We start from the raw sequence: 71,717 nt of genomic DNA, 5'->3' as shown, positions 1-71,717 counted from the left end.
CAACTTAATGTTAACATGTTAAGGTTAATGTTAGCATTCCATAGGTCGCCTCCCTAAGGTCGTGATAAGGTCCAATTTGTGACGATACACTACCTTCCCTTTACTAAGCAATCGATTCCAGAAGGGAAAAGGTCACCAGTTGTGTTGATCCGAGCCGGGATTTGAACCCCGATCTACCGCTTACGTGGCGGAAGCGTTACCACTGGGCTACGTGGCTCGGTCATTTCTTTGTAACATCTAGGTCATTTTCTTTGTAACATCTAGAAAATGTCCCTATTTACAACACATTTCCCTGATTTTGATTGGTAAATGAACTCTTGTGAACTAAGTTTTTAAAATTTTGAACATTTTCGAAAAAAATGTAACAAAAAAATAATGATTTTTATACAAGAGCAATTCCAGCTCATATCGGGATTTTTCTGATACTTTTGTATCCGATCCTCTCCGATTTCAATGAATAATATGGAGCCAATTGTACTCGAAAATTATTGCATCGTATCAAAAAGTGGTCAAAAACAAACTTGTAGGAAATTATACGGATCATCTGAAAAAAAATATACTAAAATAAAAATACACGCTACTTCTATGAGATTTTTTGATTTTTAAGTATAAAAGTTTAATTTTAAGGTGAAATCACGATTTTTTTTTGTTCACAATGTTTGAGAAAGAAGCCTAAGATGTTACAAAAAGACTCACGATAAATACAGGATGACATTCACTAAAACTGTTTTTTTAATTGATCTAAGCGTAATCTTTTTTTTTAAATACCAGTAGTGGGGATTCTCCAGACAGTTTTACATAAAAGTCTCAATATTGACCATTGTTTTATGTCCAATCCTTGTGAAGATACAGCGGTTTTAGAAATATATATTTTATGATAAATAGGTTTTTTTGTGGTTTTTGGCAATTTCTATAAGACAAACTTGATTTTTCAGTCTCGTAAATATTTTTACCGGAAAGCTCGTCCAATTTCTCATTAGTCGCAAAGATTGTGCCTCAGGTACATTGTTTTAATAGAATGAAAAAAACCCAAAAAATGTTTAGAACTCGCGGTTTGCAAATTACTGAAAAATGTAAATTTTCGTAGAAATTATCATATTTTGTTCTAAAATAATGAACAATGAGTCTAAATTACCTTTTTATTCACTTCAAATCAAGATTATTCTCCAGCAACTCACACGAAATCTGAAACAATGCCCCATCCCCTTTCAGAATTTCGTGAAACTTTGATCTCAGGGGTTATTTTGGTCCCTGATCACGAATTTAAGGTCCAATGTTCAATATCTAGTGACGGTGGGGTGGTACGACTTTTTTTTTTATTTTAGCTAAGACAATTTTTTTCAGTGATTTATAGCTTAAAACCGTAAAATGAAAACCATGTTCTCGAAAAGCCGACAAAAATAATTCAAAAAAAAAAGAAAAAACAATTGTTTTAAAATCGCTGCTATTTCCCGTAAGCCAGCTGGCAAAATCTAAGAAATGTAATTTTAAGGGAAATTAAAAAAAAATCTCAGGTTATTTTTTTATGAGGAACCTAAGTTTTCATATAAAAAATACGTGTTTTTTGGTAATTTTCAGTATTACTTTTTAGAGTGTACCAATGTTCTACAAATTCGTACAAACTTAGATTTTTTTATCGAATGCGGTAGTTGAAAAATCGGTAAAGTTTAGATCGGTAGATCATCTGTCAAAATGAATGATATTTTACTGAATTTCGGTTGTACGATGAACAATAATTACCAATTTTTGGTACATTTTTACAGAATTCGGTAATTTTCAGTTTACCCAACTGTTCAGCAGTTGAAAATTCGATAACCTCTACTGAATTTGGTAGGAAAATCTAAATGTAAATCAGAAAAAAACCATAATTTTGATGAATTTTAAACGAGTTATCAGAAATTTATGTATTTTTTTCTTTCGGAAATTTTAGCAAATTTTGCATAACAATGACCCTTTGGATGTTTGTTGTGGCTAAGTTGTAACATATATTTGTATTACTTTCAATCATCATTGAATATGAATCCACTTCTTACAGATTCGCAGAGACTTTGCCAGATGTATTGTGGTTTTCCCATCCACTCCCCATCTCGTGAGTGCGCTTTAGTTTTTCCGGAAATTCTTCTGTTGCTACTGCTTCTGCTTGTCTTCTTCCAGGTCCGTAACATGCTTCTCCCCTTTCCTTCAATGGTGCGATTTAGACAAAGTATTATGTTCATTATACTTTTATGTGATGTTCCACCACGTGTGTGCGAGAATCCTCCTCGCATCTTTCGGAGTGGGCATCCCATTAAGGGAATGTGTTTGCGACACTGATCCGCTCTGAATGTGGCCCAAAATAGCACGAAAGAGGACAAACTCAGGCTCAGACGGCAGCGTTGCCTTTTGGTGGCACCCACCCCGCCGGAAAAGGGGCATTATTTAATTTAATTGTTCCGATAAAAGCCAAAAAAACAGCAGCTATAATGAGATATTATTCTATTGTAATCCTGGCTTCCTGTTTTCTCTCTAAGGCCGGCGCAAAAAGATGGTTCCATCCGTGTTTACAGGATAATTCCGAGCCGGGTGACACCGGAAGTAGTTCCGACCGACTCTTCAGGCCCGGGAAACAGACTCTTATTTCAGAGGCAGATTTTGCTTGAATTCGTAATTCAGTCTTTTATCATTCCTAAGGGGGTGCGAGATGGAACGGAATATTTTGTGTGTGGGAGCTCTGCGTAGGAGGGTTATACGTCCTCATTAAATGTTTTGGTGGTTGGTGAAATGTTTTGGCATTTCCTGGGAAGTCTGTGCTGCTCGGATGTCATGAGCAGGCAGCAAAACTAGTATGAGTTTTTGGTACAATTGGGTAACGTTTTCGAGGAAAGTACCTTGCGGGAAGCCAATTTAAACATGTAAAACATGGTTGTTTAATCCGTCAATTTAAGTAATAACTAAAATATTTGTACTTTTTACCATTCTTACAAAAGAAAGGTTTAAGGTTTGCTTTTGGAAAAAAACGCTTTTCTCAGAAATCTTAGAAATTTTTTTGCATGGCTGGGAATCGTCCCAGAATAAAATCCTACTACTAATTTGAGAGTTTTGATGCGCTCTTTCGATTGAATTTTTGACCTGAAACCCGGAACTTTAAAGCCTGATTTTTGAGAACTCTTTATCTGAAATATGTGAACCTGTGTGGTCAATGTGGTCAAAACAATTTTTTGGGGTATTTTTTGGACTATTTTACAGATAAAACTTTCAAATTCCAAAAATTCAATTTAAAACAAAAAGCCATTCGAAACTTTAGGGCTTGTGCCCAAAATTTTGAAGTTTTTTTTTTGTGCGTGAAACTGTTCTTTCCGGCTTATTATAATAGATCGACAAAGTGCAGTATCGATACATATTTTCTTAAGTTAAACATTAGGGTGGGTACGGATTTCGAAAAGTTCTCATATCAAGTTCTGGTGTGGTTCCCCTTGTATGGCATACCCATAGGGACTCTCACGCCAAATTTCAGCTCGTTTGGTTGAAAACTGGCTTGTCTCAAGCGAGTTCAAGTTTACATGGGATTTACTATGGGAAATTTTGAATTTTCATTCATTCGCTCCTACAGGCCTGGGGAAAACATGTAGAAACTTCTAGGATTGCCAGAAATGAGCGGAATCGTCTGGAGAACAACTTTTCCTAAGAGACCAGGTCGATTCGTTCAACCCCCATCGAGCTCAACGGCAATACATCCGAGGTTTTCGGAACCAACGGTTTTCACCAGAAAAGCATCACATTTTTCTTAGCATGCTATGAATGCTTGATAAACACCGCGATGCCACATGTCAAACAGCTACCACGTGATTGTAAAATTTGCACCATAACATTTTTATTCTTGTTTGGAGGTTTAGAATACAGCTAAATAGTATCAGGATCACCATAAATGATGATTCTATAGTTCAAAAAGTACTAAAAGTAATTTTTTATAGGTGATGCTAGTCCACGTGGTAGCTGTTTGACATGTGGCGTCGCGGTGTTCATCTAGCATTCATAGCATGCTAAGGAAAATTTGATGCTTTTCTGGTGAAAACCGTTGGTTCCGAAAACCTCGGATGTATTGCCGTTGAGCTCGATGGGGGTTGAACGAATCGACCTGGTCTCTTAGGGAAAGTTGTTCTCCAGACGATTCCGCTCATTTCTGGCCATCCTAGAAGTTTCTACATGTTTTCCCTAGGCCTGTAGGAGCGAATGAATGAAAATTCAAAATTTCCCATAGTAAATCCCATGTAAACTTGAACTCGCTTGAGACAAGCCTGTTTTCAACCAAACGAGCTGAAATTTGACGTGTGAGTCCCTATGGGTATGCCCTACAAGGGGAACCACACCAGAACTTGATCTGAGAACTTTTCGAAATCCGTACCCACCCTATTAAACATAGACTGACATTCAAGACTGAGCACCCTTTATATTTTTTTTTATAATGTGAAACAAATTTGTTTTTTTTTTTTTAAATAATTTTAATCATCTTGCAACTTTTTTTAAGGATATTTGTTTTGTTTATTTCATTTAACAAAAAATTTGAGTGCTGCATTCCCATTTCAGTCCAATTGGAATAGTTTATTGCCTATTAAAGTACAAAATGCATTTTTTTTTAATATTCCATATCATTAGGCCATTGCGAATATTTTTCAAAGTTTTTGTCAATTCGTGTTGCCCTTTCAAAAGCGTTCCAAAAATCAAGGGGCAAAAACATATTTATTTTTCTAAAAACTTCCAAATTTCAATGGAAATAGAAGTCATTTCAACTGAAAACAAATAGAAATGCATTAAAAAATAATATTAAGCATGATCGTTCAAAAATACTTTTAATTTTGAGAAATTTCATTGCACAGTAATGCAAAAATCTTGTTTTGCAATTCCGTCGTGAAACTACTTACTTTTCCTGTCATTCTTGAACGACGAAATAGCCTACTTTTCTGTACCAAAAATAACAGAATCGAATAGCAACACTTTTCAAAGTAAATGCTGAAAAATTCTACTTTTCAGCACTCAAATGGGTGCTGAAAAATTGAACTTTTCAGCACTTGTTTCGAAAAGTAACACTTTTCAACATTTTTTTGATTTAAACGATTTATTGACAAATTAAATGAAAATTTGACATAAAATTTCACTCAGTGTGTGTTTTTTGGAATTGCAAATAATCTTGTATGGAACTCGTTGCAAAACTTGATTTTTTCAGCACTCTTCGTATTTATCCAACTCGGTGAACCTCGTTGGATAAATGTACGACTCGTGCTGAAAAAAACCTCTTTTTGCAACTTGTTGCATTTTCGAAAAAACTTTTTAACACTTTATTTCTGGTTTAAAAGTATCTTTAGTACATGTTCGCTATCCTTGTTGCCAAAGTATATTAACAAAACAGATCTATAAACATTTATAAACTTAAGATCCCCGTTCTCCTAGCAGCAGCATCAAACTTACCATTCAGCTCAAAAATGCCATCAATTTTGACAATAGTTCATTCTTAAAAGGCCACATTCTCTAAGCAAAACTGTCATACACTATCTAAAAAATGTTACTTCTTCTTCCTCCATCTCGCACACTGTTGGCTATTTGAACTCTTCCGTGGAAGATTCCTCTTTACAGAAAAAAAAAACTTATGCTTGTAAAACAATAGAGCAACTTTCTACGAAATCGGCCGATTTCGATTTTTTTTTTATTTTTTGTATTTTTTTTATTTGGCTTAAACTTTGTAGGGGTCTTCCCTATGACTAAATAAGCTATTTTGTGTTATTGGATCACCCATACAAGTCTCCATACAATTTTGACTGCTGTCCATACAAAAATGGTACGTACATATTCAAACAGCTGTAACTTTTGAGTGATTTTTTCTGATCAATTTGGTGTCTTGGGTTGTAGGAATTGTTGAGGACTATTCAGAAAAAATAGGTACACGGAATTTTTTTTGCAGATTTTTTTATCAACTTTTTTTTTCACAAAAACTCAATTTCCTAAAATAAGTTATTTTTTTGATTTTCGAGATTTTTTCATATGTTTTAGGGGACAAAACCCCTCAACTTTTAAGCCATAGAGAAACAAGGTCAAAAAATCTGCCGCCGAGTTATGATTTTTTGAAAAATTAGTGATTTTTGGAAAAATCCGAAATATCATGCACAAGCAAATTTGACGTTATTTTTTAATGCAAAATTGAATTTGCAATCGAAAAGTACTTCACAAATACAAGCGTAAAATTTTCCTATCCTTTAGAAAAAAAATATAGAAATGGTCACTCATGGTCACTATTTTTAAAAATCGAAAAACTGCAAATATTTCGCAAAAATCATACTTTCGGTGGCTATATCTTGAAAGCAGAGCCCGTTATCAAACAATCTGTAAAGTGCTTTTCGATTGCAAATTCCATTTTACATTAATAAATTACGTTAAATTTGTTTTTGCATGAAATTAAGATTTTTTACGGCGGCGGCAGATTTTTGACCATGTTTCTCTATGACTCAAAAGTTGCGGGTTTTTTCCCCTTAAACATATCAAAAAATCTCAAAAATCATAAAATACGTATTTTGCGAAATTGAGTTTTTGTTAAAAAAAAGTTTATTAAAAATATGCTATTTTTTTCTGTGTACCATTTTTTTTTCATAATAGTCCTCAACAATACCTACAACTTTGCCGAAGACACAAAACTATCAGATCATAAAATTCACTCAAAAGTTACAGCTGTTGGAATATGTATTTACCATTTTTGTATGGACGGCAGCCAAAATTGTATGAAGACTTGTATGGGTTAACCAATCACACAAAAAAGCTTATTTGGTTATAGGGAAGGCCCCCACAAAGTTTGAGCCAAATAAAAATATACAAACAAGGAATCCATTTCCGGTTTTGGTAGAGAATTGCTCAATAGCCACAACAGACTATTGTTCACCACTAGACCTCACTCACTAGCGAAAAATAAAAACGTATGTTCCGCACGACCTCACGTCCGTGAATGCACTTAGATATTTCGAAAACTAATGATTGCAATGCAACTAAGCAGGTGTAAAATGCTCCTTTTTCATTAAAATGTGAATTCCATGACCTGTAACAAAAACCTTTTTTTTTATTTCGACTTTGCCCTGAGTCGAGGGACATAAACTTCAAAAAATATTTGCAACGACGATATTTGACAAACATCCTGGAAGAAAACAAATCGTAATCACTTTAGAGTAATTTTGGGAACATATTTAGAGTTTTCTTTTTGAAAAAGTCCTATAATCTATTTTCTTTCATATGTTTATTTTCTAGATATTTGGTTAATTTAAAGGAAAAAACTTTTAAAAATATTTTCAACGGCCACATTTTAAAAGTTTTGATAAATAATAAAAAAAAAATATAAACAAAGAAAAAAAAATCCGGGGTGGATGGAAGCTTTGGTGTAAAAGAGGTTTGCAAATGCCTCAACAACCAAGCCTTCGGTCACTTAGTTTCGAGTAGGAATCTCGAAATCGAGAACGCCAAGGTAATGCTGTAGAGCGAATAATTTGATTTGATTTTTTGAAACATAGAGAAATTTTGTTGTAAAGGTCACATTATCTATCAGATTTATAAGATGTTTATAAGACCATTTAAAAAAAAAGCTAGATTAAGGCCTTTAATTTTCTTATTAAAAGCATTTTTCAACTCCATGTTTGATCGCTTATTTTAAATGTGTTTTTTGACAAAATGTGATGATAACACATTTTTTAGCAAAAAAACATAATGCGGTAGCTAGCAAAGTTTATTATTTTGACACTTTTCATTCTGTAACTAAAAATCAACAAAAACACAAACTTTTACTCTAAATTTCCCACTCATTCGAGTTTAAAAATAGAAAAGCCCTAAACCACATAAAATTCACATTCCACTGGCTTCCCACAATTGGGCTTTCCACTCCAATTTCACTAAATCTCCTCCAGACTTGAAACCAATTCCCGGGAAAGAGCTTTTCCATACCGCACGATTGGTGACCCATTCGAGAGCAGTTAGCATTTTCCCTTGGTCGGTAAGGGGAAGTCCTGGATTGTGTGTGTGTGCTCATTGTGCTTAGTTTCGAATAAACTTTTCCTTGAATTTTGCATTTGCTCCCAACGACACGATAATCACTCGTGAAAGTTGTGCCCCAGCTCAAAAGCTCCCAAAAGCGTGCCGGAAAACCAACCTTGATGGATTCAATATTTGCGGTTTGTGTGTGTTTTCCATGTTTTGGTTGGACAACGTGGAAATCTGGTGCTCTTACGTGTGTTGGGGATCAGTTTCCAAATAAATTGTTTCAATAACCAACTTTTATTCGTGGCACAATTTTGAGCAAAACAGGAGCGCAGGAAGAGTTTTTCTGACATTTTTGAAACTAATATCATACTTTTCGACCAACTTTGCTATGTTCTATATCGAAACATTGTTTTCTGAAAATTTCACCAAAAACATGACATTACACAACGAGAGAAACTCAATCTTAATTTCACAACCCGGCCACGTCCCACCGCAAGCAAATCCGACGAGACGAGGACGTCGATGGAGGAAAACTGCAACTTCTCGAATGAAAAACGTAAATAAAGCAAGCCGAGCATGTTTGTGAGTGAATTTGGAAACGTACCCACCTACCTGCTGGCGGGTGCGGTTGGAAAAACTATTTTATGTTTGTTTTGGAAATTGAATTTCGTGTTTGTTAACCATTTTTCGCCGCCCGCGTCGAGTTTCGTGCGGCTCACGGGAGACACGTGCGCGCGGTCGTCGGCCAGATGTGCAGCGTGCAGCAGCCGTGCCATGTCGCAAGTGCATCCTTCAACATTGAAATGCAGCAGCAATAGCAGCATTCGACACATGGGACTAGGATATGAAAGCATTGGTTAAAGGAATGTGGTGAATTTTTGAAACAATGTTGTATTGTTATTTAGATTGTCAACGCTATTGCTGATGTTTTTGAAGTTTATAACCCATAACTTCGGTCAAGATTTTCAGCGATAAAAAATCATTAAACAGCCATTTTGATGCATAATTTTTATCTAAAAAGCTCATATTCGGGGTCCAAATTTTATTTGGCATTGGCACAGGTTGAACGGGGGAGTGGAAAAATCACTGTTCCTAGAATTCCAAATTTGTAAAATCATATTATTAAATATACATAAATAACAATAACATTATTGTCTCACGATAACGAAACTGATAACGATAACCATTATCGTTATCCTCGGGACGATAACGATAATATGACCGTATTATTTCGAATGTACTAAAATTTTCACAATCTGCCCATATTATCCAATATTATCAAACGAAGTGAAATTTGTTATGCATTTTCGATTTCGCTCCTTTATCAAAGATTTTTTTTTACTAAAATTTTCTCAAAATACTTTACGTTTTCGAAAATACTCAAATTTTTAAAATTTGTCATATGGGTTATAAACGAAGCAAAATTTTGCATGTTTTTTTCATTATAGTAGAGTTATTTTTTTTTCAAATTACAAATTTTCAGAAAATACTCAATTTTTTTAAATCTGTCATATGGGAATCAAACAAAGCGAAATTTTGCATGCTTCATACATACATTCAAAATTTGTATGCCTCATAAAAATTTCTGCTTCGTTTCATACCCACATTGCGTATTTTGAAAATTGGAGTATTTTTGAAAAATATGGTATTTTCTGAATATTTCAATTAAAAAATACTATTAAAACGAAAAAGCATACAAAACAATGCTTTGTTCAAAACCCATATGGGTAATTCTCTACCAACTCCCACGAAATCGGGAAAATTTTCCCCGACTCCTCTTCGATTTGCGAGAAACTTTTTCCTAAGGGGTAAATTTTGTCCCTGACCACGAATCCGAGGTCCGTTTTTTGATATCTCGTGACGGAGGGGCGGTACGACCCCTTCCATTTTTGAACATGCGAAAAAAGAGGTGTTTTTCAATAATTTGCAGCCTGAAACGGTGATGAGATAGAAATTTGGTGCCAGAGGGACTTTTATGTAAAATTAGACGCCCGATTTGATGGCGTACTCCCCGAGCAGGGGTAAATAACACGGGAATACCAAATTTTTGTATTACTTGGGCAAATAACAGGGACCAAAATGTGCCTTTGGTTGCCCAGTAATAGATGGTAAAATACCATAAAATCATACCAAAGTCTTGTATGTGGAAGGGCACAACAAAACCAAACTATGTTATTCCAAGGGTAAAATAATACCTCAAAATAAAACCATTTCAATACCAAGTTGAGGTCTTCTGGATTTTTGAACATTGCTTGAATGCCAAAACTTGGTATTGCCATGGTTTTATTTTTAGGTATTCTCGCGCCCTGGTAAATTTGATTTTGGTATTCCTGTGGTCTTCCACATATATGATTTTGGTATGATTTCATGGTATTTTACCATCTTTCTATTAGGGTTTGTTCAAAAATTACGTCCATGAATAGGGAGAGGGGGGGGGGTCTGGGGTTTGTGACCGCCCATGTTAAAGGTATAGGATTGACTCGTTTTTCAAAGTATAATCCCGACTTAGAGAAATTTCAACGATTTAAAAAAAATATTAGTGGGTATATAAAAAAAATGTTTAAAATCAAGTTTGAAGTTTCCGGTTTTCAATGAAGGTATTCGCTTTGAGGTATCATTTTAGCGCAAAATTAATTATTTTGTCAAAATTGGTCAAAATTTTCCCATAGTTTCAGAGGAATTTGAATAAATACTGTAATACCAAAAGAATAAATAAATGTGGTGTTCGAAATTCTGCAATTTTGCAATATCAAAACAATACCTTAAATTGGTATGATACCACATTTTGCTCTTCCATAATCCTTAAGACAAATTTTAAAGGGTCCAGGAATACCAAAATTTGGTATCAATACCAGAGAATAGTATTATTACGCATTTCCCTCGTTATTTACCCATGCTCGGGTCAGAATTCCGAAAAAACGTATTTTCGTCGAAAAAAACACTAAAAAAGTTTTAAAAATCCTCCTATTTTCCGTTACTCGACTGTAAACATTTTTGGAACATGTAATTTTATGGGAAATTTAATGTACTTTTCGAATCTACATTGACCCAGAAGGGTCATTTTTTCATTTAGAACAGAATTTTTCATTTTAAAATTTCGTGTTTTTTCTAACTTTGCAGGGTTAATGAATGAATAGAAGTTGTTTATGGAGTCGATGCGGTTGTATCCACCCATAAGCTGTCTTTATTACTTGATTCCGTTTGAAAACCTGGTTTAGTTAAAATTCTCTCTGCTTGTTGGACCAGCTTCGCTAGAAGTAGCGATGTTTTTTCGCTGGACCAGGAAGAGCTGCAGGATTCCAAGATCAGTCAGGAAATTTATCTGCGACATCGCAGAATGACACTCTCGCTACAGTTTTTCGTCAACCGTAAAAAATCTCTTGTAACCGATCGAAACGCGACAATTTCTAGCAAAAAAAAAATTAAAAGGGCCGAATATTGAATATTACGCCCATTTAAAAAGCTAGTCTTGATTTAAAAAATTTCAAAATATTTTTTTCGAAAAGATCGGAAAATTTCACAAATGCTTCATGTATTGACATTAAAAATCGGACCATTAATTGCTGAGATATCGTCATTAGAAAATGGTTGGCTGATTGGGTGAGACTTAGAAAATTTCAATTTTCGTGTTTCTTTTTCTTTAAGCCGCTGTATTTCAGCAACCAGAGGTCCAATCTTCAATGTCTCTTAGACAATTTTATAGCAAATTTTCTGAACTTTTCAAAAAAAATATTTTTAGAAATGGTCACTCATGGTCACTATTTAAAAAAAAATGAAAAACTGCAAATATTTCGCTAAAATCAAACTTTCGGTGGCTATATCTTGAAAACGGAGCCCTTTATCAAAAAATCTGAAAGGTATTTTTCGATTGCAAATTCAATTTTGCATTAAAAAGTAATATCAAACTTGTTTTTGCATTAAACTTCGATTTTTTCCAAAAATCACAATTTTTTTCAAAAATTCATAACTCGGCGGCAGATTTTTTGACCATGTTTCTCTATGGCTCAAAAGTTGCGGATTTTTGGGTGAACCAATGACACAAAATAGCATATTTGGTCATAGGGAAGGCCCCCACAAAGTTTGAGCCAAATCAAAAAATACAAATAAAATCCATTTCCGGTTTTGGTAGAGAATTGCTCACATACTGATTATTAAACAGCTAATTTACCAGCAAGAAAAAAATCATGCTTGTGCTTAAACAGCCTCCTTATTTGTAGATGTAAACAAAGTGGGATCATTCTAAAATCACGTTACGCATTCTCTCTATTCATCACCCAGGGTGTGCCCACCAGAAAAAATATTGTTTTTCGTGAATTTCCAGAAAAAATCGTCAAAACAACATTAAGATTGCCCCGCCCGTGTGGATCAATCGGACCGTGCACTGAACTCACAATCCAGAGGTCCCCGGTTCGAATCCCGCGGCGGGCGCTCTAAAATTCCTTGTGTTAATATGGGTAGGGGAAGGTGGGGCAAGACGACCATATGGGGCAAGAGGAACAATCGCTCGTAAGGACGTAATTTTTACAATTTTGATTATTTCCAGTATGAGGACTTGTTGATAGCAATGCAATTGGCTGATTCTACTACCATATAACCGCCAAAACGACGTAAACGCCACTGGGCATAAGATTGAATGAAGTTTTTTTCAAATCCTTTGTTTCCTTATAATATTTGGAAAGTACAAAATAAGGTTTAGGGTTCGTTTTAAGGCTCATTTTATCAAAATGCTATTGTTTCTAAATCAGTAGTGTCCCTACTAATGACTTGCACCTATTATAAAGTATGATTTAGCTTTTGGTTATTTTTGTTGAGAGCTTTTAAAAAATCTTGTTCAGGTGGGGCAAGTGTACCATATGGATTTTAAGTGTGGAAAAAATACGAACTGCTGCAAAAACATATTTTATTGAGAAATAAATACATAAAAGTACTTAAAAACTGATAAACAATTGTTTAAAAAAAATGTCCAAACTAAATATAGTAATATTATGAAAATTTACTATTTATCACCGAAGTAATATTTTTTTCGTAAAAACGATAAAATTTTCAGTAAAATATATTTATTTAATCTATAAATGAAAGAAACGTTTGAAATACAATCTAATCTGATGGACCTAAGTGATAACAGTTCAGTTGTTAGCAAATTAACATGTTGTTTCAGGCATTGTTCCTCTTGCCCCAACGGGTTGTTCGTCTTGCCTCACTAATTGAGTAGAACATACGGAAGATCAAAAATTTTAAAATCAATTTTTGACATTAAAAAACAGGATTTTTTTAAAACTTGTTCTAACAATGTCTTAGTCAAGACCTGGAATAAGATGATTATGAAAAATCCGACAGTTTTTTTACGTTTTTAATGGATTATAACGAGCATTTCCTTAGCATGTTACACTTGCCCCACTTTCCCCTATTCGGCGCTGTCGCTCCGTGCCATACTTTCATACACTTAGGAGCCCAGGGCGGCGAAGTCCTTGTAGATAAAAAGGAAGACACTAGTGGTTGGTACTAGCAATGGTGGCCGACAGCTATAAAGTCAACTTCGTTTACCAATATTTAATCAATCAATGATCCAATTTTCAACATTGATAAATTAAATATCTGTGTAATTTTGTGATCTGTTCCAAAAAAAATATTTTAAAAATTTTGAAATCAGGATTAACCTTATAACAAAAAAAAAAAACTACAGATCAGTCGGAGGCACCAAATCGTTCAGAAAATCCTTCGAATAATACAGAATATGGAATATTTGCGTATCATTTGTGTATGGACAGCTTCCAAAATTGTATGCAGACTTGCATGACACAAAATGGCTTGTTTGGTCATAAGAAAGGTCCGCAACAATGCACTAAATTGGTCGCTTTCATAGAGAATTTTTATCTGTTTTCCCTGAAAGAAACTTCTGGGGCAAAGGTGCCCATCAAATTTCCATAAATTTTTGAATTAAGAAAATTCAATTAAATTTGATGCAATGTTTTTTTTTGTATACAAGGTTCATAACAAATTCCCTCACTTGCCACAATGTTCCACAAAGTTAGCTTGTGTAATTGTGCACCACCAGCAGCAAACGCAAAGTAAACATCAATGAAAAATGATCCCGAAAAGCTTGAGCCCGTGATGGATTGCGGGTGTGACATAATATGACACTTTTCAATCTTGGCAGGGAACTGATTTTTTTTCTCGGTCGCACCCAGGGTAATTGTTGTTTGTTTTCCCAAACAAAACAGCGAACCTTCGTTTCCTGGGTGCTTTCTTTCGATGCTGCTCTGAAAAGCGCGCACACTTTTTAGGCCAGACGAGGCTTTTCTTTTTCGGAGGCCCTTTTTATCCGGAGTGGGTGGAAGATTAATCGCATGACACTACACAGTTATCTTGTTCAATCAAGGATGAATGTCAGTGGCGCACAGCTCTGGATGTTGCAGAGAACTACGCTAGTCCGGAGTGCCAAGGGAGGAAAATCTCATCTCCACAAATCTTTTTTCTACTCTAGGAGCAGGCGTGCTTTGAACAGGGTAGTCTTGATAATTTGGAATTTTGTTGGTATTTTGGTAGCTAATAATCATTTGATTTAATTTTAGCGGAGATTTCAACGAATTGTACAAACCAATTATCTTAAACAACTTCAAGCATTGAAAACAGCAAGAACATTTAAAAGTCGGATAAACAAAACTATCCTGTAACTAGATACCTTGTATTTCCAAAAATCTCTATTTTCCCCCGCAACCAAAAGCCACTGGGAAGAAAGGTGCATTCATCAACTTCCAGTGCTTAGTATGCTGCTGGCTCAGGAAACCGACCAGGGAAATAAATCACACAATCGTATTCCGGCTCCCAAGTCCACCGTCGGAGCTCGGTATCTCCGGTGACTGTGGAGTTCCGAAAAGAGCTTCATCTTTATTAAATTTTGATAAATTGAATTCAGTATCACCGGATTGTGCAGCATCCAGCATCCCCCCCAGGACCAAGATACAACTCTCGTCCACTACAGCAGCGCAGCCAAATCTGATTTATACAACTTCTTCTCGCATTGCGAGTCGTTTCGGTTGAACTGCTGCTGGTGGAGATTCTCTGACGACTCTATTTGACTATAAGATGATTAACCTGGTTTCGTTTTGGGTCGGATAGTCGGTTGAGCTTTCGATGCTGCTGCATTATTGTGGAACTGGAATGGATTTTTTGAGCGCCGAGATTTGATTGAGATGATGTCAGGATGTAATTTTGAATTAAAAATTGATCTTTTGCCTTTCTTACTAAAGAAAGGTATAGGTTTTACTTTAAGCCAGGACGTCATTTCCATCTTCGTAAATAAGACGATACAGCAGGAGTTTAAATCGGAAAAATCGCTAAAAAATCACACTGCATCGATTTTCGACGCTCTATCGATTCACCTTGATAGAACTCGTCTATCTCGAACCCTCGAATTTTGAGAAAATAAATTCCGTGGAGGTCGAGTAATGTTCGTATGTGGTAAAATTTTGCAAAATTTTGTGTCGCGCCGTTCTCAGCTCCCATAAATCCGATTTCGATTCTCCTAAATGCAGATGAAAGCTAGTGTGCTGAACCTGGGCGAGTTGCCGCGCAAATTTCGAATTATCCATCTGTTTTCGGATGCGGCCAGACTTTTCCAGAAAATACACAGTTTTCAAATGAAAATATGGTCAAAATTTTTCATTTTCATACCTTTTATTTATCTCAAAATTGCATTTTCGAGCCCTACAACCTCCCAAATTTTCATCCAGATTCATAATATGGTTCTGGAGTTAGAGCCGTTTGATTGACCTACCATAAGAAACAAAATCCCTAAAAAAAGGTAAAAGCCCACCTGGTGACCTTCGCCAACATTTTTCATTTCTGATTTTATTCGAAATTTCTTGCTACATTCATAGTACAGACCATGAGTGAGCATCTGAAACAAATTCGACATCGATCGGCAATCCCGATCAATTTTTAGATCGATTTACTTTTTGCCTTTCTTACTAAAGAAAGGTATAGGTTTTACTTTAAGCCAGGACGTCATTTCCATCTTCGTAAATAAGACGATACAGCAGGAGTTTAAATCGGAAAAATCGCTAAAAAATCACACTGCATCGATTTTCGACGCATCGTCGCCAAGTCGACAAGTCAAGTTGAGCTTCGAATACTGGCGCGAGAATGCTGGCGCATATGTTTCGGCTCGACTTATACTCGTTCGTAGTAGCTTGTCTACCGATGTTTCCTTCAACATGTAAGATATCGTAGCTTTTCGGTTTCTTTTGCTCTGTCCGTTTTTGCATAGCTGTCCAATGTTTATGCAAAAACTTTTTTGACATAGGACATTCATCCGGGTACAATCAATTTGTTTCCCGTGTGCTCCTAAAATCGCCTTTAAGTAGGCTTCATTTGTCGTATCGTTTTATTTAACAGAGTTCATTGGATTCCAATAGGAGCTTTCGAAGCTTCTAAGCTTTATATCGTTTTCAAAGTTTTCAATGCTCGCGACGCCAATGGCTATCTACCAAAGGTATTGCGATTGAGTGTGTAGTGGTGCGGTTGTAAAAATATCTATCTCTGACTCTCTCACTTTCGTAGACGCTGAATTGCAAGCTTCCCACTGTGCGGTTAACTCGGTTTTGCTTTGCGCCTGCTTTGTTCGGTTTTTGGGCTCGTACCAAAACTAGAAAACCAAAACCGCGGTATGTGTCGTCACTTGCGCATTGGAAGCTAAGAATTTGTACGATTAAAAATATTAGATACAGTATGTAAAAAAAGTATTTACACCCCTTGAGCACTATGCACATTTTGTGATGAAACATGTAAAGAATTTAAAGTTTGACAGGAACCTAGTACTACGTTTTGTTCAGAAACTCATGCCAAACATTTTGCTACAAACAGCTCATGAAAAGATGTTTTCTATAAAAAGTTATATAACAAATACTATTACGAAAATAAAAAAGGTGCAAAAAAAGTTTGTACACCTTTCGAAAAATTAACATAAATAATGTTATTTGTTGACAAATCACCATAAATCCAGTCTCCCAACTCCAAATAGGCATCCTTGACTGATTAAAAATGATTTGGATTGAATATAAAGTTTACTAACTACTTAGTATAAAAGTTTATATAACTCTGGAAATTCTATATAAAACTTATCTAAACTTAATTTTGCAAACTTTTAATTCAACTAAATGTCAATATATTACCATAGAATTGCTAAATAAACATTTTGGAGTGGGTATAACACCGTTTTGGGGGTATTTGTATCGATAGAATAGATTTTTCGTTGGAATTTCGTACCAACCCGGAATTACGTCGTCGGAAAATCCGCCGGCATTCGAACCGGTCCATAATTCTTAAGTCAACCTATGTGGCATCGAAAAGGGCATAAAATTTCCGATCTTTTGATACCCATACATCTAGGTTTTCTATAAAACCCACGTTTTTAAATACCTGGGCAAAAAGTAAGTTTGATCCACGAGAACAAAAATTACGAAATTCCATACATTTTTGGCAGATTGCTCAAACAAAACCATAACAACGTTTTTACCTAGGTATTTAAAATCGTGGGTTTTATAGAAAATCTGGATGTATGGGTATCAAAAGATCGGAAATTTTATGCCCTTTCCGATGCCACATAGGTTGACTTAAGAATTGTGGACCGGTTCGGATGCCGGCGGATTTTCCGACGACGTAATTCCGGGTTGGTACGAAATTCCAACGAAAAATCTATTCTATCGATACAAATACCCCCAAAACGGTGTTATACCCACTCCAAAATGTTTATTTAGCAATTATATGGTAATATATTGACATTTAGTTGAATTAAAAGTTTGCAAAATTAAGTTTGGATAAGTTTTATATAGAATTTCCAGAGTTATATAAACTTTTATACTAAGTTGTTAGTAAACTTTATATTCAATCCAAATTATTTTATAAATCAGTCAAGGATGCCTATTTGAAGTTGGGAGACTGGATTTATGGTGATTTGTCAACAAATAACATTATTTATGTTAATTTTTCGAAAGGTGTACAAACTTTTTTGCACCTTTTTAGTTTCGTAATAGTATTTGTTATATAACTTTTATAGAAATCATCTTTTCATGAGCTTTTTGTAGCAAAATGTCTGGCATGAGTTTCTGAACAAAACGTAGTACTAGGTTTCTGTCAACATTAAATTGTTTAGATGTTTCATCACAATATGTGCATAGTGCCCAAGGGGTGTAAATACTTTTTTTACATACTGTAGGTGAAAATTGCATTTTCAATTTCTTTTAGAAAACACATAATTAATAATACCTTGCTTTCATCATAAGATTTTTTGTATCAAGTCGATGTTGTGAATTGAGATATGTTATATTCTTTAGTAAGAAAGGCTCTATCTCACCCCTGGTGGGATTAAATCGGGTTTTTTGCTGTACATTTGCGATTGATTTGTTATGTTTGGAAGTTTAATGGGTAATTCTCTACCAACTAACACGAAATCGGGAAAAGTTGCCCCGACCCCTCTTCGATTTGCGTGAAACTTTATTCCAAGGGGTAACTTTTGTCCCTGATCACGAATCCGAGGTCCGTTTTTTTATATCTCGTGACGGAGGGTCGGTACGACTCCTTCCATTTTTGAACATGCGAAAAAAGAGATTTTTTCAATAATTTGCAGCCTGAAACGGTGATGAGATAGAAATTTGGTGTCAAAAGGACTTTTATGTAAAATTAGACCTCCGATTTGATGGCGTACTCAGAATTCCGAAAAAACATATTTTTCATCGAAAAAAACACTAAAAAAGTTTTAAAAATTCTCCCATTTTCTGTTACTCGACTGTAAAAAAAATTGGAACATGTCATTTTATGGGAAATTTAATGTATTTTTCCAATCTACATTGACCCGGAAGGGTCATTTTTTTCATTTCGAACACAATTTTTCATTTTAAAATTTCGTGTTCTTTCTGACTTTGCAGGGTTATTTTTTAGAGTGTAAAAATGTTCTACAAAGTTGTAGAGCAGAAAATAACAAAATTTTTGATGTACATACATTAGGGTGGGTACGTTTTTCAAAAAGTTCTCGGATCAAGTATTAGTATGGTTCCCCTTGTAGGACATGCCCATATAGACTTTCATGCCAAATATCAGCTCATTTGGTTGTAAACTGGCTGCGCGCATCAGGGTTAAAGTTTACATGGGAATTACTATGGGAAATTGGAACTTTTTGTTCAAACGCTCCTACAGGTCTGGGAAAATCACGCGCCAACTTCTGGTATGGTCAGGCCTATGGAGAATGGTCCTGAGAACACTTTTCCCGAAGAGAGCATATGGATTCGTTGTCCCTAGACCTGGCGCATCGGCAAACAATCCGATGTCTCCGGAATCAACGGTTTTCCCTGAAAAAAACATCACATTTTCCTTAGCATGCTATGAAAGCTTGATAAACACCGCGACGCCATACGTCAGGCAGCTACCACATGTTTGAAATATTTGCAAAAAAAAACAAATTTGCTATGCAAAGATTTTGAATTCGACTAAATAATAACAGGATTACTCGAAATGATCATTTTCTAGTAAAAAGAAGGATTGCAATTAAATGTTCCAGCCGTTTCTCACCCACGTGGTAGCTGCCTGACGTATGGCGTCGCGGTGTTTATCAAGCTTTCATAGCATGCTAAGGAAAATTTGATGCTTTTTGAGGGAAAATCGTTGATTCCGGAGACATCGGATTGTTTGCCGATGCGCCAGGTCTAGGGACAACGAATCCATATGCTCTCTTCGGAAAAAGTGTTCTCAGGACCATTCTCCATAGGCCTGACCATACCAGAAGTTGGCGCGTGATTTCCCCAGACCTGTAGGAGCGTTTGAACAAAAAGTTCCAATTTCCCATAGTAATTCCCATGTAAACTTTAACACTGATGCGCGCAGCCAGTTTACAACCAAATGAGCTGATATTTGGCATGAAAGTCTCTATGGGCATGTCCTACAAGGGGAACCATACTAAAACTTGATCCGAGAACTTTTTGAAAAACGTACCCACCCTAATATTTACATACCATTTTTGTATGGACAGCAGCCAAAATTGTATGTAGACTTGTATGGGTGAACCAATGACGCAAAATAGCTTATTTGGTCATAGGGAAGGCCCCCACAAAGTTTAAGTCAAATCAAAAAATACAAAAAATAAAAATGGTCGAAATCGGCCGATTTCGTAGAGAGTTGTTCATCTGGGACTACCATCTGAGACTGAGATCGCTTTGGGTAAGGCATTTTAACATTTTAAATAGACACTAAAATGTGACTTTGCCATTGTTTTTGAAAAAAAATCGAAAAAGTGACTGTAAAAATATGAAAAAATAGATAGGCAAAATGTAATGATAGGAGGTGGTAGAAAAGGCCAAATACTACCGAAAACAAACATACACTAAACAAAATAAATGCAAATTAAAATATTAAAAATTACACAGGAAAAACATAAAACAAGAGAAGTAAAGTTTTTCGTAGAACAAAAATTGCTCAAAATGACCTCCTGAACACGGGAAAAATAAAAATTTTCGAAAAAATTTGGGCTGTAGAGGTTTAAAAGTACCAATCAAATTCGAGTGTTTTCCAATCAGAATGTTTTAAATACCATCACAATATTTTTTTTTTACATTGAAACAAAAATAAAATATTACTTTTAACAAAAAAAAACAAAAAGAAGCTTCCGTTTCAAACTGTTTGAACAAATTTCAAGTTATTTGCATCATTTGAACACATTTTCGATTATAAAATAAAAATTTAGATTGATATGAGGAAGGCACCAACCAGAATTAAGTAACGATTTTGAGGAAGGGATGAACAATTTCTAAGATTTAAACTCCTGTAATTCAATTGTGTGTTTTTGAAAGTATTTTTTACAGAAAATTCAACAAATTTTGCGAAAGAATAACCTTTTGGCCATTTATTGTGGGTCATGCACTGCTTGGATCTGATTTTTTTCTAAAATAATGAAACAAATCAAGCAAAACAATGTAAATAGGCCAAAGCCGAAGTGTAAACAAAGAGTCTGTCCTGCTCGTTCCTAATGTAAACATTAGAGTGGGTACGTTTTTCAAAAAGTTCTCGGATCAAGTTTTAGTATGGTTCCCCTTGTAGGGCATGCCCATAGGGACTTTCATGCCAAATATCAGCTCATTTGGTTGTAAACTGGCTGCGCGCATCAGGGTTAAAGTTTACATGGGAATTACTATGGGAAATTGGAACTTTTTGTTCAAACGCTCCTACAGGTCTGGGAAAATCACGCGCCAACTTCTGGTATGGTCAGGCCTAAGGGGAATGGTCTGGAGAACACTTTTCCCGAAGAGAGCATATGGATTCGTTGTCCCTAGACCTGGCGCATCGGCAAACAATCCGATGTCTCCGGAATCAACGGTTTTTCCTGAAAAAGCATCAAATTTTCCTTAGCATGCTATGAAAGCTTGATGCACACCGCGACGCCATACGTCAGGTAGCTACCACGTGGGTGAAAAACGGCTAGAATATTCAATTGCAAACATTCTTTTAACTAGAAAATGATCATTGCGAGCAATCCTGATATTATTCAGTCGAATTCTGAATCTTTGCATAGCAAATTTGAATTTTTTTGCAAATTTGTCATCCACGTGGTAGCTGCCTGACGTATGGCGTCGCGGTGTTCATTAAGCTTTCATAGCATGCTAAGGAAAATTTGATGCTTTTTCAGGGAAAACCGTTGATTCCGGAGACATCTGATTGTTTGCCGATGCGCCAGGTCTAGGGACAACGAATCCATTTGTTCTCTTCGGTAAATTGTTCTCCAGACCATTCCCCATAGGCCTGACCATACCAGAAGTTGGCGCGTGATTTTCCCAGACCTGTAGGAGCGTTTGAACAAAAATTTCCAATTTCCCATAGTAATTCCCATGTAAACTTTAACCCTGATGCGCGCAGCCAGTTTACAACCAAATGAGCTGATATTTGGCATGAAAGTCCCTATGGGCATGCCCTACAAGGGGAACCATACTAAAACTTGATCCGAGAACTTTTTGAAAAACGTACCCACCCTAACATACATAAGAGGTTTGCTCATAAACATCACGCATTATCGCGATTTTACAAAAAAAAAAGTTTTGAAACAAAAAAAACTTTTGTGTTTCTCTTTGTTTCGCCGTCCGTGTCTGTCGCGGGTGACATGATCGACGACGACCAACTTTTTCAAAACTTGTTTTCGTAAAATCGCGATAACTTGTGATGTTTTTAAGCAAATCCCTTATGTTTACATATAATTTTTTTGTAATTGTCTGCTCTACAATTTTGTAGAACATTGTTACATCACAGAGTCGTAACACTCTAAAAAATAGCCCTGCAAAGTTAGAAAAACACGAAATTATAACATGATTTTTTTTTTGTTTTGAATGAAAAAATGGCTAAATTTCTATCTCATCACCGTTTCAGGCTGCAAATTATTGAAAAACACCTCTTTTTCGCATGTTCAAAAATGGAAGGAGTCGTACCACCCCTCCGTCGCGAGATATCAAAAAACGGACCTTGGATTCGTGATCAGGGACAAAAGTTACCCCTTAGGACAAAGTTTCACGTAAATCGATGAGGGGTCAGGGCAACTGCTGTGTCGATTGGGCGGTCTCTATATTCAAGTATCGGACTAACAATCCTATCCACTTCCCCATGACCCTACCACTGGTCGTGGCCGGCGCCGGTATTGATCAGCACTAATATTTCACTGACATCAAAGTTAATTCAAAAGTTACAGATTTTTTTAATACTTACGTACTATTTGTGTATGGACAACTAATTACATTGGTTATGACTATTTCAAAAATAAACATTTCCTCGTGTCAAAATTAATTGCAATATATGAGATTTCTCTTTCGCAAAGCAGTATTTCTTCACCACAAAGACACAAAAGCATTATAGAAAAGGAAACAACAAACATTCTTGCAAACACGTCATCTAACAGTCCAAATCTCAAAAAAAGAAAAGAAAAAACTGGACTTTTCCTGCCAAGGGGAGATCCTGATTTTCAGCCTCTAAGCCGCCCAGCCTGTGACCACACGCAGACAAAAAAAAAGTTTCCACTCAAAGTTCTAGGACCATTTTTCTTTCTTCTATTGTGTCAGCGTGTGCGCGTCTCACTTCCTGCCTCCCCGAGAAAGCCGCAAAAGTGTTTTGTAGGAAAGCTGTCATTTATCCCAAATTGGGCACAAAATTAGTTGCTCTTTCATCTTTGGGTTTTTTTTTACCAGCCGCTACAAAGAGAGCATCGAAAAAATAAAATAAACGATGGAGAGGTCAGCGGGAAACAAGCCGAGGGAGGACGAGCATGAGAAATCGTTTTCGAGCACATTCGACCACACTATTGGCACCATTGACACTCTTGAACCGGAGAGGGGAAGAGCTCGAAGAGAGCCCAGGAAGTGTTTGCGGTCAGTCAGTTTCAATTACTTATCGAATCAGTTCTGGAAAATTTTGCGGGGTTTTTTTGGTGTCTGCCAAGATTTTTTCTTCTTCTGTTAAAACCTAGACAAAACAGTTTTTAATCGTCTGAGAGCCTCTTAACACTCGATATCAGATGCAATTGTGAAACAATGGGTTCATGGGTTAAGCAATTAAAATAAAATAATTGGATTGATTATTGTTTTTGACGTGAGATAAAATTACGAAGAAAAGCATTTTACCAGAAAAAAAATCAAGGACAAAATTAAATTACATAAAATGACCTCCTGAACACCACTAAAATAAAAATCCAAGGTACAAATTTTACAGTGAGCAATTCTCTACGAAATCGGTCTTATTTCATAAATTTTAATGTTTGTATTTTTTTAATTCGTCTGAATCTTTGTTGGTGCATTCGGTATGCCCAAAGAAGCCATTTTGCATCATTAGTTTGTTCATATAATTTTCCATACAAATTTGGCAACTGTTCACACAAAAATGATATACGAAAATTCAAAAATCTTCTGGATTTTTTTCAAAAAATCGGAATATTTATCGCAAAAATTTTCAATTTCATTTTTAGTTGTAAATTTAATTTGCAATCAAAAAATACTTCAGTGAATTTAGATAGAGTGCACCGTTTTCAAGTTATAGCCATTTTTATGTAACTTTATTTGAAAAACTGAGAAAATGTTGAGAAAATTCTCTATATTTTGCTCTTTGAACTTTGTTGATACTACCCTTCACGGTGTATTTTTCCGAGAACATTAAGATAAAAAATTTGGCAAGTCTGATATTTGGCACCATGAAAAAAGGCTCTTTCCAGACATTTTGCGGGGTCCAGCGAAATATTTCGTCGGGGGGTCGAAAGCAATTTTTTTTAGATTTTTTTTTCGATTTTATAGGATTTTTCTTCAGAAAAGTCAATAGAAATCGATGGGTTCATGTTAATATCCATCAAATTTGTTATGAATGTTTCTCAAGAGACTCTAAATTACATGTTTGACCTCAAATAAAATTTACAACCCAAATTTACTAGATTACCCAAAAAGTTCCAAACATTAATTTTTCAATCCTCCGCCATGCAATACAATAATATTTTAAAACATTTTTGAATCAATCACATTATAGAGAACAGTTTCCTGAACAATTTCCATAAAAAGTGTCAATTTTAGTTCTATATAGGCAGAGATATACACAATTTCTTGAAATAATAAGTGACTTTCTCCGAAATTTAATTACCATTCAAACGATGAACACTGCCTACTAAGTTTTGTTTTGTTTTGTTTATTTGTAAAAAAAAATATCAAGACAAATTGTACAAAGAATAGTTTTTTTCCGAACGTTTTGAGGTTTCCATTCTGGATGTTGGGGTTATTTCAAAGAAAATAATAATATAACAAAAAAACAACCTACGATAATTGCCAGTTTGCCTTCATTCAATACTTTCTTCTATAACGAACTGTGAGATGACATCAACACAGTGCTTTGATTCATTTTAATGAAGACATAATATGAATTCCATTCCCCCATCCCCCCTTTTCCACGGTCCTCTTGAAGTGTGATGAAACACTTATTCCGCTCCTTTGGCTGGTTGTTTGTTGCGATAAAGTATCAGTTTCATAAATCAAACCCAATTGCCAATGTCAGTGCGGAAAAACGCAGGGCCGGGAAATATTGGGGAAAATCTTCTGTTTGCTCCAAGATGCTCTCTTTCATTCTTTCTTTCTAGTTTCTTGTGTGGTCTAGGCAGCGAGTCAAAGTGGGGCAAAAAGGGGGAAAACATATTTTCGACTGTTCAAGAGGGGAGGAAAACAGATCCTCGAGGCAAAGATACTCCATCACTGGAGCGGTGGAGGGCTAAGTGGGGGGAATTGCGAAAAAATAAAAATAAATTGGATGAATTTGATGACTGCCAGTTGGCAGCCTCCTCACTAACTAGACTGACTGGTGTGGGGGGAAAAGTTATGACGTGTCGCTTTGTTGGGAAGCTGATCAAACAGACTTTACGTCGTAAACAAAATTATTCCAATGGATACTTCAATTGGAAAATAACAAGACAATTATTTGTGGGGTGAACAGGAAAGAATTGGGTTATCAAATTTCAGCTGAAAAATAGACCCGCAAATCGATCGAAACATTTTTGAACACTTTAAAATATCACTCGTAGAAAAAGCGTTATTACAAATCTAAAAAAACTATCACTTTATCAGAAAGTACATTAATCATAAACGGGCGACAATCCGCCAAAGTGGCGTCGCAGCCATAAATATCTCAAACGTAGCCTAGAGCTGCGCAAAAGAAGATAATTAAAATCACTTAATTAAGGGCAAACTCCTTAGGGCGGTAGTGTGGCTGAAAGGACTTTGTCCAGAGTGAAGAAACTGGCTCATAATTAGTCGCGCTGGGTGTCGTCCTCAGGAGCACGTGCGACAATGGGACGAATATCCGCAGGAATTTTGGACAAGCTGGAGTGAGGTAGCGCTTCTGAAAGTGTCTAGGATATTCTGACACTCTTATCTAATTATGTGCAAGAGTGTGTCATTAGAATGTTTCCCACCGTAAATCAAACACCTGTCATGATTTATAGTTAAATTCTACAGGGGAAACCAGTTGAATTTTTCATTCAAATTTTTTTCAATTCAAAATTTCACTGAAAAAAACATAGACAAAAAAAGATGAATATTGTACAACGTTTATTTATGCATTTTAAGTCGAATGAAGGCATTTTGATCATTTTAATAACCATAATCACGTCCTGCAATAATGTATGAAAGCGTGTCCCAAAAATAGGAAGTCGAGGAAATCAATGGGATCAGTTCAGTTGATAGATTGTCATGCTAGAAACAACACTGCCATTCATGAAAACTTTCGAAAAATCGTTAAGCATGTTCCCTGGGTGTGTTTTTAGTCTATTTTTTCGACAATTTCACTAAATCTGCTCAGAAAAAAAAGGGAAAATCTTACAATTTCAAATGCCCTGTAGCAGTGATTTTTCGCAATTTCACGGAACAATTAAAAAGACAATTAAAATTTTGGCCATAATTTATGTTTTTATTTCAATTCAACATAGTTTAAAATGCAATACATGTTGTAAAATATTCTATAAGCACGACTTTGGATTGTTAGTCCAACTGCCTACCAGCGACTCCACCGAGACAGGACCCAGGGAGACGACTGCTGCACCTGTACTGAACAATAACGATCTATCCTCCTGGTAAGACCGGGGCCAACATTTACTTCCCCATCCAACGGAAGGCGTGATTAGACAAATATCGTCTATTATTTATTTGACACATTCTCCGGCAATGTACACCTTGGGATGAATTTTTGAAAAGCGTGTATGAGCTATTTGGATATTTTTCCTCGATTCTAGACTACTTGAAGCTTCAAAAATCATGGTTTTCATTAATTGATCATTTGAATATCATTTTGTACAAGTTGGTAAAGTTTTGCATCAATTCGTGATAAAATCATCGATTTAAAACATTTTTCTAAAAACTCCTGGTTTTCAGCGAAATAAAATCCAAAAATTATTCTTTTGATTGCATTTTGTAGGTTTTTAGATGTACTTAACGGAAATGTCATGGATTTGCAGTTTATCTTAAGTTTAGTATTTTTTCGAACTAGTGTAAGTTTACCATTTTATTGCGTTGCAACGTCACGAAAAAGGGACAGTTGTTTATGCCAACAGAAAACTAAACATTCAATCATTTTAATATTTTGGATGCTCTTTGTACTTGGAAAGAGCTTTCAAATGCAACCTAGAGCGACTAAATTGGTTGTCTAGATCCAAAGTTACAACAGGTTTAAGTTTGCGTTGCAACGTCACGAAATTTTAAATCATATTAGTCACATGGCAAAAAAGGTGTATGCGTAGTTGGTTTTTGAAAATAAAAGGATACTAAATATTATATATTTTTTATATAATGTTTCCGAGCATATATACAGAAAAATTGTACATAGGTCATTCACAAATTCCGTCACTTAAGTTTGTATGCAACTCGAATAAAAGTAGGTATTTTATGAAACTTGTTGAACAAATCAAAATAGACCGATAGACCAGGGGTAAAAATTCTAATACTTTCTTAAAAGTAATCACGTGGTAACTGAATGGCCCCTTTATGATTAACTGATTTACGTGAGGGTTCATTCTAATACAACGCAACGATTTTTTTATCCCACACCCTTACGTAGGCCAAATTACATTAAAATTCACTAAACAATAAAAATCACGTGATTCGATTGTTTTTTTTACAAACTTTTGTCACTTTATTGTTGGATGAACCCTTACCTAAATAAGTTGTATGCATCGTTTAGTTGTTCGCAATTAAAAATGTTATGTTGGGCAGGCAAACAGTTTTATTATTTCCTCAAATTTTATTTAAAAAGCACAAAAGTCAACAAAATAAGTTACGTTGTTTGCAGATCACCCCTTAGGGGCCATCAACACACGATATGGGCACTTTATTCATAAATTTCAGCCCTCCTGAAAACTTGAAGCTCCCTCTTCCATTCTAAAACTTCCACGTGTTTTGTAAATTGCTCAAAACCATAAAAATATTAAGGGAGCGTTCTTGCATTACGTAACAAAACATTTATATTTTTAGACCCCCTCCACCCCCTAGGAATACATTTCCGATACATTTTTTTTGTATAAATCTTGGACCCCCCCCTTGATATTACCCCGTTACGTAATGCATGGACGTCCCATTACATGGATAGAGGAGAGGAGAGGGGGGGGGGGTCCTTCGTGATAATGGAATAATACAAATATTTATTTTTACTTTGAAACGCATTGTAAAACTGTGTAAATCGTACTGCTCTGTGAAAGCGATATAGGGGAGGGGGAGGGGTCTTACATGGGCGGGCCAGTCAATTCACATGTCCTTGTACTGTGTATTAATGTCTTATAATAAAATCTTAACCTAAAGTTGTTCAAACTAACAAAAACTATGATTTATTTTGAAACTAAAATTTCGTGACGTTGCAACGCAACGAAAACCCCTGTTTTCAAAAACAGAGCGTTGCAACGTCACGAAATGTAAGTGGTCTTTAAAAATCGAGGTTTGATTTTTTCGTAAAACTAATGATTGCATTCGATTTGTTGGTCAATATTACATTAAAAATGGAAGGAGAACTCAAAATTTGCCGTTTAACAGAGCAGAGTTAATGGCAAAACATAAATTGGGTCAGGATTGAGAAAAAGTCACGCGTTGCAACGTCACGCTACATATTCCCCTCTCAAAAATAGAATTTTTACCTAAAATAATGTTTCAACACTGCTTCTTATAGGAAATTTAATGCCCTTTCCGAATCTGTAATAACATATATACCTTTTTTTATGTATTTTTTGAGTTACAGCCGAAATACTAAAAAAAGAAAAGTCAAAGCGTTGCAACGTCACGGCGGAATGTGTCATTTATTATTTTCAAACTAGTTAATTTTCTGTTAATTTCCAGCAGATTTTAGAGAATAACGAAATTTCCGGAAAATTCCATTGTTTTGAAATTGGCATGCAACGTAATTTCATTTTTATTGCCGTTAAAAATCACTAGCCCTACTGTTGATAAATGAGATTTTCAAAAAAGTGTCCACGTGGTTTATCCCCTGTAGATGGTGATGAGCGGGAATTCCCGGGAAAAAATCCAGAGAAATCAATCATTTTTGGACCTCTCGATTCCCGGGAAATTTTGTCGAGACTCCTGGGAATACTTTATACTTCTAAATATCAAAGCAATACACCATATTCTTGATTTACACAACGAAATGGGGGTGTTTAAATCGAGAATCGTTTAAAAAAAGAATGTCCATGACTTAAATTGAGAAAATGACTTAAATTAGGAATCTTTGTGATTTCGTAATTTGTTGGAAAATTTCCAAAATGTATCAATTGTATTTTGTTCAGTAATGTTATTTAAACATTTTAGCATGGTTTTGGAACACCTGGGATGTTGTAGTCCATCCAAAACTTCCGGAAGTTTTGTGCAACAGGCTAACCAAAGAAACAAGTCGAAGCTTCAAAATTTTGACAACGGATCCTACCCAGACAGCTTCAGTGAGTGCGGTAGGCTACAGTGCATTGTTGTTACAACTTATTGGGATGTCCTGGGTCATCCAAGGACTCCCTGGAGTCAAGACCGGAGGGTGTACCGCCGTAACAAGCAAGAGGTCGACGGAATTTGACCCCGGAACATACCCGCATAGCTTCAGTGAGTATGGTAGACTACTTTGCTGATGTGTTGGGATGTTCTGGGACATCCAAGGACTCTCTGGAGTTAAGATCTGTTGGTCTACCGCCGTAACAAGCAAGAGGTCGACGGGAAATTGAAAATCTCGAGAATCGTTGAGGGGTCCCCTGTAGTTATATTATTTTCTCTTCTTTTAGCAGATTTTAAAATGGTCGAAAAAACTGATTTAAAAAATGTTAGGAATGAGAACGCTATCAAATTCCGGCATCCAATTTTACATAAAAGTTGCTTTGACACCAAATTTCTTAACCATTACCATATCAGGCTGCAAATGATTGCAAATATTTTGTTAGCATGTCTGTTAAAAATAACTGGAAGGATAATTATATCTTATTCAATCATATTTACGCTACACATTTTTTCAGATATTTGTTTCTTTTTATTTGCTATCAGAAAACTCTATTGACTGCTTTTTAATCCTATGGACCTAAGTGGTTTTGCAGTTCTAAAAAATCAGTGGATGTAGTGTGTAAGTTGATTGTATGCAAAAGTGTAAGATGCAAAACTCTCCCCATCATTGACACGTCTCAAGCCTACCGCTCTAAAACAAAAAAAAACCCTAGAATAAAATGGAAAAACCCTGCTCGGAATGTTTTTTGAAGCTGAAGTTGATTAAAATATGCATCATTCATGATATTTACTTGCGTGCTGCCCCCTCGAGGATATTGCTCCTCCGAATATCAACGAGGATCTAGATTCTAGTGTGCCCTTCCCCCTTCATTTCTCCCCTTGTTCAGCCTACCGAGGCGAGGTGGTGTCGTCTCCTTCGCTTCATTTGTTCGACATTCGTCGAGAGGGTACTCAGCGTCGTCGTCATCCATTCACATTCCTGCTCAGCCACCGCCACCGTGAGTATCGTGTGTCCTTTGCTAATGGGTTGAATGGCAGCTCATGCAAAGAAACGAGTAGAAACATACACACATTCAACCCATTTCCTTGCGCCCCCATTCATTGAGAGTGCAGTCGTTTGTTTATCCACACCACCCTTCTTCCGTTTACTCCCACCTCCTCTTCTTTGTTTGGATCCTTGGGCACTTGAGGCTGGAGCGCCAGCGAGAGTGATATTTTGATGATTATTTGCTAAAAATTATAGGGTTAAACTCGGCAAGTGCTTTTCCCGTTCCACCCTTCCCTCCCCCAGCTGGTTTAGGGGTTCCCTGAGGGATTCGGACTTGATTTGGTACACATGCTGGCTGAATGGATTGAGATGGAGGAGAGAAGGTAGTAGCAGCAGCAGCAGCAGCAGTCGTAGTATGCATTCGTGGTTTGAATGCAAAGTACCTCTCCCCCTCACACACAAACATGTTTGGCTCGTGTGATGCACTGAGCAGGGGTTCTCAAAGGTAAGCATCATCAATGGAGGTGACAATGGAACGGGGAAGTAAGCATAAAAAATTCTTTAATTTTTATGTTAAAGCGTCCAATTTCCCGGGGTTTTTTTCAACCAGTTTCCCCGGAAACCCGGAAATTACTGATTTATGTATATTTTGCAACAAAACTGTACATGACAGCGACTTTAACTGTTAAAATAAGTGTTAAGATCAATAAACAGCACAAACTTCAGTAAATAAATAATAAATAGACCGATTCTTAGCGAAGCTACACCAAAATGACACTTTTTTTCAATTTTCAATGTGATTTTTTATAAGAAAAATTTCATTTTAATTATGATCTAATAATTTCAATGTGCTTTAAACGCGTTTTTGTAGGAGAAGGCTTTCCAATTTAACGTGTAACCCTATTTTGATTTAAGTTGGCACCCCTGTTAACGGAAGAGCAACTGTCACTCTAAAAAATTCTACGAGCAAAACAACACGAAAAATATATTTGCTCTCACACCGTAAAGTATCGCGTTTTATTACGACTACAGGTTATGGGAACCAGCACGAAATGACCTCGGAAAAGTCGGATTATCCGATCTTCGACGGCAAGGACTTCGCGGACTGGAAGTTTCGCCTCGAACTGACCTTGGCGGAGCGGGAGTTGCTGGACCACGTTAGGAAGGAGCCTAAGGTGGAGCAACTGCTCCTGGACAACTGGGTGAAGGTCGACGTGAAGGCGAAAAATGTCATCGTGAAGTCGCTTGGCCGGGAGCACTCGCACATCGTGCGCTCAGAGAAGTCCGCGCACGGGATGCTGAAGGCCCTGTCGGAGGTTTTTGAGAAAAGTGGAGCTGTGCAGGAGCGGCACTTGCGGATGAAGTTGAACAAGATGAAGTGCGAAGAGGGGCAGCCACTGGATGTTCACTTTGCGGCGTTTGATTCGGTTGTGATGGATCTGCGTGCCGCTGGAGCTGCTATGACGGAGACGGAACAAGTAACACATCTGCTGATGTCGCTTCCTCGATCGTACGAGCACATCGTGACGGTGCTTTTGGCAATGGAAGAGCTCACATTGCGGAAGGCTAAGGCCAGGTTGCTGAACGAAGAGGTTCGGCGCTCTGAGATGAACGAGGAAGAACCCACGGGACGAGCAGCTTTTCTCGGAGCCCCCAAAAAGTTCACGGGAAAATGCTGGCGTTGCAACGAGCCAGGACACAGGGCCTTTGAATGCCCGAAGGCTAGCGGAGAGGAAGCAAGAAACACGGAGAAAAGAAGGCCGGGCCCGCAGAAACGGGCGTTCAACCTCAGCAAGAGGGAGGATGATCGCGGCCAGGAGGAGGATACGAGCCGAGCATTTGCTTTCGTCGCGGCGCGAGGGACTGAATCACTTGGCAGTTCCGGACACGCTCCGAGAGAGGTCTTGTGGATCATCGACTCGGGATGTACGGATCATATGACCAACGATGACAAGCTGTTTCTCGTCGAGCGTCGACTGTCCGCGGTGTACCCGGTGTCGCTCGCAGAGAAGGGACAGGCCATTGAAGCGACAAAGATCGGGTTCATCGCTTCCACAAGTGTAGTCAACGGCCGAGAATATGACTGTCACATCTCGGATGTTCTTTTCGCACCTGGTTTGAGGCACAACCTCCTGTCCGTCAGCAGATTGGAGAAGGCTGGATTTGTTGCAGTTTTTCGTGAAGGTGGCGTTGAACTCTGGGCTGGAGATGTACTTTTGCGGAAGGACAACGCAGGAACGATTTGTACGAGCTTAAGTTCACGGTCAAGGAGCGTCAGTCGAACGTAGCGGCCGCGGTGGACACGAACGCGCTCTGGCATCGACGACTTGGGCACATAGGCATGAGAAGTATAAACCATATGGTGAAGAAAGGTATGGTAACCGGCATTAAACCAAACATTACAGACACTCTGGGCGTATGCGAACCGTGTGTTATGGGCAAACACAGTCGAGCCACCTTTCACCGGTGTGAACGCAGAGCTTCCAGACCACTCGAGCTAGTGCATACGGACGTGTGCGGTCCGATAACTCCAACAACGTGGGACGGCAAGAGGTACTTCGTGACGTTTATTGATGATTACACTCACTTTACCATTGCCTATTTGATCAGCACGAAGGATGAGGTCTACGAATGCTTGAAGGAGTACTACTCGATGGTCTGTGCTGGATTTGGCTCGTCCGTGGCTCGAATGAGATGTGACAACGGTGGTGAATACATCTCCCGGCGATGTAAGGAGTTCTGCAAGGAGAAAGGAGTTGTTTTGGAGTATACAGCTGCTTATACACCGGAGCAAAATGGCAGAGCCGAACGAATGAATAGAACGCTAGTAGAGAAGGCAAGGTCGCTGATCTACGAAAGTCAACTGCCGAAGGAGATGTGGGGCGAAGCGATTATGACAGCATTGTACCTGACGAACCGCAGCTGCACAGTTGCGCTGGATGACCTAACCCCGACTGAGCTGTGGTACGGGAAAAAGCCAGATGTGTCGAACCTCAGAGTGTTTGGATGCCGTGCCTACGCCCATTTGCCCAAGTGCAAGCGCCGCAAGATGGACGCCAAGAGCGAAAAGTTGATCATGGTCGGTTACTCTGGCAACGGGTACCGGCTCTGGAACCCAGAGGAAAGGAAGGTAAAGCTGTCCCGAGACGTCATTTTTGATGAAGCGGTTCTCCCGGGAAAAGAACGTGAGCCTGATCAAGATCCAGTGAGTGAGCAAATCGTTGGGGAACCGGTTCCAGAGGAGAATGCTGTTGAGCACGAGATGACAGATGACGAAGAGGCCGCTACGAGTGACGACGAACCTGAAGGTGCGTCTGAAGCAGGTGCACCAGAATCAGTTGAACGCGAAGCAGCCGCGCGCGAAGAGGACACGCGCGAGGCACACACGCGAGGAGCAGACGTACAAGAAGCAGACGCGCGAGAAGCAGAAGCGAGCGAGGCAGGACGTCGCAAGTCCGAACGCAACAAGAAGAGACCTGTTTGGCACAAGGACTACCAAATGGACTCCACGGCACTGTTGACTAACGGTATCGAAGATGTTCCAGAATCGTACAACTCCATCGAAGGAAGACGGGACGCAGCTGACTGGTACGCTGCAGTTCGTGATGAGCTTAACTCGCTGACAGAAAACCAAACGTGGGATGTTGTCGATCTGCCAAGAGGAGCCAAAGTGATCACGTCCAAGTGGGTGTTCAAGAAGAAAGTCGACAAGAACGGAGATTTAGAACGCTTGAAGGCACGGTTGGTGGCAAGAGGCTTCCAGCAAACCGCTGGTGTTGATTACCACGACACTTTTGCACCAGTGGCCAAGCTGTCAACGGTGCGTTTCCTGCTGGCAGTTGGGATACAGAGGAGTTTCGAGTTCTGGCATATGGACGTAACCACCGCATTCTTGTACGGTGAGCTCGACGAGACGATCTTCATGAAACCGCCACCTGGTCTGGACGTCGAAGCTGGTAAGGTTTGCGAACTGAAACGATCGTTGTACGGTTTGAAACAGTCACCGAAGTGCTGGAACAACAGACTCCACTCCTTCTTGAGCAGTTTGAACTTCGAGCGGTCTGATGCTGATTATTGCCTGTATGTCCGTATCGCCCACACTGAACGCTTGTACATTTTACTGTACGTTGACGACCTCCTCATTTGTGGCAACAACAGCAGTGAGATAGCGGTTTTGAAGCAACAACTTTCCGCCGAGTTCCGCATGAAAGATCTTGGCCAGCTGGAATATTTCATGGGAATGCGTATCAGGATCGACGATGCGGCTGGAACGGTAACTATTGATCAGACAGCGTTTGCCGAAAGAATCCTGGAAAGATTCGGCATGGAAGCGTGCAATGCAGTGGCGACCCCACTGGAGCCGGGAGTCAAGTTTGATTCAGCCGAGAGCTCAGATGAAGTTCGAACAAACTTTCGGCAGCTGATTGGAAGTTTGATGTATCTGATGCTCGGAACCAGACCAGACTTGTGCTTCGCGATCAATCTGTTTAGTCGCTACCAGGACAAAGCAACGTGTGAACACTGGAACTGCGTGAAACGAGTGCTACGGTACATCAAAGGGACGACCGGAATGCATCTGATGTACACACGGAAGGACGAAGCAACCCCCTGGTTGGATACGTGGATTCCGACTGGGCGAACGATCCAGATGACCGTAGATCAACAAGTGGCTACTTGTTCGAAGTTTACGGCAACTTGATATCCTGGACAACCAAGAAACAAGGCCTGGTGACCTTGTCGACTGCAGAAGCGGAGTATGTGGCAGCGTCGCAAGCTGTCTGTGAAGCAATCTGGTTTAAGAAGCTGTTCCAGGACGTTGGATATCCAGTTGATCATCCCATCCCGGTCTACGAAGACAATCAAGCTTGTATTTTCATCTCGAAGAACCCGGAATCAAAGCGGACGAAGCATGTGGAGGTTAAATATCACTACGTGCGAGAAAAGGTTTGGCGGAAGGAGGTTGAACTGCGGTACATCTCGACGAAGGAACAGAAGGCGGATATCCTTACGAAGCCCTTGGCCCGTGTGGCTTTCGAGAAGATGCGGTTGGAGCTGGGTTTGGAAAGAGGAGGAGTGTAGGAGAAGGCTTTCCAATTTAACGTGTAACCCTATTTTGATTTAAGTTGGCACCCCTGTTAACGGAAGAGCAACTGTCACTCTAAAAAATTCTACGAGCAAAACAACACGAAAAATATATTTGCTCTCACACCGTAAAGTATCGCGTTTTATTACGACTACAGTTTTCTTCTCTGAAATGCCAAAAATATTGACCAAATAAGGTCTACAAATCATTGAATGGGAGCGGAGTTTTTTCATAAATCTGCTCCTTTCGTTGTCCCGTCACGAAAAGAAATGGCTGGCAAAAACTCAAATCTCAACCAAATCTTTCAGTTCAAGGAGCAAAAGATTCGTTTTTCAATTTGTGATAATGTGTAGAAGAGCAAAAGTTTTAAAAAATCAATCTGGCAAAACTGTGTCGATTTTTTGGTGTGCCTTTTAAAATTCCAGTTTTATGATGTTGTCCCGTCACGCTACATTTTCATTTCAGGAGAAGCACAGGTATAATATTGTTCATTATGCATGTCATTTCTATGTTGGAAAATCAATGATCTTTTCAAATATGTAATAACTATCTTTAATTGAATGTATATTTTTTTCTAATTGTAAAAGATCAAATCGTGCAGTAAATCAAAAAATGATCTTCGGTATTTTTTTTAGAAGTGCCGTCAACTGGGGCGACTTGGGACACATGGGCCGAATTGGGACAGCAGTTTAAACCATGTTAGAACACAATGTTATGATTTTTCCGGTTGGTTTTGGATGAAACAGACTCAGACCTACAAAATATATACATCCATTTCCAAATTTAAAACCTTAAGTGCTCTAAACACTGCTGTCCCTTTTCAGACTGTAGTCCCGATTCACCCCAGATGACGGTAGTTTTTATCAAAGTGTATGTACAGTGAGTAAAATTAATGCATACTTCACAATCAGAAAATCAGCGAAAAAAAACATGCAGAAATTATGTTTTTCATGACAAATTTCTTTTCTAAAACAAGTCATACTGGTTTCAGCTCTAGAAAAATAAACAGTCTTTCCTTTCAAATTTAACTTCAATCAACTCAATGTTTTCAAACATTTGGAGCAAGTTTTTAAAACATGTTGGCAGTTTTTGGACACCTATTAGACAACTTAAAGAAGTTTTCAATGATTTTTTAATGGTTTTATTACGCCACATGCTTTTTAGGTTAATAATTGACTTTGTTTGAAAGTTGTTTCAAAGCAACATGATTTAAATTATACGATAAATTAATATAACTTCACAATCATTCTTCAATAACTATTTTACTTCAACTAGTAATTTCTTGAGTACGAACGAATTGAAGTAATTCTTCTTGCAAAAACCTATTTGAAATATTGAATGATACCAATCATTTGATCCTGGTATACAAAACGTTAAAAAAATCTAAATTTTCTTTTGGTGGAAAGAGGTTATTTTTTTTTATTGAAATAACACCAATTTGTAATAGTTTATGTTCATGAGGCTTGATCTATTTCCAGATGCTTTAGAAATAAATATTTTCAGAAATATTTGATTTTCTGATCATCTGATTAATTCTATATGAACGTAACAATTATTTGAGTCAACAAAATTATGTTTAGTTTCTCCATTTAATTTTTTTAGATCGGTTTCCAAAACATTTATTCCAAAAAGTATGATTTTTTTGGGTTTAAATTTTTGCTAGGGAGACCCATAGATCTTTAGATCTCTTGCATATAATTTTGTCAAATTTGAATACCTGAGCCAATTCAACTAAATAAACAGGCTTTAAAATGTTTGTTTTCATACATTTATAAAGATTTTAAAAACAGAATCTGCTTTATTTTTGAGTGACATCTAGTATCTTTGGAAATGAACTTGATTTTGAATAAATGTTAATCGGAGATTTTTTTTATTTTCTTTTTTAAAGGGCATAAATTGATGAAAGTAAACCTTGGATAAGGAACTAAAAAATGATAAAATTACCTACAGAAAATGGGATCTAAGGGGTCTCCCGAGAAAAAAATTAAGCCTGAAAAATTAATCTATTTTATGTGTTAAACTGCTATACCCAAAGCTTTATCAGTCTCAAATGATAGTCTCAGATGTCCCCTACAAGCTTCAGATTGAATTGAGTTGGTATCTGGATGGAACACTTTTTCATTTGAGTTTGAAAATTGTGCTATTTTTTTTACTAAAATGCCAATAACTCCCTTTGGATTCAACCAATTGGGGTTTCATCCTTCACTATGTTGCTCAACCCTTTCAGCTTCTTCATGAGATTTGATTTTAATTCAATTTTGCCTTAGTAACAGACGTTTCAAGATTTTTAAACCTTCAAACTTTGTGTCCCAGTTTGCCCCTCATTCCATTGAGTGCTCATTTTTGGTCCAGATGCTACACAGAAAAAAATATGTAAGATTACACGACATGTAAACCATGTTTTCAATGTAAAAGTGCTTAATGTATAAAATAAATATGATGTAAATGACCAAAATTAATGTAATTGACAGTCATGTAAATTTTATTTTGATGGAATTGGTAAATCGCATGTAAACATTCCAACTTTTTGAAGAATTTGCCGAACTGGAAACATGTAAACAATGTAATATAGAGACTAATGTAAAAAAATGTTCATATAACAGAAACAAGAACGTGTAAATTTACAATGCTGCAGTTCGTTTTGAAGTGACAGCTGAATGTATTTGTTTTCATTATGTTATTTGGTCGTAAGGCAAATGGATGTGTTCTTCAAGAAAGTTCTAGTTTTTAGTAAAATCAAATCAAATTTATTCGCTTTTCAGTAAGCATCGCATTTTGTAGCTAGCCCCTCGTCGTGGTGTATAAGAAATATGAGAAACGAGATGTCAAATCGTTTGTTTATGTTTGCATCGAAATTTGTATTCTCACTGCTTTTCTTTTTGAAATTTATAATTTTGTGAGTGCAGTGGCAGACAAAAAGTTACTTATGGATGGCGCAGAAATGCGGAATCTTAAATGGTTTGTTTGACTGCAAGGATTCTTGATCCACACATTAACTATTTTTTTTTTTTTCAGACCTGTTTTCGAAAAGTGTACACTTTGAAAAAATCACGTCGGCCGCCGGTTGGGCTGATCCTCCAGTAAGCTGTTGTTGGAGCGGTCCTGCCGGATAATCGGGATTTGCTTCCGCCTTCGTCGTGAAAGGTTACGTGACCAATAGGATATGCGCCACGACACCCTGAAATACCCGGTGGCGGTACCTTGACCGGACTGTTCTTCAGCATCGGAGCACTCGATCGGAAAAATTCAGAAGATCATCACTGTCGTACCAGCAAAACAGTCTTCAACGAGCTTGCGATCAGCGGAACACTCGGGTCGGGTTGCCCACGATCTGGTTAATTTTCTCGAATATTCGATCCGGGATGGCGGGTTCTGTTTCAAGCAGGAGCAAGATTAACGTGAAGGCGCTTATGTGGTGTCGTGGTTCCGGAACTGACATGTTTCCCGGTGGAAAAACATCAAACTAGACACTTGCGATACGCTGCTGCAGACTTGGAAGCATCAAAATCCATGCTGAGATTCGACTCAGACCGCAGGTTAACTTCCTGCAACCAACCTGCACCGGCGTTTGGTGCGCGGAACTTGCGCGGTGAGTGGGAATTTTTGTACAAAAGTGACTACCGCTGAGGACTATTTTATCTGACAAGGCACCATGGATATATTCTTTCCAGGGCTGTCCGGGTAACACCTTTTTATGTTACTTTTCAATACATGTTCAAATTAGCAACTTAAAAGAAACTTTTTATGGATAATTTTACAAAAAAATATCGACAAAACCACACAGAAACACTTTTCTAGGCCAATTTGACAGTTTTTATTCTAAATCAATACCGTCATTGCACTAAGCAGAATAATATACAAAAAAACTACTAAAAAATACACGTTATGGATAAGTTGGTCTTAAACTACATTTAAACTCTTAATTTACTGGGTATCTATAGATAAACGTGTACTTGAATCGTACGGTTGGTGTCTTGGATAACGAAGTTTGGTTAAATTATGCATGATTCTGTTAAACCGTGTAATGTCCGATTTTGTTTTGACTTTCATTTTCTTGTTTGTTTAGTTTCGTTGATTAGGTTGTGTTAAGGTTCGGTTCGAGGTTCGCGGCAAGGTTCGAGGAGTTTTTGAATAGCTTTTCAGGTAAGTGAATACAATCTGGAATGGATTTTGCCGTATTAGTAACAATACTCCCTCTTCATCAGCCCATACAAGTGGACGAACCGCGCCGGAGATCGTGGGAGACAATGTGCCGCAAATCTTCATCACGTCGCACGTCTGCACGTCGAGCTCTTGCTCCTGCTGCACTATCGGTGCCGCTCATGCAACTCCAGCTGATGATGACTGATTCGATGGCGTTTTATGATACCCAGGTTACGCCCGAAGGAGGATATGACATCGGTGATGGTAGGTTCCGAGCAGTTACAGGCTCATTTGCTGCCGAACTGGAGTTGCATCTTTACATTATTTATTTAAATTAATTTTGCAGAACACTCCACGACCCTTTAAAGACGCGTTCGTTTCCGGGACGTCCGAGCTCTGCTTGCTGATTACCAAAACAGCGGCAAGCATTGACGGTGCAGGAATCAATTCGGCCGCGCAACACCATCTTTAGGAGCGGTTAATCTGACTGGTGCAACTGTGGTCAGCCGGTGACATTTCATAATAAACCGTAAGTAGAAGAGTACCGTCAGTGGAGGTGACATTGGGTCAAAGTCAAAACTTGAATCTGTTTAAAGGGCTGTTTGGGTAAAATCTATTAAAAACTTTACTAAAAAAACCTTCCTATAACAAATTCTATCATTTTGAAAGCTGTCTAAAGTTTAGATGCGTTTTTGTCCAAAAATCCACCTTTGTTTTTTTTTTAAATTGCTCGAAAAGTATCTTAACTTAAAAAATCTTTATTTCCTAAGTTGTAGCATGTCAATACGATTACCTCGAACGAGTAGCACAGTTGGATGACTTGTTTGACAATATCTTGTGTTTGAGCATCATTTTAGTTTCATTTTACCCAATGTCACACCCTCGAAAGGGTGAGATTAACGCATCGGCTGAAATTAATGATTGTAAAAGTGCTCCGTTGAATCTAGAATTCAAAAATTGCAACGAATTCTAGATTCAACGGAGCAAAAAAAAATTTGAAGTCCTGTAAGTTTACATTGGATTCATTGGAAATTTACACGATTTCGAAAGATTTTTAGTTTGAACATTTACAATGAATGTCATGTAAATTTCCAATGAATTTAATGTAAATATACATCATTTATCATGATACCTTTTGGTACATGATAAGTAATGTAAATTTACAGGAATATTTTTTTCTGTGTAGTTATATTTTTGGATTTTATTTGTATTTTTTGATTTGGCTCAAACTTTTTGGGGGCCTTTCCTATGACTTAAGAAGCTATTTTGTGTCACTGGTTCACCCATACAAGTCTCCATACAATTTTGGCAGCTGTCCATACAAAATGGTACGTAAATATTCGAATATCTGTAACTTTTGAATGAATTTTCTAATCAATTTGGTGTCGCTTCGCTTCGCTAGGAGACGGTGATTTTAGCGGATTGCAGACTGGATTTCGCCATGTGATGTGATGATTGTCTAAGCACAAGTTGCCTAGGAATTGATAATTGGGAATAGAACCAACTCCACCTGAACCAGACTCTCACCACCATGACAGCCGTCCATTGCCGGCCGCTCCCATCTCCACCGCGCACCAGGGACAAGGAAAGGGATGCGGAAGACGGGAAGTGTTGATGCTCACCATGGCAAGTCACCATGGTGTCTTCGGCAAAGTTGTAGGTATTGGTGAGGACTATTGAGAAAAAAATTGGTACACGAAAAAAATTGCCGATGTTTTAATCAAATTTTTTTACACAAAAACTCAATTTCCCAAAATATTTATTTTTTGATTTTCGAGATTTTTTGATATGTTTTATGGAACAAAAACCCGCAACTTTTGAGCCATAGAGAAACATGGTCTGCCACCGAGTTTTGAATTTTTGAAAAAATAGTGAATTTTGGAAAAAATCGAAATTTCATGCAAAAACAAATCTGACGTTATTTTTTAATGCAAAATTGAATTTCCAATCGAAAAGTACTGAACAGATTTTTTGATAAAAAGCTCTGCTTTCAAGATATAGCCACCGAAAGTTTGATTTTCGCGAAATATTTGCAGTTTTTCGATTTTTAAAAATAGTGACCATGAGTGACCATTTCTAAAAATATCTTTTTTGAAAAGTTCAAAAAATTTGCTATAAAATTGTCTAAGAGACATTGAAGATTGGACCTCTGGTTGCTGAGACACAGCGGCTTAAACAAAAAGAAACACGAAACTTTAAGTTTTCCAAGTCTCACCCAAACAGCCCACCATTTTCTAATGTCGATATCTCAGCAACTAGTGGTCCGATTTTCAATGTTAAAACATTGGTATTGTTGAGGACTATTGAGAAAAAATAGTTACACGAAAAATAAAACATAAAACATTCGAGAAATTTTCCGATCTTTTCGATTTTTTTAAAATTAAATCAAGACTAACATTTGAAAAGGGCGTAATATTCAATGTTTGGCCCTTTTAAAATGTTGGTTTTGACTTAAAAAATTTCAAAATACTTTTTTAAGATCGGAAAATATCACGAATGTTTTATGCTGTATGTTTTATTTTCCGTGTACCTATTTTTTCTCAATAGTCCTCACCAATACCTACAACTTTGCCCAAGACACAAAATTGATAAGAAAATTCATTCAAAGGTTACAGATATTCGAATATTTACGTACCATTTTTTGTATGGACAGCTGCCAAAATTGTATGGGGACTTGTAAGGGTGAACCAATGACACAAAATAAAATGGTCAAAATCGGCCAATTTCATAGAGAGTTGCTCATATGTACGAGAGTTAGCCGCTGTTTATTGCGCACTGCGAATCATCGAGACCATGCTACCTGACCACCACTTCATCTTCACCGATAGCTTTAGCTCTGTTGAGGCTATCCGGTCTCTGAAGCCGGCCAGTGAGTCTGCGTTTTTCCTCACGGAAATACGCAAGACTTTAAACAACCTGGCGGCTCAGTCATTCAGCATCACGGTGGTGTGGGTCCGCGCTCATTGCTCGATTCCGGGTTACGAGAAAGCGGACTTGCTCGCCAAGACATTTTTGAAAGGCCAATCAGCCTACAAGAATGCTACGGTTTTCCGAGGCAGCGTGCGCTTCGAGATTGGCAAAACCAATGGAACGACAACACCAAGGGACGTTGGATGTATTCCATACACCCTAAGGTGCAAAGAAAAGCCTGGTTCAAGGGAATGGACTTGACGCGTGGATTCATCAGAACGATGTCCCGCCTAATGTCGAACCATTACTCGTCCAAGGCTCATCTTTACCGTATCAACATGAGTGATACGAACCCTTGCGACTGTGGGCAGGGTTATCAGGACATCGACCATCTCTTGTGGGCGTGTCCGGATCACCATGTTTACAGAATTAAGTTGAAAGATACCCTCAGGGCCCGAGGAAGACCACCAGAAATCCCGATACGAGACGCGTTATCTCAACTAGACCTTGATGTTCTCTATCCGATCTATCAGTTCCTCTTAGATTCCAAAATATCCATTTTGTTTTTCTTCAGTTAGTTTTCCTTCAGTTAGTATAACTCGCCTTCACACAAAGCCGTCGTTTCTGGTTTGCACCGAAAGCAAAGCAAGATCGCCCCAGCAGCTGGACACCGAGTTGCGGCTGAGGACAAAAATAAAGGCCAGCAGAGCCAACCAAGACCCCTTCACAATCCCCCTTCCCTTCCCACGCCTTGTCTTTTAACATCAATCCCTTCCCTACTAACCCCGAGTAGGCCGCGGGTAATCGGCACCCCTCCCACCAACATTTACACACAAGATCCTCTGTAATTACTCTTAGCATTAAGAACAATGTAATAACAAAAGCCGACTCGGTCCTAACCAGGTCCTAGTACCGAAAAGGACCTAATAAAAATATTTTTATGAAAAAAAATACCATAGGACATACAGTATGTAAACAAAGTATTTACACCCCTTGGGCACTTTGCACATTTTGTGATGAAACATGTAAACAATTTAAAGTTTGACAGGAACCTCGTACTACGTTTTGTTCAGAAACTCATGCCAAACATTTTGCTACAAAAAGCTTATGAAAAGATGATTTCTATAAAAAGTTATATAACAAATACTATTACGAAAATAAAAAAAGGTGCAAAAAAAGTTTGTACACCTTTCCAAAAATTTACATAAATAATGTTATTTGTTGACAAATCACCATAAATCCAGTCCCTCAACTCCAAATAGTCATCCTTGACTAATTAAAAAAATAATTTGGATTGAATATTAAGTTTACTAACTACTTAGTATAAAAGTTTATATAACTCTGGAAATTCTATATAAAACTTCAAACCATCCACATTAACGACCCCCGGGTCTTTTGTGGTCTCTATTGCAAGTTTCCGCTCGAAACTAGGAGTCCGAAGGCTTGAATGGGGAGAGCACCCAAACCTGTTTTTACTCCAAGGAACCTTCCACCCCAGTGTTTGAACTGACGACCTTTGGATTGCGAGTCCAACCGCCGCCAGCGATTCCACCGGAGTAGGCTTGGTTTGGTGTGTTGTTTGTACTTATGGCATGGAGACGACTCCTACACCTGGAATGACTTAACGGCCTAACAACCAAGGCCGGGACCGACATTTTACTTCCTCTTCCGATAGAAGGTTGCAGCAGATGGGAATCGAACCCAGAATCATCCGCTTACAAAGCGGACAGTGTAACCATTCGGCCACGCACTGCCACTATATAAATCTTACCTAATGTTAATTTTGCAAACTTTTAATTCAACTAAATGTCAATATATTACCATAGAATTGCTAAATAAACATTTTGGAGTGGGTATAACAACGTTTTGGGGGTATTTGTATCGACAGAATAGATATTTCGTTGGAATTTCGTACACCCAAAGGAAAAATATATCTCAAAATCTGCAACATTGGATTTGCTGCAGAAAATGTCATATTTTATAACATTTTTTGCAGCAAGTCCGTAGATCATTTTTGCCCGCGTGTAAAAATTTCAGCGATCTGAAGTTCTCACCAACACATATAATGCTGGCCCGTCTCCGAGCAACACTCCAAAGAGAAGCATATGTTGGTGCTCTTTCACTCACTTTTCATCAAGCGTCCATGGCGCGGTGGTAGCGTGTCGGATCAATAACCAAGAAGTTGGTGGATCAATCCTCGTTCTGCTAAGTGTTTTTTTTTGTAAAATACAACCAAAAAGCCGTCGGTAATGTCGATAATTGTCGGTAACGGGCAAAAATGTCATACTCCTATATCGCAAAAAATGCATGAGGACAGATTTCATGCAGATTCTGATATACTTTCATGCCGCCATGCATCACAATCATGCGACTGCCAGTTGGGTGTACCAACCCGGAATTACGTCGTAGGAAAATCCGCCGGCATCCGAACCGGTCCACGATTCACAAGTCAACCTATGTAGAATCGGAAAGGGCCGAAAACCTGGATGTATGGGTATCAAAAGATCGGAAATTGTATTCCCTTTCTGATGCCACATAGGTTGACTTGTGAATTGTGGACCGGTTCAGATGCCGGCGGATTTTCACTGGAAACAAGAATCGTCCCGATTGGTTGAGTAATGCCCGAGAACCAGCGAGTTGAAGTTACCGTTCCACCCTTTTTGGGAGGCTTGGGCGTCCGTGTAAGTTGGACATGCGTTGGGCGTTCCAGTGTTAATGGTTCAATCGGCACCAAACATAGAATTTCTGTTAACTATCGCTAGATGAACGTTTCCTCCTAGTTTGATCAAAATCGTTGAGGGTCTAGTCCTTTGTTCTAATTTAATTTTTTGTAGACCAAAATAATGCTTGGAGTAAATCAAATTTGAACACCCCTGTCCTGCATGGAAACGCCATTCAGAGCTATCACATCGCCCGATCTGATGATCCAGGCAGCGCCAGTGTCTAAGGTGCAATGATGAGATTCGAATTCGCCCTGCCCCTGAACGTACGTATGGGCGGCGCGTTGTTTTCCGTACGTTTGTCAACCAAAGTGAAGGGTTGTACGTACACCGGTTTCAAGTGTGCGAAGGTTCTCATGTCAGCCAACCTTTAAGTAAAGTAGTGCGAAAATGTGAATTAAAAGGCACAATGGCTTGTTTGGGTTGTTTACCCAGAAGGGAACGAGAAAACACATATTGCAAGGAAAAAACCCCGTTTGGAAACATGTGAAAAGATTCTTCCGACTGGGTTGGGAATGACACAATTCTGCAAATCTGCATCTGGACCGAACTGTAACATTCATCAAATATTAAGTACCCACTTCTGTGACGCAGTGAAAGGAAGCAATTTAGATTTGCTTTGGGCGGTCAGGATACCAATTTAGACTTGTCATTGGGTTTGAAGGACATTTCATGTATTTTTTTAACTCTAAACATGGGTCACTTTGCAACCAAATTATACACGGAGAAAAATGGGTTCCCTAAATCGTGAAAAAAGCGTTCGTGAAATTGAAAAACGTACCATGCAATCTGAACACTTTGTTCGTGGTTCCCATTTTCATGAACGCTTGTTCATGATTCTCAAAACAGCTGTTTAGATCTCTTCTTTAATTCGTGCTGGATCGTACTCACTACACCCAACTGGCAGTCGCATGATTGTGATGCATGGTGGCATGAAAGTATATCAATATCTGCATGAAATCTGTCCTCATGCATTTTTTGCGATATAGGAGTATGACATTTTTGCCCGTTACCGACAATTATCGACATTACCGACGGCTTTTTGGTTGTATTTCACAAAAAAACACTTAGCAGAACGAGGATTGAACCACCAACTTCTTGGTTATTGATCCGACACGCTACCACCGCGCCATGGACGCTTGATGAAAAGTGAGTGAAAGAGCACCAACATATGCTTCTCTTTGGAGTGTTGCTCGGGGACGGGCCAGCTTTATATGTGTTGGTGAGAACTGCAGATCGCTGAAATTTTTACACGCGGGCAAAAATGATCTACGGGCTTGCTGCAAAAAATGTTATAAAATATGACATTTTCTGCAGCAAATCCAATGTTGCAGATTTTGAGATATATTTTTCCTTTGGGTGTAGTGTTGTGTCGTTTCGTCATCCCCCGTCCAGGAATGGAATGATTCTACTCCATGTCTCTCGACTTTTTTTTTGAGTTCCCTTTTTGTTGTGATTATTGTCTACTTAATTCTAAACAAGGAAATCTGAAAAAATAATAACACAGCGTCACTTAAATACCACTCACTTGATGAAGCTTGTCCCAGTTGCATCTCGGAAATCAAAATGACCAAGTACATTGGCATGGCGGGAGCCTTTTTACAGCTTACATCAATTGCATTAATTTTCATTGGGGTTCAAAGCCAGGTTTGATATTAGATTGGAATTAGTGGACTCAAATTTGATCTTTATTTTTATCATTTCAGTGCAATGAAACATGCGTACCACTAGGAAAATGTTCAACTACCTTTGTAGGACCAGGTTTATTTGAGCTACGGTAAGAGACAAGTTTTAATTGGTTTCAAAGATTTTATTGCAATTGTTATTCAACAGAATTGAAAAATCGGAGCACCTTTGCAGTCACCACCTTGAAGTTTGCTGCAGCGAAAAGGATATCATCGACGAGAGACCCAATGAAGCGCAGAAGAGGACGTTTCAGGACTGTGGCAGGAGAAACGTCAATGGGGTGGGATTTCGAGTGGTTGACGCAGTGCCGTGGGGTACCCAGTTTGGGGAATTCCCGTGGATCGTTGGGCTGCTAGAGGTTAAAGGTCAGCAGCACGGGAAGCTTGATAAGTGGTACTTTTGCGGAGGATCGCTGATCGAACCCAATGTTGTGGTTACGGCGGCGCATTGCGTGAACAAGAAACAGATTGCTGATTTGATAGTGCGAGCTGGTGAATGGGATGCTAACACTGTCAAAGAAATGTTGCCTTATCAGGTGTTATAACTAAATATCAATTTGTATGTTTGAATCACTCAAACATTTGTGATCTTTTCAGGAACGTCGTATAGACAAAATCTGGATCCACGAAAATTTCAACCAATCTTTCTTATACAACGACATCGCCCTCCTATTTCTGGACGAACCGTTCCAACCCGACGAGCACATCCAGCTAATCTGCCTACCTCCGCAAGAAAAGTCCTTCGAAAATGAAAAGAACTGCATCGCAACCGGTTGGGGACAAACCAGCTTCGACACGCCAGGCTATAGCAAAATTTTGAAGAAGGTCCAGCTGCCAATAGTAACCCACTCGGGGTGTGAAACCGCATTGAGATCAACTCGGTTAGGAAGCACTTTCAACCTGCACGAATCGTTCCTGTGTGCCGGCGGAGAGACGGAAGTCGATACCTGCACCGGTGACGGAGGATCTCCGCTGGTGTGTCCCAGTGGCGACGAAGACGGTCGCTATCAGCTGGCTGGAATCGTTGCTTGGGGTATCGGCTGTGGCCAGACAGGGATTGCGGGAGTGTACGTCAACAGTAGCATGTACTACGATTGGATCTTTAGAACGACGGAATTGTACGGTTTGGAGAAGGAGGAGGCTGAAATGTAAAAGTGGGCATCTTTTTGGAGACTTTTTCGGTGGATGTAACAAACAAATTTTACCTAATGTCAACTAATTGAAGAGTTTTTTTTTTATAATTTTTTTTTATTTAATTTTTTAAATTATTTTTTCATTTATTTTTTTTTTTAATAATTATTGTTTTTACCAGAACAGAAATTTTCAATTCTTGTTTAACCAACTCTCCAAAATAAAAGTACTGATATGCACAATAGGTGCACGATGGAATTGCATGCTGTCCCCTAGTCTTAGTAAACAATGTCTTATGAGTTGTATATTTCAGTAAAAAGTTTTCGTAAATCTTTGTCGAGATAAAATGATGTATTCAGCAACATAATTAATACAGACTTTTTTCCAGAAGAGGCGCAGACACTGCTCAAGCAATGTGCCAACCGGGCGATTTGCATGCTGCGCGACTCTCGCGCGTAAGCAAAAAGACCCGGCCTTTGAGGTTATGCAAAAATCACTCTTTTTTGTAGCTACAAAGAACTTTTTCATGGCATAACTTTAAAAGTACTTCACTAAACAGAATAAAATTTAATAGGGTCTTAGGGGAACCCAAAACGGACAGAATACGGTGGATCCGGCCAAAATCGGTTCAGCCAGTTCTGAGATAATCGTGTGGAAAAAATCATGTCTACACATATCACCCACTGAGGTGAGGAAGTCAAAACGGTGCACGATACCGAAATTAATGTAGTACTTTTCGACTGCATTCTACATTTTAAAGTAAAGTCAACACATTTTTTTCATTTTTTCCGTTTTTGTTTTCAAATATTAAAGATGCCATTCTTCGTCACAACACATATCCAATATTAAAATTGGGTGACAAAAAAATAAGAATTTTGGATAATCGTAAGAGATACCTCCTGGCTCGATTCTTTAGGCTCATATTCCGGGAGTGTCCAATCTGAAAACCCAGGGGCCATCGGTAACCGGTTCCAGATTGGTCAGAATGGGTCAGCAAACAACTGCATGACCGTAGATTGACATATCTTTCAATTTCATGAAGTTTGATGTGTCGGACGATAGGATTCTCTCATATTCCGAAAGTGTCCCCAAGGGACCACCGGTAACCGGTTCCAGATTGGCCAGGATGGCTCAGTGAACGACGGCATTACCAAAGATGGACATATCTTTCAATTTAATGGAGTTTGATGTGCAACATGATGGGTTTTCACCAATAAAGTCAAGTGGGCCGTTCATCGGCTATCCGGGAACGGTTCCAGGTTACTCGGAAGTGGCCAGTAACACTTTTAAGGGGTTCTGGCAATCATGTATTGTATTTTTAGTAAGTTTTATCGATTAATTTCAACTATCATAAGTGTATTGGTATCGTGAAAAACAGTAAAACATAAACTTTTCGGATGTTCCAGATTTCCGGAACCGGTAGGTCACCTGGCCCTGATATTAATATTTGTGGTAAAGTCCGTCGAATGTAATCCACAGTATCCTGAATGGTTGAAATTTGCCGGAAATACAGGTCGTCAAAGTTGGGGTCTCCAAAAGGTCTTTTTTTCGGTTGTTGCCGATTTCATGTGCCCACAGTGACCAAATCCGGTTTTCCAGGTCAGTTTCGAAAAGGCGACATACTAAGCTTTCATTCGTGATCAAAAGTACCGAAATCGGTAAAAACTGGATTTTGACGATTATTTAAAGCTTGGGGTTGAAAAGGACCCCAATACCTAATGCGTGATGTTTTTAATACCAAGGGAAGGTCAATAGCAGATTTGATTTTTTTGTATGGACAGCTGCAAAAATTTAATGAAACTTGTATAGATGACAAAATGACTCGTTTGCCATAGAAAAAATACACAAAAATTTTCATCCAAATCACACACAGCTACAGAGAATTACTCATGTGTCCACAGCTTCAGAGAATTACTCATGTGACAAAATGTCCTCTGCCTAAATTCTGAACTTGCAGGATGTGACAAAATTTCACGATCAGATCGCTACTACTTTCTTATGTCGAGTGACAAAATTGAATTGTTTAAGTTTATATTGAATATCTCAGGATTGAAGTGGAATTTTAAGGGTTCTATGAAGATCAAAAGGTGAGGCATTGAAAGCTACCGTCAGTGGGGGTGACATTGAGTCTGGGGGGTGCGATTGGGTCAAAGTGATTTTTGACGGATTTTACCATTTCTCAGGTTCTTCTCAATGAAAATGAATTCTGTTGAAAGGGTTGTGTAGGGGACATCTTAAGATGACTTCGCTGCAAAAATCTCGTTCCTCGAACAAATCCTGTTATTTTGGCAGCAGTCTAAAGTTGGGGTACGTTTTTGGATAAAAATGACCTCTCAAAAAATCATTTTTCTAATATTTTTGTTAGAATTGCTCGAAAACTACCCAAATGTTTGAAAATCTCCACTTAAACATTGTAGCGTGTTAATACGATTCCCTCGAACAAGAAACACTGTTGGATGACTTGTTTTTACCATATCGTTGTATTTGAGCATCATTTTATTTTCATTTGACCCAATGTCACCCCCTCTAAGGGGTGAGTTTGGGTCAATTTTCAAACAATAGGCATTTAAGGTAATGTTCATCAAAATCCACCATATTTTGGAAAAAATGTTAGTAAACTATCTAAGAACAAATCTACGTTGAAAGATTTTCTATTAAGAATTATTAAGAAAATACGAGAGGTGTATCGTTATTTGACCCATAGTCACCCCCACTGACGGTAAACAAAATGGCGTTCATAACTCAATTTTGGCCCAAAATGCACGTATGTACGACAAGAAACGTAGGAGATTGATACTACGGCCAGAATTTAGTAAACTCGTAAGTAAACAATTGTCATTAAAAAAAAACAGACTCGTTTGTTTTTATTTGCGGGGTTCCCCGGAGATCTGTCTTACGCTTTAGACACAAACTCTCCACGACTTAAAGTGATTCCGTTCTGATAACAGAAGTTACTACAATTTTATTCTCGTTCTAACTTAGCAAGGCATGTTTCATTCATAAGATGCGATGAATTAATTTTTTACTATTGATTGAATTAAAACCATTTCTTGGTACCAGGAGATATTGCAAATTTACGAAAAAGTAGGATATTTGTGGAAAAATGATTAAATGATTAAATTTAAAATCTGCAAATTTCTTCATCCAACTTACAGTTTAGCACCCACAAAACCATTGCATATTTCCTGGGGGGTTTCCCCAATAGTGATACTGTTATTCATCGAATTATTTCTGAAAGACGATCCTCGACCAACACTGACACTGATTAATAAGTGTATTAAAGCATCATTCAGCTTGTCTACAAACTTTGATAACAGATTTTGCTATTATTTCGCTCTCGGACGAACGATCTAGTTCAGTTTCAGTCTAGCAGTCACGATGGCTACTAGCACCATGCTGAGCACAGCAATGTTGCTGTTTTTGGTTATTCTGAAAGTGATGATCGCTAAAGTAAATTGTGCAGTACGTATTTTTTAAAGTTTGTATGTTTTCGTTATTTTATTTGTTTTTTTCTTTTAGTGCGATGGAACTTGTGTTCCGTTGAACCAATGCGCAGATGACAATTTTGGAGGTGAACATTTTTTTGATATAAGGTATAAAGGTCTTACGAAATGGATTTGTCTGGAACTAAACATAACCTATTCTGTAGATTTCAAGAAGATGCTGATTGTGAAGATTACCTGAAAGTGTGCTGCCAAAATGTTATTCCGCCCGTAACAATCGATCCAGCTTCAGGCGATCAAATAAAAGAACCTCCCATTTTTAACGATTGTGGAACCCGAAATATGGACGGGGCTGGTTTTAGAATAACTCACGCGACTCAGGGTGAAACTGAGTTTGGCGAGTTCCCCTGGATGGTTGCTCTGTTTGCTGGCGACAGCTACGTCTGTGGCGGTTCACTGATTAGACCAAATGTTGTCGTGACCGCAGGTCATTGTGTGTTTAGCAGGCAGAACGAGCGTCTCGTAGTACGCGCCGGAGAGTGGGACTCCAAGACTACGGATGAGGTGCTGGCTTTTCAGGTACGCTGGGTCGTTATGAATCGAGAAAAAAATCTAATTTTAAAAGGGAAACTTCTTCAATTTCAGGAACAAAAAGTATCCCGAGTTATCATCCACGAGAATTATCACCAAAAGTTTCTTTTCAACGACATTGCCCTCCTTATTCTTGAGAAACCATTCCATCCCGACGAGCACATCCAGCTGCTGTGTCTTGCTCCCCAGGGCAAGTCCTTCGACAACGAGCAAAATTGCATCGCCACCGGATGGGGCAAGGAGCGCTTTGACTCGCCGAGCTATCAAAACATTCTCAAAAAGGTTGAACTGCCCGTCATGGATCACGAAAACTGCCAGTCCGCATTCCGTAAAACTCGCCTCGGAGCAACCTTCCAACTGCACCGATCGTTCATGTGTGCCGGCGGAGAGGAAGGAGTCGATACGTGCACCGGCGATGGAGGATCTCCGCTGGCCTGTCCGAGCGCTGAAAACGGTAACCGGTACCAGCTGGCCGGAATCGTGGCTTGGGGAATCGGTTGTGGTCAGGCTGGCGTTCCGGGAGCGTACGCGAAGGCCAGTTTGCATACTGACTGGATTGAGCGAAACATTGATGGTCCAAGTGATAATTGATTTGGGTTCATGAATCCTTCTTAGAATTAGACAATGCAATCCGTTTTGCGGTTTGAATTCATTTTAATTGAGATAAACATGTCACATTTCAAAGTTTATTGGAAACTGCTACTTGAGATACTCCGAACACTTCTCTACCATGCTCCACACCATTCTATTTGTATTTGATTATTATTTATCAGTTTGAAAAATAAATTTCAACCTGTCAATGTCACCCCGAACATCAATGTACGGTTTACGGTATCCGTGGAAGTGTGATCCCGAGCATGGGTAAATAACAAGGGAAATGGGTAATAATACCTTTCTCTGGTATTATTACCAAATTTTGGTATTCCTGGACCCTTTGAAATTTGTCTTAACGATTATGCAAGAGCAAAATGTGGTATCATACCAATTTAAGGTATTGTTTTGATATTGCAAAATGGAAGAATTTGTCAATGGTCGAACACCACATTTTGATATTCTTTTGGTATTACAGTATTTTATCAAATTTCTCTGAAACTATGGGAAGATTGTGACCAATTTTGACAAAATAATTAATTTTGCGCTAAAATGGGGCGCAGGAATAATAAAAAATAAAACCATGGCAATACCAAGTTTTGATATTCAAGCAATGTTCATAAATCCAAAAGACCTCAACTTGGTATTGAAAAGGTTTTATTTTGAGGTATTATTTTACCCTTGGAATAACATGGTATTTTATCATCTATTACTGGGCAACCAAGGGCACATTTTGGTCCCTGTTCTTTGCCCAAGTAATACCAACATTTGGTATTCCCGTGTTATTTACCCCTGCTCGGGATCTGAACGTGTGAGTGATGTTATTATTTCATATTTTAAGAAATTCTCAATACTGAGAAGGATTCGGAGTCGGCGTCATCAATTTGTTGAAAGCTGGAGTCGGAGTCAGTTGGAGCTGAAAGCTGGAGCCAGAGTCGGAGTCGGAGTTGGTTTAACTCAGAAAGCCGGAGTCGGAGTCGTTTGAAAGATGACCCGACTCCGCAACTCTGCCTAAAACCAACCTTAAAAAATACAAACAGAACACTGTTAAGATTGTATAGACTACATTTATCAGATAAAGCAATGTTGTCACTTATACCATATTTAACTTTTTATTCTATTAAAGCTTCAAACTTTGTCTTATCTAAATCATGCACGTTATGTTGAAATAGCAAAATCGCCTTGCAATAATATTCATGCATGCAAATAAATAAATAAATAATGAAATAAATAAAAAGTCAAATAAATAAAACTCTTCATAAATACTTAAGAAAACTAACTTAAGTCTAAATCATGAAAAACGAACTCAATGAACTGATGTTAAAATTTACATAACAAAAATGTTGAATGGTCCACCCATAATCAAATCATCGTTCAGTTCTTTCCGGCTGCAATGACATTCAACCTGGTGTCAAGCTTGGTGGCGGTGAGGCCTAGAAATTACTTTCCACCCATTCAGAAACGGCCGTCTCGTGGATACACTGATACATTTCAAATCCGGTTACGCACACCGTCGTGCCAAATTTGTCCGCGCAATTTTCCCAAACTGTTTGTGCCTAAAAGAAATGAAGCAAAAAAAAAAAGCAATTAAATTACAAAAGCAAGAGAAAAGGTGTCGAACGGCTTCGAGTGCAAAGTAAACAACGGCGGCGGCTAAAATTTCACCGAAAACACGGTGTAAGTGTCACGTGCACTTGCCACTTGTGTGTTTGTGCGTACGTACCCTCCGGTTCCAGGTAGCGTCCCGCGAAGCCGATGATCAGCGTCTTGTTGTACGAGTAGTCGTCGAACATGAAGCCCGATCGCTTCATCAGACACTCGGTGAAGCACTGCCGGTGGCGGTGGAGGTCAGGTGGAAAGTTGATGATATGGAATGAATGGAAAAATAATAATGTCTACAAAAAACATACGCGAAAACCTGCATTCTATTTTTGGAAAACAATTTTCGTAACAATTAATGAGATAAAAATATTCATCGAAAGTATGTCGCTGGAGTTTGCTTATACCGCTCTCTCTCTCTCTGTTGGTATTTCAATGGTATTTGGTGTAAGATCAGATGACGCAGCATATTTTAACTCAATATTCAAGCTTCATGTACTCATTAAGACTATGTTTCATAAACATTGAAATAAAATCCTGATCAAACAAAAGATTCAGCTGCGAGTAAAATATTTTTTTACATTATTTAACGAATTAAATGTAATATCGCAGAAATATGTAGGCTTTTAGTATGAAAAGCCTGTTATTTTAAGCATTTTAATATGCATTTATCTTGTTAAGTTTAGGGTAGAGTAGTCATCAATGAGACACGGGGAACAATGATAGAATGGCGCTCACAAGTCGTAGTTTCAACCAATCAGGCTCATATTTGGGAGAAAGGTGTGTCTACTGGATACACGTCTGCCATTATAGTGGCTTTTGTTATGGACGCTTCCTTGAAAAGTTATTCATAAATGTTTGATTCTGGGATGTAAAAGTAAATTATGGACAAAAATTACTTTTTCGCTCGTAGGCTGCCATTAACACCAAAACTAATATTTCTTCAAATTTCTTTTGACGTTCCATAGGGATTGAGTTGGGCTACAATGTCCTTTCATTAGGTTTGGCCAAAATTTAGAATATACCCAGTATCCAGGACTGTCTCATTGTTCCCCACTCATTTCAGCTCATGGGTAACAATGAGACACTTTGATTTTTCTTCATTAAACTTTTCAAAATCCATGGAAATCTTTCAAAACATGAATTAAAAGTGATTTTTGGCATATTTATTGAGTTTTAACTTCATTAAACCAAAAATACAAAGTTATTTGGTATAAATATACGGATTTTACAAAATTTAAATACTTTTTAGTATAACTTTTGTTAATTAAAGTTTCATGTTGGTAAAATTGCTCTAAAATGTTCAAGGCAAGTCACCTGCAATGGAACAATACAAAAACATGATGTTTTACTAGAAAAATCTTGATTTTCGTAGTGTGTCTCATTGTTCCCCAGCTGTCTCATTGTTCCTGCCAAGTGCGTCTACAATGAGACAGTTGAATAACTCTGGCTGTAGATGTCGGATCGATCTCATATTTTGGTCAATGTTAGAACACATTAAAAGAAAGAAAATGCAACAAAAAGCTCATTAACACATGCTGATGAAAAAATGAGAAAAATCTTTGAAAGTTGAAAACCAAAAGTGTCTCATTGATGACTACCCTACCCTATGTTTGTTTTTGATAGAATTTGGCTTACACTACCATCTCCTTCACCAACCACCACCTATCTATTTTTTTCATGTTCTTACAGTCACTTTTTCATAATGTTTTTGCGTGTTTTCACATTTTCTACTATCGAGAAATTAAAAGTGAGAGTGTGTGCAACATGGAGTTAAACTTTCTGTGGAGTTGCTGTGAAGATTACCATGGCAGTTTGCACGCACACACTCTCACTTTTAATTTCTCGATAGAACGATACTATTATCATCAAAATTGTAAAAAATGGCATTATCTGGTACATTACAAAAACGACTGCCTACTTATTTTCACATAATAAAGAGAAAATGTCAGTGAGAAACAAAGTTGACCACAGAAAAAAAAACCCTCTCCGATTTCAATGAAACTTTCTAGACATGTTATCCTAGGCCTATATAAGCCATTTTTGTGAATATGTAGCCAATTGTACTCGAAAATAACATTTGAGAAGGGCGTAAGTTATTTAAATATTTTTCTATTTTGTCAATTTAAAAATTACTGTATCTCGAATCCGTTGCATCGTATCAAAAAGTGGTCAAATTTTAAGGTGATGTCACGATTTTTTTATTGAGGAAATAGCCTAAGATGTTACAAAAAGACTGACGTAAAATGCATGATGGTATGCCTCTCCTAAAAAATACAAAAAACATTTATTAAAACTGTTTTTTGAAACGTGGTCAAGATGTTAAAATTTTTAAAAACCAAAGTAGGAATCGATTTGCCAGACAATTTTACATAATGTCTCCATATTGACCATTGGCCTATGTTCAATACTTGGGAAGATACAGCGGTTTAAAAAATAAAATGTCGAAAAAATAGGTTTTTTTGTGGTTTTCGGTTATTTCTAAATGACAGACTTGATTTTTCAGTCTTGAAAATATTTTTACCGGAGAGCTCGTCTAATTTTCCATAAGTCCATAAGTTTACGCATTTATGCGTATAGGTAATCGCCTAAATTTTAGAGTTATCGTAGTTTTAGTGAAAAGGTTGTTTCCCGCGGCGGGTCGAAAAAGCAGCTTTTATTTTCAAAAATCGTAACTCGAAATCCTTTTGATACAACTTTACCATTTTTGTTTGTGAAATTTTTCGAGGAATCTCAAAAAAAAAAATTTTAAACATAGACCCTTTTTACTTTAAAACAGCTTTTAAAGTTTTCATGCGTTTCATGACATTGAGAAATGTCAGGCTAGACTTTTGAAACTTTTATCTATTTTTCCTCAAAAGCCTATCTAATCACCTTTCATTTGCGTTTACGAGGGCTAAACTGCTCCTTATCGCATAAATGTCTCATATACATATTCAACACTTTTGAGTTATCGATGCTTTTCAAAATCGTGTGCTCTTTTAGAAAAGCCTACAAGTTGTTGATAAATTACCCAAAAAATGTTCCGAGTTGTGTTATTGTTTTATTTATGTAATCACTAATCAGCGTTTTGAGCTCGTTTCAACTCAAGCTTTGAAATCAAAGTAATTAAATTACATGGTCTTCATACCCTAAAAGGCAATTTTCACAATTTAAGTCCATTAGTATTCAATTTGTGCCATCGTTTAAGTTGTAAGTACGTGAAAGCAGTATAAATTTCACTACACCGTATGGTTTTCTCCTTGCAGCAGATTCAAAATCAGAGTATTTGCACCGCAAAGCTCGCGATCGTTGATCAGTCCTGCTTGCAACCAACTTGAGGAAGTAAATCACCAATGCAACTAACTGGCCATCGATCATGTTCTGACTAACCTCCCCAGTTAAATGCACACCTGTAATCACCGATTAGCAAAGCAACATTGTAAACCACTTCTCTCTCACACACACACACCTCTATCAGCGGGTCACGCTCGCTAAAGTCACCGTACTTGAGCGAGATAACCACATCCATATCCATGTCGAACTCCTTGGTGCACTGATCGATGGCACCTTTGAAGTCTTGTCCACTCTGGAATCAGAGGGGGGAGATAAACGAAAACGGATTAATCACCATGCGTGGTCACTTCGGACATCTCTCGACACTCACGCTAGGTCGAATCAGCGCGGCCAGCGTTACCGCCAGGACCAGCCGTAACGTAACATCGAACAGGTTGAACCTCTTCATGGTGACGATGCGCGATGTTTACACTTTAGTTTCTTGCACTTTCACTCTTTGTCGCACATCCGACCAGACTGACCTACAAACACCGTCCGCGCTAACTGTCTGAGCAACTGTGTCTTGGAACTGCTACCTCGATCGCTCGATCACGGGCTGTAGACCGAGATTACGGACAACCGGTCGGTGGCTCAATGTTGGATCGCTGTATCGTCTCCTTCGCTCAACTGTTCACCGTAGACTGCAAGGTTCAAAATTTCATCGAATATATAAGTTTGTTTATTTGCTCTCTTTCTCTTCACAAACACACAGAGATAGCACTCACTCACCTGATGCGGTGAGGTTCTTTCTCCCGGGTTGATTTGGTGGATCGTCGTCATACATGTTTTTGCTGTGCCTTCTTCACGGCTTTCGACTCGACGGCTTGCGGCCGTGATTTCGTGGGAGAGTCGCGGGGTGTTATTGTGTCTGACCGGCTTGGGGCACCACTTCAGACGTGCGATCCGCTGAAGATCTTGCTGCCAACGTTGGCTCGGTGGTACAACCCTGAACTTGGGGGAAGCCCGCTAAATGTTAAGGGTGTGACGATAGAGGAGAGTGGAGTCGATGATTTGAATGTGTAAAATAAAATTTAACAAAATTAGTTTTTGCCTTCCTCACTGAGGTAAGGCTATAATCCTGCTCTAAAATCGAACTTTTTATTTAAAGCTCGAAAACCCACCTTGATGTATACATACCGACTCAGAATCGAAAACTGAACAAATGTATGTGTGTATGTGTGTATGTATGTGTGTGTATGTGACCAATAATGTCACTCAGTTTTCTCAGCACTGGCTGAACTGATTTTGACCAAACCAGTCGTATTCGACTTGGTTTGGGGTCCCATACGGTGCTATTGAATTGTTTGAAGTTTCGATAAGTAGTTCAAAAGTTATGTATAAAAATGTGTTTTCGCATATTTTCGGAAATTGAATAAATGGCAGTAAACTAAACCAAACATCATCATGTTACACATCGTTAGTTAGGTAATTGAAAGACCTTTCCAACGAATCCAAAACATTGATAATCTGGCAACCCTGCCTCGGTAACCACTTAAGTGATATTTATGTACTTTTTTGTAGCCGGATCTCACTTAAATATATGTAAACAATGTCCGGGTTCATCATCCGACTCATCGTTGGAAAGGTAATCGAAAGACCTTTCCAACGAGTCCAAAACATTGAAGATCTGGCAACCCTGTCTCATGCTATAACCTCTTATGATGCCTCTTTTGAGCCCTTGAGTGATATGTGTGTTATTTGTATTCCGGAACTTAACGAAATTTGTGTCCAAACCCATCATATCACAAGTCATACATTGTTGGAAAAGAGTGAAGAATGCACCAACCGCATAGGTGGATTAAGTTAGTTTTTAAAGTCGTTAATTCTTCTGCCTACTCTGAATCATCTTGGGATGTTCTGGATCACTAAGAAATTCCGAATGTTACGAATTTAATATCTATCTGTTCAACGGGTGCCTGTACCGGTGTATTCACCATCGGTATAGCTTCACGTAGTTTCAGTGAGTCACGATGTACCAGGTCATCCATGAACTCCCGGAAGTCAAGGCATTGATATCTAACTGATCAACGCGTTCTAGATGGCTATATTAACCATCGGTATATCTTCAGGTAGCATCAGTGGACCCCGGTGGCCATTCTGCGACATATTGTATTGTGTTGGGTCATCCAGGAACTCCTGAAAGTTATGACTTGGATATCTACCTGATCAACGGGGATCAGATTCTTGTTGAACAGGTAGATATTCAGTTTATAACTTCCGGAAGTTCTTGGATAACCCAGTACATATCAACTTGCTGCAGAGAATCCAGCGTAGGTCACTGGAGCTATTTTGAATCCGTAATACGTGCCAAAACATTATTATTATTTTAAAATAATTATTCTATACCAGCGATTCTCAACCTTCTTCTAGGCTGGTACCCCCTGCTATGTAAATCAATTAGGCCCGGTACAAGGAGAAAAAGAGATCCAAAAATCATGAACCCATTACCCATTTTGAATTGTTCGCGTAAATAGAGCTTTCATTATTTTTGAGTATTATATAGAACAGCGATTCTCAGCGGCGGTACACGGAGAAAAAGGTGTTACCAAAATCGTTAATAAAAATGAGAACCTCGAACAAAGCTCTATTCACGCAAACAATTCAAAATAGGTAATTCTCCACCAACTTACACGAAATCGAAAAAAATTGCCCAGACCCCTCCTCGATTTGAGCGAAACTTTGTCTTAAAGGATAACTTTTGTCCCTGATCTCTAATCCTACCTCAATTTTTCGATATCTCGTGACGGAGGGGCGGTACGACCCCTTCTATTTTTGAAATGAGCATGTAATTTTAAGAGAAATTTAATGTACTTTTCGAATCTGCAATAACACAGAAGGGTTATTTTCTCATTCAAAACAAAAGAAAAATATTTTCAAATTTCGAGTATTTTTTTTAATTTTTCACGTTATTTTTTCGATTGTAACAATATTCTACAAAGTTGTGAGCAGACAATTGCACAAATTTTGATGCATAAACAGAAATGGTTTGCTTGTAACCATCACAAGTTATCGCGATTTTACAAAAAAAAAGTTACTTTTTGTGTTTCCCATGGCCATTGACCATTTCCAATAACCGTCCAACTCCAAGCGAAACTTACTTGAGGTTACCGTGGAGATTTTCCCTTAATACTCTGAAAAAAAGTGGAGCATCAACACTTCCCGTCTTCCAAGTTCCCTATCCTTGTCCCTGGTGCGCGGTGGAGATGGGAGCGACCGGCAATGGACGGCTGCCATGGTGGTGAGAATTTAGTTCAGGTGGTTCTATTCCCAATTATCGATTCCTAGGCAACTTGGGCTTAGACAATCATTACATCACATGGCGAAAATCCAGTCTGCAATCCGCTAAAATCACCGTCTCCTAGCGAAGCGAACGCTTTTTAATCTTTTTAATACTACAGAGTATGAAAATTTAAATGTTAGAAATATAATGCATTTAAAACGGGACATTAAAATGATTTTGATAATGCAGATATTCCAATGCTCCCAACTCTCCTAAAATTATGATTGTGGTTAAACCTTTTCTTCCTGGTTCAGTGGTGGAGGTTAAATTCATATCAAAACATTTCACACACAATTTCCAGGCAACGAGTGTTTATTTTTGGCCAAAACCCGATCAAGTGGAGAAAAGTAACGGATCTTTTTGCTGATCTTACGCTGCATGCCGCCATCGTGTTCCCGCGTATGAATGGAGCTTCATCAACGAACGGTAGCAACAAAAACATATCAAAAGCTTGGGTTGGATTGCGTATGAATGGCATGACCTTCTCTCACGCGGAATCAAGACTTGTGTTGTGGTTTCTGATTTTCAACCATCAATAACAATGAGTGTCCTTGATTGAATGGGCACCTTTTTCGCACATTTTGTTGTTTTCTTGATTAAGGAATTGGTGAAATTTGGGACAATAATGTTTCTTTCTATTTTTTGTTTTTGTTACTTTTTATTCACCAAAAACAATAATTACCTGTACTATTCAACCGTTAACCTCGTCTTCTAGTGCCCCACTTATCTACGGCGTTCTCGTAAATGCACTGGTAAACCTCATACGCCGTAGCACACAGCACCGGAGCGACATCTTGCGTGCACTTGGTGTAAATATCTTCCGAGTGCTCCGGCTTGATGAACCGACTCACGAACTTCACGATGATGTCCTTGTTGAAGCTTAAATCATCGTTCATGAAGCCAACCTTCTTAACGACACACTCTCCCAGGCACTGAAAATAGTAAATATCAATATTAGATACTTTTTTTATACCGAGTTTTATGGCCTAAACTTTTTTGTTTTATCATGTACAATCTTGAGCTAGCGATTTCTTGAATTGATTCCACGTTATTATTAACATATTGTTGCTGTCATGCTATCTTGTTGCACGCGCATTTTGGGCCAATTTGAGTTAAGAACGCCATTTAGCAATATGACTTGATAGCAATAATTCTGACACTACTCGTAATTTTTAATCTACCAAGTCAACGACAAATCACTTAACCACAATGTCACTCTGTAACTAACCTCAACCAATGGCGTTCGTATCGAGAAGTCCCCGTTCTTGATGGCGTTGAATGTCTCCTGGTCAGCATTGTACTCGGCCCGGCAATTGTTGTAGGCCGCCAGCAAGTTTTGTCCCAACTAGAAAAGCCAAAAGCAAAATTCTTCCGTTTAGTCCCAAAAAGTCACTGGTTCACCAGAGTTGTATCACTAGCAGCTGCTTACACATTGCTTCACCAGAACTGCCACCAAAACCACCAAAACCACAGATTTGTCCATCCTGGAGCGCCGTTGTCAACCGACTGACCCCATAGTTTTTGGAAGATCTTAGTTTTATGTCCCCAACTCTCTACCCGAAAAACTGTCGTCGTATCCAAGAACGCCCACGCATTCTGTGCATCCACAGGCGGCCCTCATGTGGTCAATCAGCAGGGAATTTTACATTCCAAACAGTCAGTGGAAGAGTTGATTTCGGTGGACCAATCATCTTCTCGGGTAACGGCACAGTAACCCAAATTTCTCCCCCGATACTTTTTCGAAGGGGAAGCTCATTATCGTGTGGTAATAAATCGTTTGTGTTGTGGTCAATAAGAAGCTGGGCGAGAGATGGTTCAGAGGCAGTTTGGTTGCAACATGATGACTCGACAAAGTTTAGTTTGATAAGAAAAGGGAGAGAATACGGAGAAAAATACAAAAATACAAAAATACAAAAATACAAAAATACAAAAATACAAAAATACAAAAATACAAAAATACAAAAATACAAAAATACAAAAATACAAAAATACAAAAATACAAAAATACAAAAATACAAAAATACAAAAATACAAAAATACAAAAATACAAAAATACAAAAATACAAAATACAAAAATACAAAAATACAAAAATACAAAAATACAAAAATACAAAAATACAAAAATACAAAAATACAAAAATACAAAAATACAAAAATACAAAAATACAAAATACAAAAATACAAAAATACAAAAATACAAAAATACAAAAATACAAAATACAAAATACAAAATACAAAAATACAAAAATACAAAAATACAAAAATACAAAAATACAAAAATACAAAAATACAAAAATACAAAAATACAAAAATACAAAAATACAAAAATACAAAAATACAAAAATACAAAAATACAAAAATACAAAAATACAAAAATACAAAAATACAAAAATACAAAAATACAAAAATACAAAAATACAAAAATACAAAAATACAAAATACAAAAATACAAAAATACAAAAATACAAAAATACAAAAATACAAAAATACAAAAATACAAAAATACAAAAATACAAAAATACAAAATACAAAAATACAAAAATACAAAAATACAAAAATACAAAAATACAAAAATACAAAAATACAAAAATACAAAAATACAAAAATACAAAAATACAAAAATACAAAATACAAAAATACAAAAATACAAAATACAAAAATACAAAAATACAAAAATACAAAATACAAAAATACAAAATACAAAAATACAAAAATACAAAAATACAAAAATACAAAAATACAAATACAAAAATACAAAATACAAAAATACAAAAATACAAAATACAAAAATACAAAAATACAAAAATACAAAAATACAAAAATACAAAATACAAAAATACAAAAATACAAAAATACAAAAATACAAAAATACAAAATACAAAATACAAAAATACAAAAATACAAAAATACAAAAATACAAAAATACAAAAATACAAAAATAAAAATACAAAAATACAAAAATACAAAAATAAAAATACAAAAATACAAAAATACAAAAATACAAAAATACAAAAATACAAAAATACAAAAATACAAAAATACAAAATACAAAAATACAAAAATACAAAAATACAAAAATACAAAAATACAAAAATACAAAAATACAAAATACAAAAATACAAAATACAAAAATACAAAAATACAAAAATACAAAAATACAAAAATACAAAATACAAAAATACAAAATACAAAAATACAAAAATACAAAAATACAAAAATACAAAATACAAAAATACAAAAATACAAAAATACAAAAATACAAAATACAAAAATACAAAAATACAAAAATACAAAAATACAAAAATACAAAAATACAAAAATACAAAAATACAAAATACAAAAATACAAAATACAAAAATACAAAAATACAAAAATACAAAAATACAAAAATACAAAATACAAAAATACAAAATACAAAATACAAAAATACAAAAATACAAAATACAAAAATACAAAAATACAAAATACAAAAATACAAAAATACAAAAATACAAAAATAAAAATACAAAAATACAAAAATACAAAATACAAAAATACAAAAATACAAAAATACAAAATACAAAAATACAAAAATACAAAAATACAAAATACAAAAATACAAAAATACAAAAATACAAAAATACAAAAATACAAAAATACAAAAATACAAAATACAAAAATACAAAAATACAAAAATACAAAAATACAAAAATACAAAAATACAAAAATACAAAAATACAAAAATACAAAAATACAAAATACAAAAATACAAAAATACAAAAATACAAAAATACAAAAATACAAAAATACAAAAATACAAAAATACAAAAATACAAAAATACAAAAATACAAAAATACAAAATACAAAATACAAAAATACAAAAATACAAAAATACAAAAATACAAAAATACAAAAATACAAAATACAAAAATACAAAAATACAAAAATACAAAAATACAAAAATACAAAAATACAAAAATACAAAAATACAAAAATACAAAAATACAAAAATACAAAAATACAAAAATACAAAAATACAAAAATACAAAAATACAAAATACAAAAATACAAAATACAAAAATACAAAAATACAAAAATACAAAAATACAAAAATACAAAAATACAAAATACAAAAATACAAAAATACAAAAATACAAAAATACAAAAATACAAAAATACAAAAATACAAAAATACAAAAATACAAAAATACAAAAAAATACAAAAATACAAAAATACAAAAATACAAAAATACAAAATACAAAAATACAAAATACAAAAATACAAAAATACAAAAATACAAAATACAAAAATACAAAAATACAAAAATACAAAAATACAAAAATACAAAAATACAAAAATACAAAAATACAAAAATACAAAAATACAAAAATACAAAAATACAAAAATACAAAAATACAAAAATACAAAAATACAAAAATACAAAAATACAAAAATGACTATACTATATGAAATATAAAGAAACACACTTGCGTGAGGGATGAAAGTAAATTTATTAAGAACTGATTGAAAGGAAGAGCTGCCAATGATAGCAATTAACAAACGAAAGATCCGTGTTCAAATCCAAGTGTCCAAGAGTCACTCAAAACTCCCCCCTCAAACCAGATGGGCCCGGTTGGCGATGTAGCACTGCAGCAGGGCAAACGACCGTTCGCACGCGTTCGGTCCGGCGTTGTTCCGGCAGCGGCTCACGACCTCCTCGGCCTTGGCGCGGTCAAACTCGGCGGACATCTTCTCGATCACGTGTTCCTCCTGGACGTTACCGTCGGCATCGACGAATCCGGCGCCCTGGAAGAAGCACTGCACGAAGCACCGCGTGTTGGAGTCGGCATCCGAGGTGTCCCCGTTGCGGAGCCGCTGGACGGAGTCCTCCGAGGCGCCGGTTTGCTGCATGCACTTGCCGGCCAGCTGGCGGGCCGCTTCCTTCTCCTGCTCGGTGACGGCCTGGGGAATGAAGTGTTTTTACATCATGCATAATCATTTTTTTTCGAACTAATTTAAAGAAGATTTAACCGAATGATCCCTGAGGTCAACTTAACCCAGAAGGGTTTGTTGTTTTGGTATCTTGTTTGATGCATTTGATATTTGTTTACTGTTATTCAGCATTTTTAAAAATAATGTTCTGTATGATTTCTTTGCTTGATTCCAAGATTGAAAATTAAAAAAATACATCTCTTTTATAATATTCACTAATCATCGGATAAATTGTTCAAATTATCCACCTACCATGGAGCTGGCAACCAGAGCTAGGGAAATGATGGCAACGAACGACTTCATACTGAAAGTTTGCACTTTTTGTCGGTTGGATCACTGGTTCCGAAACGGTGACGCACTTGACTGATGATGAACCACTTCCCAGAAGTCATTTTTATAGTCACTTTAGCCGCTAGTTGGTGTGGTGATTGATAATAATGGAAGAATAATTTTAATCGGCTGAAATTGACGAGGTATAATTACGGTTTGCACCAATGGCTGTGTGTAAGAGTTGATATAATTGCAACAATGGCTTTTAAATGGGAGTGAAATTGCAAACAGCTGTTTTACAAAAGTGGCATCGTTTTGTGTTCATTATCACTTTTCATGCGGTGACGATAATGAATACATTTTGGTAAGTAATTGAATGGGTTTGGAAATGAAATGACATGCTACAATATTGTGACAGGAGGAAGTGTTGCAGATTAAGTAGCAGTACAGCCATTTCACTAATTTGTAATTATTTTTAGTCAGTCCACCTTAGATTTATCATGAATTGCCCATTTTCAACAAAACAATTATTCCAAATCCTCAAATCAATTATGTATACGCTAAAATGAAGATTCCTTAGCAGTAACATGTTTTTCAAAGATTAGAAATTTATTTATCAATCTTTACATTTATCTTGACATCTTTTAAATAAATGCTGTGAAAATATATACGAAATAAATTTTCCAAATATAGGAAAAAAACCTTGAACTTATGAAAGACTTTGAGTTCATCAACAATTTTGAAATTAAAACTTGACAAACAAGTTGCCTCACCTCCCAATGCATCCCCAAATGATTCAATTTGCGTCAGCACTCCGCAATCTGTGCCTGTCATCGTGTTGGTTGCCAGTTTTAGAACTTATTCCTTCCAACTACGCCACACACCGCTATCAATCCAAAACAGGATCAACTAACCAAAGTCGTCTTCTCCTCACTAACAGTTCGAGTTATAGTCGTCGTCGGCGTCCTAGCCGTGTCCTGTACAGTCGAAATTCAATTTGCCCGCAAACTTTAAATCGTTTGATCTACTTAGGAACTTGGCACTTTTCGAGCCGAGCTTTTCGCCCAGTACCGATGGAAGTTTTCGGGGCAGCACCACTCGAAATAAAAACTTTGCCGCCGTGCTTCTCCAACTGAATCAGTGCCGGTTCGTTTCACCCCGGAGCGAAAGTTTTCCTTCTGTGATTCCACCTTAGTTCGGTTTTTTTTGCTGCGTTTCATTTAAATCCTACGATTCACCTTTTCAACTTTGAACCTACAAAAGGAAAGGGAGATCATTTGTGCCGCGACCGTTTTTCACTGGAAAATGAAGAAATTTGAAATTTGGAAGCTGCTTCCGCAAATTGGAATTTCCGCCCGGAGAAAGTCCGATGAATACCAAAGAAAGAAATCACACACACGCACACACCCTTCAAGGACTCTTCGCAGAACTTTGGGACCCGAAGGTCCATGCACCTGAATCAAACTCATCAAGTGGAAAACTTTTCCACTGGACCCCAGCAGCGGGATATCATTCATTTCGCGCGAAAAGCAGCTTTTCTTCTTCTTAGTGATGCCCATCTCGTCATAACTAGGGCTAAAGTTCATTAGGGATTGCTGCTACTTTCTAATTTACTTTCGCCGTTGAAGGACGACGAGGTCTTCTTTGTTGCAGGACAAACCCCAAAAGGCTTCCGCAGGGGTGATTTTTTTGTGGGCTGAAACTTCCAATCAGTAAGATCACACCACCGGAGAGTAATTGGTTTCAACTTTTTTGAACTTGCAGAATTTGCAGTGATGGTAAAAACATAGCAAAACATCCGATGAAAAAAAAAGAAGCTAACCCAATCGATTCCACAAGATTGAAGTTCATCCCGAAAAAAATCGATACGAAATAGTTTCTCCATCTCTGCGCTCTGATCTCACAAAATTAGCTAATGCACTCGACTGAGACCCGCAAAGTCCGGCATGAAACTTGAGCGATTGAGTAATTCTTCGCTCCACGGGATCGGCCGTCGGTCGGTTTCCGACGGGCAAGGGCCAAATGCGCATCCTTCTGGGTCGACAACCAGCATCAGCACTGCCACCAGCCAGGATAAATCAAGAAAAAAAGCCATCTCCGAAAAGTAATTTCACGGACGATGATTTTCTAATCTGTTTACACTAATGTGCATATTCTTATGGGTCATCACGGTAGACCGGAGGAGCCAGCTCGAAGGCTGGAGCCAGCAGTCGAGCCGGTGAGAATGGTCGGTAATCCTGTGAACCGTGCAGTGAAAGTGTCTCTTCTTTTTAGGTTTTTTTTTGACAAAGGACTTTGTCTTAAAGCTCTATCTGCGGTGTCAATGCAAAATTTTTCGAAAATGTAGCGTTACCGTCGCAAGCCCTCGGCGTGACATTCTGTTTCTGTTGCGTAGATGCCGTGAAAACTATTTAAGCTAAAAGTTAGCCTCTGGAGGATTTAGTGTCCATCAGACTTTCAACAAAGACGGACCTCACGTTGGGAATTTTATTGCTCACACACACACACGCAGGTGGTGCACGAACTTGAGAGGAGGTCCAAGAAGTTATTGACGGTAGCCAGAACGGTCACCGGAATACCGAAATTATTGGGAACAATTTGGTAGGATATCGGCCACACCCGGTGTGGCCAGTGCCCTGAGGGAAGGTTCTACCGGGAGGACATTTACGGAACCATACAAATTTGGGCAATATGGGTATCAAAATTCATGGTTTTTGATACTGGTAATGAAAATGACCATTTTGGCAGGATTGGCCATACCCGGAGTGGCCATTGCCCTGAGGGAAGGTTCTACCGGGAGGACATTTACGGAACCATACAAATTTGGGCAATATGGGTATCAAAATTCATGGTTTTTGAAACTGGTAATGAAAATGGCCATTTTGGCAGGATTGGCCACACCCGGAGTGGCCATTGCCCTGAGGGAAGGTTCTACCGGGAGGACATTTACGGAACCATACAAATTTGGGCAATATGCGTATCAAAATTCATGGTTTTTGATACTGGTGATGAAAATGGCCATTTTGACTGGATTGGCCACACCCGGAGTGGCCATTGCCCTGAGGGAAGGTTCTACCGGGAGGACATTTACGGAACCATACAAATTTGGGCAATATGCGTATCAAAATTCATGGTTTTTGATACTGGTGATGAAAATGGCCATTTTGACTGGATTGGCCACACCCGGAGTGGCCATTGCCCTGAGGGAAGGTTCTACCGGGAGGACATTTACGGAACCATACAAATTTGGGCAATATGGGTATCAAAATTCATGGTTTTTGATACTGGTAATGAAAATGACCATTTTGGCAGGATTGGCCACACCCGGAGTGGCCATTGCCCTGAGGGAAGGTTCTACCGGGAGGACATTTACGGAACCATACAAATTTGGGCAATATGGGTATCAAAATTCATGGTTTTTGATACTGGTAATGAAAATGACCATTTTGGCAGGATTGGCCACACCCGGAGTGGCCATTGCCCTGAGGGAAGGTACTACCGGGAGGACATTTACGGAACCATACAAATTTGGGCAATATGGGTATCAAAATTCATGGTTTTTGATACTGGTAATGAAAATGACCATTTTGGCAGGATTGGCCACACCCGGAGTGGCCATTGCCCTGAGGGAAGGTTCTACCGGGAGGACATTTACGGAACCATACAAATTTGGGCAATATGGGTATCAAAATTCATGGTTTTTGATACTGGTAATGAAAATGGCCATTTTGGCAGGATTGGCCACACCCGGAGTGGCCATTGCCCTGAGGGAAGGTTCTACATGGAGGACATTTACGGAACCATACAAATTTGGGCAATATGGGTATCAAAATTCATGGTTTTTGATATTGGTAATGAAAATGACCATTTTGGCAGGATTGGCCACACCCGGAGTGGCCATGGCCATTGCCCTGAGGGAAGGTTCTACCGGGAGGACATTTACGGAACCATACGACTTGGGGCAATATGCGTATCAAAATTCATGGTTTTTGATACTGGTGATGAAAATGGCCATTTTGGCAGGATTGGCCACACCCGGAGTGGCCAGTGCCCTCGGGAAGGTTCTACCGGGGGGAAATTAAGCGAACCATACGACTTAGGGCAATATGGGTATCAAAATTCATGGTTTTTGAAACTTGTAATGAAAATGGCCATTTTGACTGTATTGGCCACACCCGGAGTGGCCAGTGCCCTCGGGAAGGTTCTACCGGGGGGACATTAATCGAATCATACGACTTGGGGCAATATGGGTAGGGACCATCCATAAACCACGTGGACACTTAAGGTGGGGGTTATGGCGATTGTCCACGATCCATACAAATTTCTTTTTGTATGGACAATTGTCCACGAGGGGGGGGGGTTTAAAAGATTCCCAAAAAAGTGTCCACGTGGTTTATGGATGGTCCCGTATCGAAATCAATGGTTTTTGAAACAAGTAATGAAAATGGCCATTTTGACCGAATTGGTAACACCCGGAGTGGCCAGTGCCCTCGGGAAGGTTCTACCGGGGGGACATTAATCGAACCATACGACTTGGGGCAATATGGGTATTAACATTCATGGCTTTTGAAACTTGTAATGAAAATGGCCATTTTGGGGCATTTTCATTAATGTCCCCACGGTAGAACCTTCCCGAGGGCACTGACCACTCCAGGTGTGGCCAATCCGTTCAAAATGGCCATTTTCATTACCAGTTTAAAATACCATGAATTTTGATACGCATATTGCCCCAAGTCGTATGGTTCGATTAATGTCCCCACGGTAGAACCTTCCCGAGGGCACTGGCCACTCCGGGTGTGGCCAATCCAGTCAAAATGGCCATTTTCATTATCAGTTTCAAAAACCATGAATTTTGATACCCATATTGCCCCAAGTTGTATGGTTCGATTAATGTCCCCCCGGTAGAACCTTCCCGAGGGCACTGGCCATTCCGGGTGTGGCCAAGCCAGTCAAAATGGCCATTTTCATTATCAGTTTCAAAACCATGAATTTTGATACCCATATTGCCCCAAGTCGTATGGTTCGATTAATGTCCCCACGGTAGAACCTTCCCGAGGGCACTGGCCACCGGGTGTGGCCAATCCAGTCAAAATGGCCATTTTCATTATCAGTTTCAAAACCATGAATTTTGATACCCATATTGCCCAAGTTGTATGGTTCGATTAATGTCCCCGGTAGAACCTTCCCGAGGGCACTGGCCATTCCGGGTGTGGCCAAGCCAGTCAAAATGGCCATTTTCATTATCAGTTTCAAAAACCATGAATTTTGATACCCATATTGCCCCAAGTCGTATGGTTCGATTAATGTCCCACCGGTAGAACCTTCCCGAGGGCACTGGCCACTCCGGGTGTGGCCAATCCAGTCAAAATGGCCATTTTCATTATCAGTTTCAAAAACCATGAATTTTGATACCCATATTGCCCCAAGTTGTATGGTTCGATTAATGTCCCCCCGGTAGAACCTTCCCGAGGGCACTGGCCATTCCGGGTGTGGCCAAGCCAGTCAAAAT

The 71,717-nt window shown here is 37.9% G+C and overlaps 5 protein-coding genes across 5 annotated transcripts; 2 read left to right on the top strand and 3 right to left on the bottom strand.

Annotated features, from left to right (window-relative positions):
- The first annotated feature begins 46,799 nt into the window (after positions 1-46,799).
- On the top strand, positions 46,800-49,178 carry LOC6045845 (phenoloxidase-activating factor 2). The gene is made up of 4 exons (XM_001863093.2): positions 46,800-46,977; positions 47,037-47,107; positions 47,164-47,551; positions 47,613-49,178. The coding sequence occupies exons 1-4, from the start codon at positions 46,897-46,899 to the stop codon at positions 48,165-48,167; spliced, it is 1,095 nt and encodes a 364-aa protein (XP_001863128.1). The 5' UTR covers positions 46,800-46,896; the 3' UTR covers positions 48,168-49,178.
- Positions 49,179-51,234: 2,056 nt separating this feature from the next.
- On the top strand, positions 51,235-52,869 carry LOC6045839 (phenoloxidase-activating factor 2). The gene is made up of 4 exons (XM_001863094.2): positions 51,235-51,608; positions 51,666-51,739; positions 51,796-52,168; positions 52,235-52,869. The coding sequence occupies exons 1-4, from the start codon at positions 51,525-51,527 to the stop codon at positions 52,769-52,771; spliced, it is 1,068 nt and encodes a 355-aa protein (XP_001863129.2). The 5' UTR covers positions 51,235-51,524; the 3' UTR covers positions 52,772-52,869.
- Positions 52,870-53,862: 993 nt separating this feature from the next.
- On the bottom strand, positions 53,863-58,314 carry LOC6045840 (general odorant-binding protein 56d). Its single transcript, XM_038258190.1, has 4 exons — positions 58,017-58,314; positions 57,822-57,938; positions 54,494-54,600; positions 53,863-54,328 (listed from the first exon to the last, which is right to left on the bottom strand). Exons 1-4 carry the CDS (start codon positions 58,092-58,094, stop codon positions 54,205-54,207), a joined length of 426 nt encoding a protein of 141 aa, XP_038114118.1. The 5' UTR covers positions 58,095-58,314; the 3' UTR covers positions 53,863-54,204.
- Positions 58,315-61,130: 2,816 nt separating this feature from the next.
- On the bottom strand, positions 61,131-62,496 carry LOC6045842 (general odorant-binding protein 56d). The gene is made up of 3 exons (XM_001863096.2): positions 62,395-62,496; positions 62,194-62,310; positions 61,131-61,897 (listed from the first exon to the last, which is right to left on the bottom strand). The coding sequence occupies exons 1-3, from the start codon at positions 62,446-62,448 to the stop codon at positions 61,664-61,666; spliced, it is 405 nt and encodes a 134-aa protein (XP_001863131.1). The 5' UTR covers positions 62,449-62,496; the 3' UTR covers positions 61,131-61,663.
- Positions 62,497-65,438: 2,942 nt separating this feature from the next.
- LOC6045843 (general odorant-binding protein 56d) lies at positions 65,439-66,314 on the bottom strand. Its single transcript, XM_001863097.2, has 2 exons — positions 66,191-66,314; positions 65,439-65,908 (listed from the first exon to the last, which is right to left on the bottom strand). The coding sequence occupies exons 1-2, from the start codon at positions 66,239-66,241 to the stop codon at positions 65,561-65,563; spliced, it is 399 nt and encodes a 132-aa protein (XP_001863132.1). The 5' UTR covers positions 66,242-66,314; the 3' UTR covers positions 65,439-65,560.
- Positions 66,315-71,717: the final 5,403 nt, after the last annotated feature.

This window comes from Culex quinquefasciatus, chromosome 2, assembly GCF_015732765.1.
Source record: "Culex quinquefasciatus strain JHB chromosome 2, VPISU_Cqui_1.0_pri_paternal, whole genome shotgun sequence".
Taxonomy (NCBI): Eukaryota; Metazoa; Arthropoda; class Insecta; order Diptera; family Culicidae; genus Culex; species Culex quinquefasciatus.
Note: the sequence above shows the minus strand (reverse complement) of the source record. Positions and strands in the feature narration are given on the sequence as shown.

Excerpts from the sequence above, each read along its gene's own strand:
- LOC6045839 (XM_001863094.2), top strand. The coding sequence starts at position 51,525 with ATGGCTACTAGCACCATGCTGAGCACAGCAATGTTGCTGTTTTTGGTT. Across the intron at positions 51,609-51,665 it reads TCGCTAAAGTAAATTGTGCA|TGCGATGGAACTTGTGTTCC; the intron begins GTACGTATTTTT and ends TTTTTCTTTTAG. Across the intron at positions 52,169-52,234 it reads ATGAGGTGCTGGCTTTTCAG|GAACAAAAAGTATCCCGAGT; the intron begins GTACGCTGGGTC and ends CTTCAATTTCAG.
- LOC6045845 (XM_001863093.2), top strand. The coding sequence starts at position 46,897 with ATGACCAAGTACATTGGCATGGCGGGAGCCTTTTTACAGCTTACATCA. Across the intron at positions 46,978-47,036 it reads TCATTGGGGTTCAAAGCCAG|TGCAATGAAACATGCGTACC; the intron begins GTTTGATATTAG and ends TTATCATTTCAG. Across the intron at positions 47,108-47,163 it reads CCAGGTTTATTTGAGCTACG|AATTGAAAAATCGGAGCACC; the intron begins GTAAGAGACAAG and ends GTTATTCAACAG.
- LOC6045843 (XM_001863097.2), bottom strand. The coding sequence starts at position 66,241 with ATGAAGTCGTTCGTTGCCATCATTTCCCTAGCTCTGGTTGCCAGCTCC. Across the intron at positions 65,909-66,190 it reads CTCTGGTTGCCAGCTCCATG|GCCGTCACCGAGCAGGAGAA; the intron begins GTAGGTGGATAA and ends TTCATTCCCCAG.
- LOC6045840 (XM_038258190.1), bottom strand. The coding sequence starts at position 58,094 with ATGAAGAGGTTCAACCTGTTCGATGTTACGTTACGGCTGGTCCTGGCG. Across the intron at positions 54,601-57,821 it reads AGCGTGACCCGCTGATAGAG|TGCTTCACCGAGTGTCTGAT; the intron begins GTGTGTGTGTGT and ends CGCCACCGGCAG. Across the intron at positions 54,329-54,493 it reads CGCTACCTGGAACCGGAGGG|GGCACAAACAGTTTGGGAAA; the intron begins TACGTACGCACA and ends TCATTTCTTTTA.
- LOC6045842 (XM_001863096.2), bottom strand. The coding sequence starts at position 62,448 with ATGGACAAATCTGTGGTTTTGGTGGTTTTGGTGGCAGTTCTGGTGAAG. Across the intron at positions 62,311-62,394 it reads CAGTTCTGGTGAAGCAATGT|TTGGGACAAAACTTGCTGGC; the intron begins GTAAGCAGCTGC and ends TGGCTTTTCTAG. Across the intron at positions 61,898-62,193 it reads TACGAACGCCATTGGTTGAG|TGCCTGGGAGAGTGTGTCGT; the intron begins GTTAGTTACAGA and ends TACTATTTTCAG.